The sequence below is a fragment of the Pongo pygmaeus genome, chromosome 15, assembly GCF_028885625.2.
Source record: "Pongo pygmaeus isolate AG05252 chromosome 15, NHGRI_mPonPyg2-v2.0_pri, whole genome shotgun sequence".
Taxonomy (NCBI): Eukaryota; Metazoa; Chordata; class Mammalia; order Primates; family Hominidae; genus Pongo; species Pongo pygmaeus.
The window spans coordinates 74,340,169-74,411,119 of NC_072388.2; the positions used below are offsets into that span (position 1 = coordinate 74,340,169).

Sequence of the window (70,951 nt, forward strand, 5' to 3'; positions counted from 1 at the left end):
GTGAGCTTCAAGTGCTGTGCAGAGTGGCAGAATGGGCAGGGCCACGTGCTCTCTTCTACCCACAGGACCCCAGCTTCTGTGGCTCTGAGAGCCAGGCACTTGGCAAGATAGGCCTGGTAGTGGGGTGTGTGTGTGTGTGTGTGTAGCAGGGAGGGGAGGTTCGAATTCTACCAGCAGAACTGACCCCTGGTTGTCATGGCAACCCCTCCTTGAGCCAATCTCATGTTGATCTGAATGTTTCTGAAGACAAGCTGTAACTTCCTGGCTGACAGCATTGATTTAGACTGGGTTGAGAGACCTTCTAGATTAAGGGACCACCCTATTACTGGCTTTGACACTGTAGGCTTCCAGGATTCAACCCAGGAATCAACATTTTTATTTCTGACTCGACACAGAAACCTCTTTGCTGACCTGCAGTAATAAACTTGCCCCTTCGATATTTTCCAAGCATCAGTGATACCTGACTCAGGGCCTGAAGGCAAGTGACAAACATCTCCTGTAGGTAGGAATTTATTCCATGAATTTCCCTTCACTGTCTCCCTTCCGTCCTGCCTTGATGCTGAATCCACACGGACCACCCTCTTTTCCTGCATATTTTCGCATGATATAGGATGCAGGAATCATAATAACAACTAGGGAGTAGTTCATCAACCCACCAGGCATTGTAATAAACACTTGACATGCCTCATTTATCCTCACTACAATCACAGAGGGTACACACAAGGATCCATTTCACAGACGAGGGCACTGATGTTCGTGGAAATGAAGTGGCTTGCCCAGGGTCACTGAGCTGGGCTGTGGTAGAACCTGGACTTGAGCCCAGCTTGTCTGATTGTTGAGCCCGGGCTGGAAGCATTAGCATCCTGCCTTTCTGGCTGACCTCTGCGAGCAGAGCCACTCATACATGGTGAGATGGATAAATTTAACCATAGGAAATTTAAACAAGGCTCCAGGTGATGGGGTCTTCCCCTTCACTGCCACTTCTGCATTGAATGACCTGGGAAGAAAACCAATTTGTTTAAATGTGAAGAGGCACCCCTTCCATAATTTAAGTATTTGGAATATATTTTTAAATTGTAATTAATTAATTAAGTTTGAGGCAGGGTCTCGCTCTGTTGCTCAGGCTGGAGTGCAGTTGTGTGATTGTGGTCCACTGCATCCTCAACCTCCCTGGCTCAAGTGATCCTCCTGACTCAGCTTCCCAACTATCTGGGACCACAGGCACGTGCTGCCACACCTGGATAATTTTTAAAAAGTTATTTGTAGAGATGAGGTCTTCCTGTGTTGCTGGTCTTGATCTCCTGGGCTCAAGTGATTCTCCTGCCTTGGCCTCCCAAAGTGCTGGGATTTTAGGTGTGAGCCACCATGCCTGGTCTAAGTATGGGAATGAATATCAACCTGACACCTAAAAAGTTCACATTTTATTTAAAATAGGAATGTAGTGATTTCCTGTCTTTTTAGACTTGCAATGCTCCACTGCTTTTGTTGTTATTGCTGCTTGCTTTTTCTTTTGTTTTCGTAATATCCTTTCTGTAAAAGGACAGTTATCTGTGATATGAAATTCAATTTAAAAAGTGTTTGCTTTAAATTCTTCAGTGAAACCCCTTAAGATAACTGGAGATGCTTCCCAATCACAGTGATAACATTGTACCAAAAATAAGTGGCATGGGTTACCAGGTGCTAGAGACTGAATGTTCGTTTCCCCAAGTTCCCATGTTGAACTCTTAACCCCCAAAGTGATGGTATTAGGAAGTAGGGCCTTTGGTAGGTGACTGGCTCATGAGGGCTCCATCTTCATGAATGGGATTAATGCCCTTTTAAAAGAGACCACAGCCCGGGCGCAGTGGCTCACGCCTATAATCCCAGCAGTTTGGGAGGTCGAGGTGGGCAGATCACTTGAGGTCAGGAGTTCAAGACCAGCCTGGCCAATATGGTGGAGGTGGCAGTGAGCCAAGATCGGGCCACTGCACTCCAGTCTGGGCGACAGAGCAAGACTCTGTCTCAAAAAAAAAAAAAAAAAGAGACAGAGACCCTGGAGAGCTCTCTCCTTCTACCATGTGAGGACACAGGGAGAAGACGGCCAACTATGAGCCAGGAAGTGGGCTCTCACCAGACACCAAATCTTTTGGCACCTTGATCTTGGACTTCCCAGCCTCCAGAATGATGAGAAATACATTTCTGTTGTTTATAAGCCATTGAGTCCATGGTATTCTGTTATGGCAGCCCGAACCGACTAACATACCAGGTGTGTCCACTTTGTGAAAATTCATTGAGCTATACACTTGAGATTTGTGTGCTTTTTGGTTTGTATATTATATTTTAATTTGGAAATTGACTTAAATATTTTTAAAAATAAAAGAATGAGGGCTTTCTCTGAATGGTTGCAAATTAGAATGCAGGGGCTGGTGTTCATGTCGAGCTCTCAAGGCCCCTGTAGAATGATCTGGTGCTCCCTGCCATTTGCCACTCAGGGGCTCACAATGCAGGGTTGCACAGGGTTGAGTGTAAAGATCTCAGTGTGTGTGCATGTGCAGGAGAGAGGCTGGCCAGCAACTCTAACAGCAGTTGGGTTGTTTTTATTTGTATCTTGGCTCCGACAGAAACTAGGTGTGTAACCCTGGACGAGTTCCTTAACCTTTCTGAACTCCAGTTTCCTCATTTGCAGAGTGAGGGTGATAACAAAGTCATATCAAAGAATTGCATGAGAAGGGATTAACTAGGATAACATGTGTAAAGGGCGTAGCCCAGGACCTGGGACACAGCAAACGTGAAAATGATGTATGGAATCAGAATGCCTAGAGATGGGCTCTGGCATCCAGTTTTTAACAAGGTCCATAGGTGATGCTGGTGCACAGCAAGGTTAAGAATTACACTAGGCCAGGCGCAGTGGTGCACGCCTCTAATCCCAGCACTTTGGGAGGCCGAGGTGGGCAGATCACTTGAGGTCTGGCGTTCAAGACCAGCCTGGCCAATATGGTGAAACACTGTCTCTACTAAAAACACAAAAATTAGCCAGGTGTGATGGTGGGTGCCTGTAATCCCAGCTACTCAGGAGGCACAAGAACTGCTTGAATCCGGGAGGTGGAGGTTGCAGTGAGCCAAGATCATGCCACAACACTCCAGCCTGGGCGATAGAGTGAGACTCAGTCTCAGAAAAAAAAAAAATTACACTGACCTGGCCTCTGCCCCCACCACTGCACCGTGGAACATCAAGAATGTTAATTCTCTTCTCTCCTCTCACTGGTTAGAGCAGAGGTCAGAAGGGCCAGATGTTTGGAAAGGGAACATAGATGGCAGAGGAAGGTCATTCCTTCCTTCCTTCCTCCCCCACACACTCACTGAACATGTGCCAGGCACTGTGTGGGGGAAGGACAGACAGACGGCCAGGTGTGACTCCTGTACCCGGGCACTAACTGCTCACCAAGGAAATGGCCCCATCACATGCACTGTGCTGAAGGGGCATAGAACTCATGGGCGTTGATATCAGCTTTACCTCTGTGTTTCTGAGGCTTATTTTTCACATATGTAAAATGAAGGAAATGGACTGGATGCTTTTGGAGTCCTCTCATCCATGATATTCTATGACTTCCATAAGCGCGCCCCTAAAAACACTGTACTGTAAAACTCATTGATCAGAAAATGAAAAACTCAGTTAAAAAATGGGCAAAAGGCCTGAACAGACACCTCACCAAAGAAGGTATATAGATGGCAAATAAGCATATAAAAAGATGCTCAACATCATATGTCATCAGGAAATGAAAATTAAAATAACAATGAGATACCACTTACACACCTATTAGAATGGTCAAAATACAGAATGCTGACAGCACCAAACGCTGGTAAGGACATGGAGCAACAGGAACTCACCATTCATTGCTGGTGGGAATGCAAGCTGATATAGTCACTTACTTTGGAAGATGATTTGGCAAGTTTTTGCCAAACTAAACCTATGATACAGCAATTGTGCTCCTTGGTATTCACCCAAAGGGATTGAAAACTTAGATCCACACAAAAACCTGCACACAGATGCTTATAGCAGCTTTCTTTACAATTACCAAAAACTCACAAGCAACCAAGATGTCCTTTAGTAGGTGAGTACATAAATAAACTGTGGTACATCCAGACAATGAACTATTATTTAGTGCTAAGAAATAAATGAGGTATCTAGCCATGAAAAGACATAGAGGGGAGGCCAAGGCAGGTGGATCACGAGGTCAGGAGATTGAGACCATCCTGGCTAACACAGTGGAACCCCGTCTCTACTAAAAATACAAAAAATTAGCTGGGTGTGGTGGCAGACGCCTGTAATACCAGCTACTTGGGAGGCTGAGGTAGGAGAATGGCGTGAACCTGGGAGGCGGAGCTTGCAGTGAGCCAAGATCATGCCACTGCACTCCAGCCTGGGCGACAGAGCGAGACTTCGTCTTAAGAAAAAAAAATATAAGACATAGAGGAGCTGTAAATGCATATTACTAAGTGACAAAAGCCAGTTTGTAAAGGCTACAAACTGTATAATTCCAACTGTGTGACATTCTAGAAAAGGCAGTAAAAGGAGAAGTAAAAGGATCAGTGGTTGCCACGGTTAGGAGAAAGGAAGGGATGAACTGGCAGAGAACAGAGGATTGTTTTTTGGCAATGAAATTATTCTGTATGATGCTACAATGGTGGATACATATCATTATACATTTGCCTAAACCCACAGAAGGTAACACAAAGAATGAACCCTAATGAAACTGTGAGCCTTGAGTGATGATGTGTTCATGTAGGTTCGTCTGTTGTAACAAATGTACCACTGTGGTGGGGGATGTTGGTAATGGGGGAGACAGGGGTATGTGGGAAATCTCTATACCTTCCACTCAATTTTGCTTTAAAATTGCTCTAAGAAACAATGTCCATTTAAAATAAAACAAATGAGCAACAAAAAATGCTGTATTATGTGCAATCAAGAGCACAGGCGTTGGGGCTACACTCTCTGGGTTTGAGTCCTGGCTCTGACTTCTAACTAGCTGTGACCATCAACAAGTTAGCTAAACATTCTGTGCCTCAGTTTCCTCATCTGTAAAATAGGGATAATAATAGTGCCTGCACTGCAAGCTTCTGTGAGGATTAAGTGAATTAATAAATCTAAAGCAAGTAGCATAGTGCTAAGCGGTCAACCAGTATTAGCTACCATTTAACAAGTGAACCTTTTTAAGAGCTGATTCCAATTGATTGGCTGTCACTACCTTTTGGACAGAGCAATCCCTTGCACTCAGGATGGACAGTCAGACACCAGACAGGACTAATTCTCTCCACTGTGTTGGGGTGGAAGACCTTTTTCAGAGTCAGAGCTTTCAAGTCTACCCATGTTCTGAGGCTCAGAGAAAATACCTCTTGATGGGCCCATGACAACAGACTAGGCAGGAAAAACAGTGATATACCCATGTCTTATTTGACTGAGTGCCTTGGTAGAGACCCCAATTCCCCTTCTTCTCTTAACCAGTCAAGCATTGTGCTGCTTCTGATGTCACTCGGGGGAAGAAAGCTCAGTGCTAGACCAGGCCAAGATGGGTGTTCAGTCTTCGGGGGATCATATCATCAGGGAGTCACCTTCCCAGGGGCACCACTGCCTCTGAGATATTAGCTGAGAACCCTTGATGAACTCTGATGTTCTGTTGCTTACTTTAAATGCATCTAATATTGATGGAACATTTTCCCAAATAGCTCTAATGCTGTAATTGTGCTTGGGATTTATACATATGCATATCAATACAAGTAGTTTGCATGGGTGATTTAGGGTTTCCTTTTAAAGGACACATACTTTCTAGGCCCCAAGAACCTAAATTGAGATATGCTGTTTTTAGATAAAGAACCAGGTATTAACATAATTAAGAGCAGGTATTATAGTCGACCTTGACCCAAAAGACCAAGAAGTCATATTTGAACTAAGATTCATTTGGCCACAGCCTGTAAAAACCCAAGGAGTGGCCAGGCATGGCAGCTCATGCTTGTAATCCCTACACTTTGGGAGGCCAAGGCAGGCAGATCACCTGAGGTCAGGTGTTCAAGACCAGCCTGGCCAACATGGTGAAACTCATCTCTACCAAGAAGTACAAAAATTAGCTGGGCGTGGTGGCGCGTGCCTGTAGCTCCAGCTACTTCGGAGGCTGAGGTGGGAGAATCCCTTGAACCTGGGAGGTGGAGGTTGCTGTGAGCCAAGATCACGCTACTTCACTCCAGCCTGGGCAATAGAGTGAGATCCTGTCTCAAACAACAACAACAACAACAAACCCAAGGAATGGATGTCCCCAAAAGGCAACTGCAAAGACTTCTTCTGACAGAAGGTGTAGTGGTGTCATCTCACTTTCCACTGATAATGGTACCCCTTTCTTCTTGGAGAGGCCTAGTCCCAAAGGAGAAACCTCCAAGAGTCAGAAACTAAGTTTTTACACATGGACCTCAAAGAAGTCTTTCTTCTTTGCTTTGCCTTATTCTTTTGGAAATCCTGTGAAAAAGGAAAGGAGGGGATTACCAACCAGTCAAGCAACACTGGGAAATGCCTTTATTCAGTCCCTACCCAACCACAAGTAGCCCTGGGGTTAGGCACACCCATGTTTGATCTTATTTAGTCCTGATGGTGACCCTACACAGTAGGAATCACTACCCTCCCCTTTACCAAAGAGGATAATGAGTCTCAGAGAAGAACCCGTGGCCCTGGGATTTAAATCTAGCACTCTTTCCACCACCCCAGGCTGCCTATGTCATGTGACTTTTATGGCTCTCAGTTTCCTAGATGGAAAATTCAGAGTCCTGGTCAACAGGGTGAAAAAAAAAAAAGAAAGAAAATTAGGATGTTGTAATATGGAATGCCTAAGACCAATGTTCATTCAAACTCCGTGATTCTACAAATATTATTCTCTGCCATTAAAAAATGGAATTGAAGCATAGAAATGATCTTTGTTTATAGAGTCACAGAAGAAGTCAGGTGTAAGTGAGCCCTACTTACTCCATTTATGCCTAGTGTTCCATTATTGGAACACTAAGCTTATGGGAGTTATTTATATTCTACTGCTCAAAGTCATCACTAAGTTCTAATTTTTCACACACAAAAAATTGCAACTTCTGGCATAAATGGGTTAAAACTAGGTCTCTGGGCTCCCTTCTCATTGAGCAATGGACAGTTGGGGAGGCGCCTGGTGTTAGAGACAACATACCTTTCAGTGCCTTTGTTTATTTAGCATCCAGGCAGTCTTACTGCCAGCAGCTTGTCCCTTGAAAAAAGTTTCAGCCTCTCCTCCTAGGCAAGCAGCAGCCTGAGACTCCAAGCCAGACTGAGATTTAGGAGCCACGGCTGGACATCTTGCTGGGGGAGGGCCAAACCATAGCATCCAAGAGCTGCCTTCCTGAGCCCTTACTATGTGGTAAGCACTGTTCCAAGTGGGCAGGAACTCATTAAACCTTCATGACACTCCTATGGATTGGGTATTATCATACACACTCCATTTTAATGATGATGAAATTGAGCATGGAGAGGTTAAGTAACTTGCCCAAGGCCACACAGCTAGTAAGCATCGGAGACAGGATGCACACGGAGGCAGTCTAGTCCCAGAGTCCACACTCTTTACCACTGTATTCTACTGCCTTGTATGATACATTAATCTTAAAAGGGCAGACATGTGAAAACTGTGTAAATGGCCAATCTGAGACACCAACAGGGCCAATAGGTCTGGAAGAATTATGGCTGGGCAGTGGAGTCTGAAGAGACCCCCTCTAGCTCTGAAACTCTGACCTGTGGGAAGAAGAAAAGGTAGAAGGAATTTCTTTGCCCCAAAACAAGTTACTTAGGAAGACTTTTTATTCTTTTTTTGCCCCCTAACTTTTTAAAGTTTATTTTTTGTGGAGACAGTCTTGCTATGTTGCCTAGGTTAGTCTCCAACTCCTGACCTCAAATGATCCTCCCACCTTGACTTCCCAAAGTGCTGGAATTACAAGTGTGAGCCACTGTGCCAGGCCGTGTAGGAAGAGCCTTTAAAAGGGTACCTGCCCCGGTGCCAGTGGAGTGGGATAGTCCCAGGGCACCAAGCTGATTTGATTAAGAGTTTCTGACAAAGGGAGGAAGGCTGGTTCCAGTGGTTTTTATTTATTTATTTTTAATTATTATTTTTTAATTTTTCTTTTCAAGTTTCCAATGATCCAGTGGTTTTTCTACCTGTCTCTTAACACCCCTCAAAACTCCCTTTTATGCCCATAATTATTTAGTTAATTAGCTAATTATTCATCCACCTGAGGACTGGGCCAGTCTTCCTCATCATTTTCATGATGCTGTGAGCCCTGCACATAGAAATAATCAAATATTTATTGAATGAATGAATGACTGAATGAAGGAATGAATAAAAATCCAACTCTGTGGTCTGAAATATACTCTCAGAGCTCTTGGGGAAGGATCGTACACGGGAGGGAACAAACATAACAAGCTGGCATTTGAGGAAGTATTTGAAAGGAAAGGCAGGCTTTAAAAAGGAGGAAGGAGAGGATTAGGAAGGTGTATTTAAGAGACAGAGAAACGCTGGCAGGAGGAGGCAGGTGGGGGAATTGTGGGCACAAAACCTGAAAGGAAGCCTGTGAACCTGGCCAGGGCTACCAAAGAAGCCCTTGTCCCAAGGTCCCCTCCAGAGGCCTTCTGACCGCCCTCAGCGCCCACCTCCCACCTCCAGCTCACCCCTGAGGCCAGCACAGAGGTGTCTCCTCTTACAGGAGTGCATTCTAATTGCAAAATCGTATCCTCGTTTTTCAAGGAGAGCCAATTCCTCCAGTTCCAAGTGTGGGGGCCTTTTCTGGTCTATGGGGACCTATTCTGGTCTCTAGGGGTGAGTTTCCAGGAGCCCAGGGACTGAGCGGGGAGGGCGGCTCTCTAGAAGGTACACTTTGGCTGACTTAGGGCAGGGTGCTGAGACATGCAGGTGTCAAAACCTGGCCCGGATTGCCTGGAGCTGGAAGAGCCTTCCAAGAAGTGAAAATCTCACCCCTCCCCCGCCTAGGCCTACACAACAGCCCAGTCATAGGGGTCTCCTTGGCTCCTCCCCACACCCCTCTCTACCACACCACCAAATTGTTGAGTGTAAGAGGAAACACTACCTCCCGCAGAAAACCTAAGGGGACTTTTTTTCCCCTTCAATAAACATTTGCTGAAATAACTTTTTATTGGTGGTTGTTTTAAAATGCATAGCAGAAAAAGAGTCCAGAGAATTATTTCCACCATAACTTTTGTTCAATGAGATCTGTGTCATCAGTGGGGACCTCAATTTCCCCATCTGTGAAATATGGCCTCTTCCTCGCTTTAATATTCTACAAGTTTGTGCTGCATAAGGTGTGACTGATAATTACATCTCTGCTCAACAAGCATCTGTTCAACAAGCATTCTTTAAGTGCCAAGAGCCCAGACTGCTTTCAACCTTATCAGGGATACAAAAGAAATTATTTCCTTACATTTTTATGTAAATAAATGCAATCATATATTTGGCACATTAAGTGCCAAACATAAGCTCAGCACATGGTAGGTGCTATAGGAGTTTAAAAATTTTAAGATACTGTCCCTACTGATAACTTCAAGCACGTTGGAATGATAATGCATATGTGAAATAAGGAGAAAAATTTTAAATGGCATATGATTAGATGTTAGAAGGGAAACGCTAGTTAAGGTCAGAAGAGGGAGAAATCCCTGTGGGTTTGACCCATTTGAGAAGGTGACAAAGTAGGGGACTTGAGTTGACTGAACCATAATGTTGATGGTTATGATGGTGATGGTGGTGGTGGTGATGAATACAGCCAAATGTATTGGGCTTGTGGCAGGTATTAATATGGTGCTTCATAAGATCATATTTAATCTTCATATAAACCCTCTAATGTAGGCACCATTATTGTCCTCATTTAACTGTTGAGGGAACTGAGGACCAAACTTTTTTTTTTTTTTTTTGAGATGGAGTTTCGCTCTTGTTGCCCAGGCTGGAGTGCAATGGCGTGATCTCATCCCACTGCAACCTTCGCCTCCTGGGTTCAAGCTATTCTCCTGCCTCAGCCTCCTGAGTAGCTGGGATGACAGGCACCCGCCACCATGTCCGGCTAATATTTTTGGTGTTTTTAGCAGAGATGGGGTTTCACCATGTTGATCAGGCTGGCCTCAAATTCCTGACCTCAGGTGATCCATCCACCCTGGCCTCCAAAATTGCTGGGATTACAGGTGTGAGCCACCACACCCAGCCCCAAACATTTTATGGAAGAATCTAACTAACCTATATAGCAACACCTTCTGGGAGTGGGAGGCGGGGATGAAGAAGAAAGAAAAAAGTGGAGAAGGGTCTTCGGTTTTCCTAGAAGCAGCATTGTGTGAGTGCAAAGTGAAAACATCTTTGTAGTATAATATCTAATTCATATATTTTCAGATTAAACTCTCTCTTAAAAATAACTTGAGGCCTCTCTAGACTGTAAATTTTTATAGCTATAATGTACTCTTTCAGATCTGAGCAAATACCACAAACTCATCTCAGATCTTATCTCTGACAACCTGGTTTGACTTTCATGATAGTTGGGAAGCCTGTGTTAAAGGAGAGGGGATTTGAGGAGACTTGCGATTTTGTGATCGTGCCTTTCTTTCTTTGATCTTCTGGGACACCTTTTGTCTCCTAACTCCTTTATCTCCTAAGACTGAGTTCTAGACTAGCTTCTGTTTATTTATTTATTTATTTATTTATTTACTTATTTATTTAAAGGATAGGGTCTTGCTCTGTAGCCCAGACTGGAGTGCAGTGGTGCAATCATAGCTCACTGCAGCCTCAAACTCCTGGGCTCAGATGATCCTCCTGTCTCAGCTTCCCAAGTCGCTGCAACTACAGGTGTGTGCCACCACATCTGGCTTTTTTTTTTTTTTTTTTTTTTTGAGACAGGGTCTCACCACTCTGTCATCCAGTCTGTAGTGCAGTGATACAATCTTGGTTCACTGCAACCTCCGCCTCCTGGGTTCAAGTGATTCACCCACCTCAGCCTTCCCAGAAGCTGGGACTACAGATCCGTGGCACCATGCCCAGCTAATTTTTGTATTTTTTGGTAGAGCCAGGGTTTCACCATGTTGGCCAGGCCGGTCTCAAACTCCTGACTTCAGGTGATCCACCTGCCTAGGCCTCCCGACGGGTTGGGATTACAGGTGTGAGCCACCACTCTTAGCCACAATGGGCTATTTTAATTTTGTAGAAATGGAATCTCGCTATCTTACCCAGGCATGCCTCAATTTCCTGGCCTCAAATGAGTCTCCCACCGTGGCCTCTTGAAGTGCTTGGATTACAGGCATGACCCACTGTGCCTGGCCTCACTCATTCATTCATTTAACCCAAGATTTATTTGTTAATCACCTATGATTTAAAATTTAATATGACTAAAACACCATCCTTCATCTAAAAAAGTTTGATCAGGATTTACGATCCTGGTGTCAACTTCAGGAACCCCCTATATATGGATGACCTACACAATGACATCCTCAACCTGGGCCTTTTATCCTCTCTCCATGTGTTTTCAGGACATATTTCAAAACATAATATTCTGGAAGCAGAATGCATATGCATCAGGTTTTCCCTAAATCACTCATGTCCTCATTTCCCCATTTTTTATGAATATTATTCATCTTCTTGGGCCTCTAGTCTGTCATCCTTTATGGGCAGGGATGATCTCTTCGTTTTTGCTTGGCCTCCTCAAATAGGGTGGCACGTGGTGCATGGCTCATAGCAAACTTCAAACAAGATTGTCTGACTAAGTCATTTAAATGACTAACTGAATCCTGAGCGATGAGAAGGCACTCAGTACAGTTCTGTATTTAGTCTCGCAGAGGTTGAGTGGCATGTGATAGATGAGGCAAGAATAGCAAACCGATAAAATTCCATGGTGTCAGTTGAGCACTCCTTTATAAGCTTGACTTTGGGTCATTTTATTCACATATTCTTCAGCATTCTTTTATTGACTATTGTCAGAAAACCTGACTCAAACCACCTTAGCAAGAAAGAGAAAGGGGCTATATTAACTCCAATACTGTGAAGTTCTAAGACCAATTCAGCTTGTTTTCATGGCATATTAGAGATTCAGGAACTCAAATGATAATCTCATGCCTATTTCTCTTTTTCCATGTCTTGGCTCTCTTTTACTCTCTGTGTTGGTTTCTTTCTCAGGCAGGCTTTTGTCACGACAGAAAAAATGGCCATCCACAGCCACAAACTACCTTCATACACTGGTACTTTAAAGGAAAGGAACCCCTCTCTTCCTTGGTATTTAGATGTCAAATCTCAAGGAACGCTCTAATTGGCCCTGTTTGAGTCATGTGCTTATCCCTGAACCAATCACTATGGCTTTGGATATGGACTACTCTAATTGGCCAATTCAGGTCGCACCCCTCACATCTGGATGGGGGCAATGAGGCCCCTCCAGGGCCACAGGGAAGAGGGAGAGAAGTAGTTCTCCAAAGAAAGGAATGCTGAGAACAACGTACATCAACTATACTCCTCCTCTCCCTAAATCCACCTGCCCCAGCAATTTTTTTTTAATAGAGATGGGATCTCACTATATTGCCCGGGTTGCTCTTGAACTCCTGAGCTCAAACAATCCTCCTGCCTCAGCCTCCTAAAGTGCTAGGGTTACAGGTATGAGCCACCATACCTGGCTTTTTTTTTTTTTTTGAGACAGGGTGGTCTCACTCTGTCACCTAGGTTGGAGTGCTGTGGAGTGGTCACAGCTCACTGTAACTTCAGACCTTCAGACTCCTGGTCTCAAGCCATCCTCCTGTGTCACCTTCCCAAATAGCTGGACTATGGCCACATGTCACCATGCCCCGTTTTTTTGTTTTTTGTTTTTAATAAGTTTTTTTTGTTTGTTTTTGTAGAGACAGGGTGTTGCTACGTTTCCTAGGCTGGCTTCCTACCTTGGCCAGCTGAAGTGCTAGATACAAGTGTGAGACACCACGTTCAGCCTGCTCCAGCATTTTAACCAGAGAAGTTACCATTTCTTCATCCTCCAAAAACTTTATTGTGTTAGGAGATTAAAGAGAAGACGCTAGGCTTTTCCAAGAGATGGCTGCATTGGTATGGATGCTGATTTATTCTTAAACCTTTAGACATATTTTATAACATTCTCATTGGTGGTCATTGGAAGAGAAGCCTTCCCATTCCTAGCTCACAAGTTTTCTTCTCAAATATTTTAGCCTTGAATATTTATATAGACACACACATCTATATATATGTATGTTCATATATATATAAATGTTTCAAAATGTTAAATTAGACATCCCCCAGCCTCCCTTCCCAAGTCACTACCACTCCAGGGAAGAGCTTGGGAGGCTTGTTTCTCCTGGTGGGTGTTTGATTGATCGAGGGAAGAGCAAGAGGAAGAAATCACCATAAACAGGTTTATGTAATTTGCAGACTACAGTAACAGCTAGTTTCAACTTCATGTTTGATTTCATGATACCATCCTGCTTTTCATCGTAAGAATTCTGCATGGCATAAGTTTTTGTTTCAAGCAGAGCAAAACATTTGTTTTTGAAAACTGTGTGATAACTCCATGGATCACCAGGGGCAACTGAAAGACTGATATTGAGATTGGCTTTATCTATACCAGGACTTGCAAAATCAAATGCCCCCAAGGACTAGGCAGGCTGGGTGGAGACTGTGTCAAACTGGGTGTTTAAGTCCCATTTCAAGGGGCAGCTTCTAGCGGGCTCCAGCCTATTGTTGCCATAAGGAAGCACGTGCTGTGGCAGATATTAATTGTTTACTATTTTCTGGTTCCTTTCTCCTCCATGGTCCATGGGAGGACTGAGATTCCTTGCATCTTTGAAATTAAGAATGGCCATGTGACTTGCTTTGGCCAATGAAACGTAAGCTAAAGTGATGTATGTCACTCCAGGAGGAAAGATTTCACTGCTAGTGTTCGGCCCTCTCTGCTTCTTTTTCTCTGCCATGGTGGCTGCGAACGCACTTGTTGATATGAAGGTATCAGTACTGAGGCATCATCTATAAGACAGCTGCCCTGGAGAATCACCTCAATCCACAGTTGTCTTGTGTGAGTGGGAAGTAGCCTTTCTTTTGTTAAGCCAATGAGTTTGGGGGGAGATTTGTTACTGCAGCAAAACCCAGCTTATCCTGACTATTACATATGCCCAATGTTGCCTGACTTTGATATTTTTAAAAAAGAAGTTTGAAATCTAGATTTTTTTATATGAAATCTTTGCTATATTAAAAAAATATTTTTTTCTACAATTATTTTTTTGAGATGGGGGTCTTGCTATGTTACCTAGGCCAGACTTGAACTCCTGGGCTCAAATGATCCTTCTGCTTCAGTCTCCTGAGTAGCTGGGACTACAGGTGAGCACCACCATGCCTGTCTTTTTTAAAAAAAACAAATTTAAGGTTGAAGCCAGAAAAGCCAGATTTTCAGCCTGCCAGCTACACATTTGCAATTTTGGTCCACACAATTTGTGTAGAGACTGGAGCAGCAATCCTGTCTGAACTCCTACAGTGCTTATAGCCCGTGTTGCATCATTAGCTCTTAGCTACTCTTGGTCTTGCTATTCATTAGTCTGTAAATCATTTTTCCTAATTAGATGGGACATAAAACAGGTGAGAAATCATGTCTTAAACTTTGTGTACCTTGAAGGTGCACAATAGATTTTCAGTAAATACTAGGATAAAGACTAGTTGATTGGCTGATTACTCAGAACTATCACTTTCTCCTTTGATTTTGGAGGAGCAGGTCTGGGGAATTCATTATTTTACCTCACCATTTCAGTTTTCCCCTCTTTGCAAAGAGCTTGGGATTCATCAATCTCCATTAAACTTTAAAATGAAATAGTCCACATAAGTCAGAGATGCAAAACCCAATGTATTAATTAGGACTTTTCTAATTGCAAGTAATAGGAAACCCAAATTCAAACTGCCTTGGGTAAGTCATAATTTACTGATTCCTATAGCTAAAACCTGCAGAGGTCAGGATGATGTCAGGCATGACTGAATTCAGGAACTCAGGTAATGTCATTGGAACTTGATCTGTCTTTCCCTCCGTGGCTTTGCTCTACTCTTCCTCCCATTAGCTTCACTCTCAGTAGATCCCTTTCACGTGGTGGCTTCTGGCAGCTTCTCTTTCCAGCAGATCCACAAAATTCCCAGTCTCATGAGATTTTCTTGGGATACCTGACGATCTCTCAATCAGCCCATTGACTAAGGCTGGGTGTGTTAATCAGGACTTTTCTAGTTGTGATAGGAAACTTAAATTCAAACTGCCTTAGGCTGAGTCACTTGTCTGTCCCTAAGGGCCAGTGGTAGATCAGCTCCATCCAGCATCCAATGTCTGCATAAAGGACCCAGTTTGTGGCTTCTCCCTCTAGCCACTCCCAGAGGCAGTGACTACGTAGAGGGGCCTAGTAGGGAGTATGTGGCCGGAAGGGAGACCTTGAAGCTGTGTTCTTACAGCATCCTATATGAAATTGAAAAACATCCATATCAAATAACAGAGATCTAATGGAGATTATAGGGAGGTAGAGGGGACTAAAGACTTCCCAAGTCACCCCTTGGTGCCACCCCTGTAACATATTTAATTTGTGGGGGAAGCAAAGGCCCAGTAGGACTGCTGGTGGCCCAGCCACAGTCCAAAACAGGCCCTAGAGAGGACGCGCTCTAACCACACACCCTAATTATTAGTCCCTGAATATAGATCAGTTTAGTTTATCCAAAGCCCCAGCTGAAGACACATCAAGTAGTATTGCCTCCGTTCCATGTTTTGCTCCATATAAACGTCCAGACACAGGTCTCATGGGAGAAACATCGTGAGGCAGTTTCACAGTCCCTGACTTTGATCTTTACGCTGTAGTAAAGGTGTCATTGGCCTTTCTGGGGAGAAGAGTCATGCTCTTCCACAAGAGTATCAAATTACTGCTCATTTTCCAAAGTATACTCTTTCAGGGTCTTGCTTTCTTCTTACCTGCCCACACCAATGCTGTGAGGGAGACTGCTGATGGCGAAGGTGAAAATGGTCAGGCAATGTCATTGGGACTTGGTCTGTCTCTCCTTCCATTAGCCCAATTCTTTTATCCAGAAAGATTTCACTGCACTGGGGAAATAAAGAGAATAAAGTCTCATGCACTTACTCACATGAGAGAGACATGCATGTTCGGGTTTGCTCAATTGCACCCATCTGTCTCAAGTCTTGTTGTTTCTTTCACTCTGAGCATCTGCACTCCAAGAAGGCATGAACTTTTTCTTTCACTTCCTTTCTTCTATGGGTGATGACCTGACATCACTCTCAGAAGGAGGCCGAAAGTCGCTGAGTATAAAAATCGTCACTCCTATCTGGCTTAGGCAGAAGGTAGGGGGCTCGATGGGTACCCAGGAGCTCTGGAGGTAGGAGATGCCACCTAGGGAACCCCATTCTACCTGAGGGCTCTGTGTCTCTGCCTTTGTATACTGGAGGGCACCATGGATGTCGCCTTCCCTCTGGAGTCCCCTTCACCATTTCCTCTCTAGAAGGATGGAAGGTGGGAGCGGGGTTGGCTATTGAAGCTGGAACGGGGAAGAAGGCCACTTGGGGTCTGCTGAGGGCTGGGTCTGCCCACTGCTGTGTCCGGAGTGGAAAGGAGAAGCCCGCTGGAGCAGGGTACAAGCCCAAGGGTCAAACTGTGCCAGCAGTAGAGCAAGCCGCGGTCTCAGGCTGCAGCCCTAGCGGAGGGCAGGCTGGTGCAGCGAGCCGTCTCGGGGCCTAAGGGCGCTGGCGGGGGCCGGTGGGTAGGGGTAGGAGTCCCCAAATGCCTTCATCTCAGCCCATCCTTCTCCACCGAAAAATAAAGCAGGCTGGCGAGATCGCCTCCTCACCCGCTCAGTCCTGAAGTGTCCAAGGATGAAATTGTGCGGAAATTCTCCCTGTCGCCCTCAGTTTGGGGGGGGAAGCGCCGGGACTGAGGTACATGGTTAACACAGGCTGTGCGTGAAGGGGCTTTTGACTTGTCCCCTGGCCCCGGCCTCTTGCGTCTCTCTTCCAGGGCTGCGGCTGCTGCTGCCTGGCGGGCACAAGCCGGGCGGCGGTGCGCGGGGGGTGCGCTTACATAACCGCTCGCCGCGTCCTGCTTTCTCGCGCGCTCCTGCACCGTGGGGTGGCGGAGCCGGGGGACTGCATGGAACCCGGGACGCCCCCGCGGGGAGAGGAGCGCGAGCGGCCGCGGGAGGAGGGCGCCCAAGGCGGAGGGGGAGGTTAAGGTCAGTGGGTGTGAAGCGCCGGCTCCACACCCCCTCCTCCCCGGTCCCCTCCTTCCCTTCCTCTCCGTCCCCCTCTGACGTCTGGAGCTGGCAGCTCGGCCGGTTCCGCATTCCCGACCCCTCCCCGCCGCCCAGGGGCCGCTATATAGCCGGGGCTGATGCAACCCGTCCCGCCGCCCGCCACAGCCTGCGGGAGGGACGCTCGGCGGCCGCGACGGGGGGCGCTGGCGGCGGCGGACGCTGCAGCGGCGGCGGGGCTGGCGCCGCGGCGGCTCCCGGGCCGGGACAGGCCTGGGCACCGGGCGGCAGCGGCGCGGAGCGGGCACGGCGCCTGCAGCCGGGCCCCGGCCCCGGGGGCGCCGCCTCCGCCCGCAGATTCTTCTGCACGGTGGGTGCGAGGGCGCGCGCTGGGGGCGCCGGGACGGGCGGGGCGGGGCGCGGCGCGGGCACCTGGGACGGCCGCCCCCGCGCGGGCGGAGCGCGAGGAGCCCTAGTCCAGCCCCGCGGGGAGGCTCCCGCAGCCCAGGGACCTGGAGCTTTCCCCGCGCCAGGCGCTGCAGCCGGACCCCTCCCGCGAGGCGCCCGGTAGCCCGAGGCTTCTTTTTGGTTCCCGCCCCGGGACGGGAGGCTCCGTCCGCTCCCTGGGCAGCCGGGGCGCTCCCTCCTTCTCCCTCCCTCGCTCTCCTCCCCCGTCCGTTTGCAGGGAGGTGCTCTCCTCGGGCGGCGGGGAAGGCGGGGTGAGTGGGGAGAAAACTGCCCGCGGAGACGGGCTGTGCGGGTGGAGATGGAGGGTGAAGGGCCAGGGAGGTGCGGGGTTGGGGTGGGGTTAGATTGTGGAGGGATGACAAGGACCTCCTGGCAGGGAGGAAGCGCGACTCCCGGAGGACCCGGACCCGGAGGAGAGTATTGAGAAGGGCTCGGGATTTCCATCCAATGAAGGCAGCTTCTCTCATGGCCATTGCTTTGGAGCTCTGGGCTGGGAGGGGATCTAGGGGTGGCCGGGGTCCCCTTTGGGCTCTCCTGTCTCCCACGCCAGGTTATATAAGGAGGCAAGCAGGCTCCTGTAGGTAACCAGCCTCTCCCTTTCCCAGCCCAGCTTAGAAGTCTCTCCTCTGCTCCTCCCCTCAAAGGAGGTTGTCGAGGGGTAGGGGTGCAGTGGGGGGTGGGAGAGTGTGGGGGTGGATTGGGCCTTCCACCTGAACCACTGGACCCTGGGATGGCAGAGCCAGGCTTTGCCTGGGTCAGTGGGAGGAGCAGGGAAGATGAGGAGGCTGGGGAAGATGGGGAGGTCTTGGCTCTTTTGCAGGGATGGAGAGGCTGGTGGAAGGAGAAATCAACCGACCCCCTTGGGTCATCTCCAGTTGCAAGATGGCCTGGCCCTTGCCCAGGGTGCTGCCCTCCCTGTTGGAATCCAGGGCATGGGGCTATGGCCCGACCACGTGTGCCCAGGGCAAATGTACTCAGGTCTGTATCTCAGAAAGGGCTTGCAGCCTGCTTAGGCGTGTGTACCCAGGCTTAAATCTTGGTGGTCTCTCCCTAGGGCCTTAATTTGAGGAGCATCAGGAACTGGGAAGCTTTGAACCATGTTTGGGTACGTTTGTACCCAAACGTCCTTTAAGCCCTTGATAGAAACTGCGTTCCCGTATCATCTCCCTTCCCCCCCAACCTTCCTTCCCTGAGGGTTTTAAAAAACACTTCCCATTGCTTTTACCTTTCCAGCAAATCTGGCTGCAGCTTGGATGGATGGCTTATCTTCCTTTGCAGGTTTCTAGGGGAGAGTTTAACCAGGTATCAGGTGTGAGCATAGCTCTGATTTTATATAAACCTGAGGATCCAGGAAGAGAAGCAAAATCTATTTTCATACGTCTGGGTGGTTAAGGTTTTGCCTTGTTTGGAGCAGGGAGGATGGATTTCTCAAAGACTCTTCTGTTCCCTTCTACTTTGGCTTTGGTTCAGAGCTGCAGGCAGCTCCAGAATCTTCCTGAAGAGCTGGGTGCTGTGTGAGTTGAAGGGCTGCAGGAAGTCATGGATGTGTAGACCTCTGGCTTTTCTCCTAGGTTGGCTGCAGCCACCTCCAAGGAGATGTGTTGCAAAGTGGCGACAATGCCCTCTAGGAAGGGTTTGGATAAGGGTCTCCCCACTCACCCACTGCCTAACTTGCAGCTACCAGGGAATGCTCCTCCTGACTCCCTGGGTTTGTTGTCATCTCCCTACCTGGTTGCAGGATGTGTGGGCATTTTTTCCAACCTGCAGAATCCATGGCAGGAACAGGCTCTCTGGGCCTAGTTTGTCGTGGGGCTACTGGTGTTGCAATGGGCTGTCTCTCTCGAGTGTCTGTTTCCAGCTCCACTCTGGAAAGAAAGGGGCCAACGCCGACTCTAGGCCGGCCTGCTCTGTATTCATTCAGCCCCAGCTCAACTTGAGCAATCAGAGCCAGGGTTGAGGGCAAGCTACATTCTTTTCTGCCTTTCTGCTGCAGGATGCAGTTTGCTTTTTTTCCATGCGAATGAATTATGTTTGAAACCGAAATGGGAGGAAGAGAAAAATGGAGTGAGTGTATATGGGTATGTGTGTGTGCATACCTATATAGGCAGGGGAGGGCAGCAGGCACATTATTTTTCCATTTTCCTTTAATTAAGGCTCTGTGGAGGTGTGTTTGAAAACAGAGGGTCTCCTATGCCTTTGAGGAGGGTGAGAACACTGTTTTGGCTGCGTCCCGGGCCATATGCAGCGTATGGTGGCCAATGAAACCGGGCCTGGCTCATTCTGTTGCTTGTCTTGGCAGTCGGTTCCGTGGCTTGTATTACCAGCTCTGGAACTTAGGGGCTGCCAAGCTCCATGTGCCTGTGTATGTGTGTGTGCGTGTGCATGTGTGTGCACACGCGTTCTTGTGTGTGCGTGTGGTTTGGCCTCTCGGAACTCAGCAGAGACAAATGCCTTAGCGACCAGTCTTGGAATTTTCAGGCTGTGTTTCTTTACTTATTGCTGGCTGTGGGAGGCCTGGCCAGAGCCCACCATTCTTAGTTGTTGTTGTTTTTTAGTCTGTTTTCTTGCTGCAGCCCACGGGATTTAGTTGCGGAGCTCCATTTGCAAAGCTTCAGCTGGCCAGCGGCATTTTTTAAAAAAAGACCAGGGCAGTTATCACACCTTGTGTGTGTTTCTGTATTAGGTGTGGTATTGTTAACCCCTGCCAGCCGCCAAGGACCAGAGCTGGCGTGAAGCAGAAGGGGAAATAGAAAGCTTGTCCAGTGGTTGTATGCTCCCAGCTTCCTCTTGCTGCCTGGGTTAAAGATTCCTGGCAGAGATAACTTCATATGTATTTATTGAGCACCTACATTAGACAGAGGACAAAGCTATGTTATAGGCAAGGCCTTGGAAGCATTTCTCTGGTCTCCAGGGAAGAGCAGGAGTTCCCTGGGGGTTGGTTCCAGGTTCTTCTATGGCTGGGATGGCTGTGCAGGGATCACGGCTGCCAGTGTTCAGTGGCTTCTCTTGAACCCAGCTACCCCTCTTTGTCTTCTTATGAAGCAGTGCAAGGATGGAGTAGATTAAAGGGCACAGGAGATGCTGGCTGTCTGCCTTGGGGCAGAAATGGAAACCTAGTTCTTGATGGCACGTTGTTGCCAGTGTCTGTGCAGCCGTGTTCTGGCCTGCAGGGTGGAGGAGACCTTAGAGGAAACCGAGGCTGAGGGCAGGTGCTGGGCCCCATTTCTGCACCTTCTACCCAGCCCTGACCTGGCACCCTTTGTTTCTGTTCTTCAGTCAACTGCCAGGATGCAAGATGGTCCTGCCCCCTTGGGGTTTAGAGCTGGAAAGTGGGAGAGCGGAGAATCCTCTGGGGAGAATCCTCTTCATGGCTGCAGGAAAGAGAGACTAGTCCAGAAGGGACTTTGAGGGGTCATCTGGCACTAGTGCCCCTCCAGGAAGGAAGGCCCTGGTGGCCACGCTGACTTCACTCTTACTATGTTCAGGCACTGTTCCAGGTACTTTCCAAGTATTAACTAATTTAATCCTCTTGACAGCCATACAGGGCAAATAACATTGTTATTCTTTACAGCTGAGGAAAGAGAGGCACAGAGAGGTTAGGGAACTTGCCCAAGGGCACACAGCTAGTCAGGGGCAGAGCTAGGATTCACACTCAGGTGATCTGGCTCCAAAACCGCCACTCTTAACCCCACCTTCCTCTTGGCCTGCAGAGCTGGCGACAGCCATCTGAAGAGGGCCTTTTGCTGCTCGCCTTCACTCTCAGTCTTGGGGCCTTCCCCATCATCTTGCTTCTTGCCTTCTGGATCTCCTCGACTTTTGGAAGCTGTGTGACCTACATCATTCAGATTCCAAGAGAGAGGTCATCCTGGGTGATTCCTTAGCTCCAAGAAGAGGCTTGGTGGTTGATTCTCCAAGATTCATGGTAGCAGGTACTATGCGCCATGACCACTGGCCTGGCACCTTTCTGACCTTCTCTGTGGACTCCTGCCCTCCGCATCCTGTTCTCTCCTGGGAATCTTCCCAGGCTCTGGCTCCCAAGATCCTCCACTTCTCTTGTTGAGTCTCAGTCACCATTGCCCATGCCCTGCCCTCGACTTCCAACCCCTTATTTCTCATGGGGCTTGCCCCTGTAAACTCCCTCCCTCTTTGACTTGTCACTCTCACCTCCACATTCTCTGAGCACCAAGCCTTGAGCCTTAGGCCATCAGCGCCCACGTGCACACCCATTCCTATTCCTCGTGGCAGCCCAAGCCAGCTGCTGGCCTGTAGGGGAGCTTACCTTCTCAAAGAGGCCCAGGAGTTTTATAGCCTCCTTGAAACCTTTGTTTCTATGGACAGAAAGTTCATGATGCAGATGCTAAGTTTCTCTTAACCTGTTTCTTTTTATTTACCTTTGCCATTCTGGATGAAAATGCTGATTGTTGGGCACTTTCTAGCAAGAATGGCCCTTATACATTTGACCCATAAAACAAGACTGTTATTATTTATAGACACTTCCATTAAAAAAAGATTTAAGGACCAGGCGTGGTGGCTCACGCCTGTAATCCCAGCACTTTGGAAGGCTGAGGCGGGTGGATCACTTGAGGTCGGGAGTTCGAGACCAGCCTGACCAACATGGAGAAACCCCGTCTCTACTAAAAAATTAGCCAGGCAAGGTGGCGCATGCCTGTAATCCCAGCTACTCAAGAGGCTGAGGCAGGAGAATCACTTGAACCCGGGAGGCGGAGGTTGCGGTGAGCTGAGATTGCACCACTGCACTCCAGCCTGGGCAACAAGAGTGAAACTCTGTCTCAAAAAAAAAAAAAAAGATTTAAGGCGTTAGGTTGGTGCAAAAGTAATCGCGGGTTTTGCCATTATGCTAAGTGGCAAAAACCATGATTACTTTTGCACCAACCTAATACCTTACAGATTTACACCCAAAAAATGAAAGAGGAAAACAAGAGGAAAAAGCTTAATAAGTTACCTTTAGCTTTTCTTTTCTCTGAAATGACACTTCATGTTGGTATCTCCCCGGAGGGTCTATTTTCTAGACTTGACATGTTTTGTGACTTTTCTTCTGCTTGTACAATGCAGTGCCCTAACTGTGTGCCCACAGGCCACTGAGGAAGGGTAGAGAGTACAGCTATCAGGCCTTTTTTTTTTTTTTCAAGTTCTTTCCTCTTGGATCCATCTGGTCCCCATTTTCTTCAAGCTGGCTTTCAGGGAGCTGCATCATAATCTTAGGATCAACAACAGCTTAGGGTCCACGGTGACCTTCTGAACTTTGTCTGTCTGATTCATGTCTTGCTAGTCAGTCGCCATCTTGGATGTGTGCTTCACCCAGCTTTCCTTCATGGGTTGGCTTCCAACTTATTCCTGGTCAGTGTCCCGCATTGCCAAAGTCTTCTTGGATTCCAGGCCTATATTTTGAGGCATAAGCCCCATTTCCCAGTGTTGGTGTTCTGCCAATGGATAGAGCTTGCTCCTTATTTATGCCCCCTAGTTACTCCTGGAGACACCGAGGATGTTTATCTGCCTTTCAGACCTCCTGGGCCCTGAAGGGAAAAAACTCTGGGTTCTTCTCCTGAAGCTTTTAGTGCGTAGTTCTTTTCCTACTAAATTGTTTCCGTATGGAACAACTAGTGTGGGAGATGATTTCACCTCTTGTCATCTTTCCTAAGTCTTCCTTGAAGTGGGTAAGTTCCTTCTGGCTGTTATTGGTTCCTTGCCGCTGCCACCTTCACCGCCCCCCACTCCCCCTTTTTTATAGATCCCTAAATCACATCAAATTGTTTTATTTTTCAAATCACTAAAGTTGCCTTTCTGCCTTAGATCGTCAGCCAGCTCTTTGCAGTTAATGAGGATCCAATTATGAAAGGCAGCTGCTTAGCTCCTCCATCTTCTATCCCCCACCCCCAGAGATGTTTAGGATGACTTCTGGCTGGTGAATATCAGCTGTTGTGGTTGTCTCCTAGGAATGGCATGGCTGAGAGCTTTGTGGTTTGTGTCTGAGCAGTTAGGGGCTCTTTTGCAGCGGGAGGAAAGAGAGGGGGACTTTTGCTTCTACAAAGGAAAGACTAGTGCCTTGTCTCCAGGGTGAGGCTTGTCACTGGGATGGATTCACAGGCGAGCAGGAATGGCAAAATGTATGGGGCCCCTGCTCCCAGGGGGTGGCTGTCCCTTCAGGGGGTTCCACAGTAGCAGAAAATTCATTATATTTTGGGATCATTTGTTAGTGTCTCATTTCTACCATCTGTATGAGAATAAACAGAAGCTGCAAACAGAGCCTATCATTCCCGGAACAGAATGGGGTCTGGCTTCCATCTCCCAGAGATGGAAGGCTTAGGCAGGGAAATACACAGAAGCCTCTGGAGTGTTTTTCTTGGGGTCTACTGTGGGAATGAATAACTTGGAGGTGACATTACAGCCTGATAACAAGCATCTAAGCTTCCAGAGATGGATTCTTACACCATTTGCTGAATTTTGCTCTGCTGTGAATTTGCTGTCATTTGTTCATTCATTTATTCACTTAGTTCTTACTTCAACAAGTATTATTGATGACGCTTTCTGCGCCAGAAATGATGCTAAGCACTGGGGTCACCCGGGCAACAACCAGCCATGACTGCTGCTTACCACCTGGAATCATGGCGCTGCTGGCCGCATGGCCACACGGTTTGTTCCCGGCACAGTTTTGCTACAAGGAATAGTTCTTCCTGCTGGTTCCTTCCCTGTTCTCCTTAGAGGAGGCCGGGGGAGACTAGCAGTTCATCTACAGTGCCCTGGAGCGGCCTCCTAGCGTGGCAGGCTGCAGCCCTCTCTGCATGGCAGGTTCCATTCCAGAGGGCTGAGAGGGGGCTCTCTTACTGCCACTAGGCTCCAGTCCAGCTCAGAGTTTGGGGGATCAGAGGACATTGAACACCCACATGCGAGAGGTCTCAGGGGCTATTTCTGTGTCTGGGCTCCCATGCAGGCTATGATGGAGTTATTCAGGGAACTTCCTAAACCTGGATCTCCATGGGGGGTGGAGGGTCCTCTGTGCAAGACAATGACCCTCTACTATGGGCTGGTGTCTGAAAGCCCACCATGAGAAAGTCATTCCTTCTGCTGAAGGCATCATTACCTATTGGACCCCAGGAAGGGAAACAAAAAAGGAAGGGTGAGAAAGCTTTGGTCTAGAACCCTGGGACCAGGAGTCGAGCCCTGGCTCCAATCCTCTCCAGCTGTGTGCCCTTGGGGAGGCCATTTAGCCTCTCTGAGCTTTAGTTTCCTCCTGTCAAAATGAGGATGTGGTTTAGATGAGCACAGGGCCTCCTTCAGCTCTAAGACTGTAACTCAATGTGATTGAGCCTCAGATCTTTTTCTGATGGCCCAGGGGACACTGAAGATGTGATGAGAAAGGATGTGAGTGGGAAGGAGTGCTAAAAGGACCGGGTATGGGAGGCACAGTAGGTAGAGCACAGATAGAGGAGCCTGAGGACACCAAATAAAAACTCTGGGGCAAGCCAGGGAGCTATGGGCAGAGGCTTTATGACAGATGGAGCAGGCATGCTGAGGATGAAATGGTGCGTCCACTTCCCATTCCCAGGCACCTCGCTTTAGACACCTTGCTTTAGACAAAGTGATGGCCAATGGAAACCTTTGTGCTTGAGGGTGCAAGTTACTCACATGCTTTTCCTCTTAGAGAAATAGAACTTATTGGGAAATAGACTCTGGACTTGGACAGGGAACCAAATTTCACCTTCAAAAGTGAAATGTAGATGGAGAATATGGCTTGCACTCGTGGCCAAAACAGGTTCACAAATGCCCCTCTCCGGAATGATCTAGACATGGGAAGCTGAATGGGGGCAGGTGGTTGTGGGTCATCCTCCAAGGCCACTCCTGCAGGAGATAGAGAGCCCAAGAACCGTGTGGCCATCTGAGTACATTAACTGCCCAGTAGAGAAGTATTGTCCGATGGACATCAGATCTTCCCTCTTCTGCCAAATACATCTCTCTCCATGGGAAGAGACAGGTAAAGATGGAAGGATAGGCCAAAGATTTTCCCTCAGGAGTGCTAAGCCAGTGAGTATTTTGATTTTATGGCCCTGGGCAGAAAGGTGAGAAGAGGGAGAAATGATTTTCTTTCCAGGACTAGAATCTAAGAGCAGTTTTGTACTAACATGCTACTTAAAAGGCTGCTTCAAAGCTAAGACTGCACATCTGACCTCCATATTCCTAGCGCCTGCTGGCTCATAGTAGGTGGTCAGTAACTGGATAGATGGGTAGGTAGGAGGAGCCCTTTAAGGGACTGGCTTTATTGGCAGACCAGCTTTCTTCACTGCCATCTGTGCCTTGAAATGACCATTTCTTACCCATGAGCTTCCCCCAGTAAAGGGAAGGAAGAATTCCCTTGGTGTTGACCTGTCTAATTTACATCCTTCTTCCATGTCTGAATCTGTGTTCCCTTGTACACCTTTTCGGTCTGGCTGAGCTGGAATATGTGTTTGCTCTGAGAATGAAGAGAACATGGAGGTAGCCAGGCACGGTGGCTCACGCCTATTATCCCATTACTTTGGGAGGCCAAGGTGGGCAGATCATTTGAAGCCAGGAGTTCAACCCCAGCCTGGCTAACATGAGGAACTCCCGTCTCTACTAAAAATACAAAAATTAGCTGGGCGTGGTGGCAGGTGCCTGTAATTCCAGCTACTCGTGAGGCTGAGACAGAAGAATTGCTTGAACCCAGGAGGCGGAGGTGGCAGTGAGCCGAGATCACGCCACTGCACTCCAGCCTGGGCAAAAAAAAAAAAAAAAAGAGAGAGAGAGCATGGAGGAGTTTTCTGGTACTGGGTTCCACAGGGAAAGCACATGCTAATTAATTCCGCCTGCTTTGCCTCAGTCCCTTCCTCATAGATATCACACACACTCACCTTTAACTTAGATTTGCTTCATCTCCTATTCAGGGTGTCTTAACAAATATGCAGAATAGGTTGTGTGATTGGAGGGGAGGCACCATGCCAGACCAAAAATAGCTTCCTCTGAAACAGGTGTGAAGGTGCTTGAGGTTCCGCCGTTATAACTCACTCTCTTCAGAGACTGTATGCTGCCATTGAAATCCCAGCTCCACCAGTTTTAACTGTGTACAACCTTAAGCGAATTATCGTTCTAAGCTTGACTACTTCCTCTGTGTAATGACCTCTGATCCAGCCTAATGGGGCTGCAGGATTACCATGGGGCCTGGCACATACCGAAGGCTGAATACATGTTGCCTATGACTGGGTCAAGCATTGCCTTCAAAATAAAAAAGGCAGACACTTCTGGCAGTGCCAAGGGTAACCTTGGTGTAAGTTAATTGAGCAACTTTTCCTCTGTAACAGGAAGGACTTTACGGCAGGAAGAGCAGCTGGGTGGGAAAGGGATTCAGGGGAACATTGGTGAAAGAAGCGACAGTCCTGGCAAGACGAGGGACTTGAGCCCCCCTGGAGCCCCCAACCTGGCTGACTGTCCGCTCTTTTCCTGCCCACTCCAGGCTGGCCTGCCACTCCTCCTGCTATGATGCCTGGGCAGATCCCGGACCCTTCGGTGACCGCAGGCTCCCTGCCAGGGCTTGGCCCCCTGACCGGGCTCCCCAGCTCGGCCCTGACTGTGGAGGAGCTGAAATACGCTGACATCCGCAACCTCGGGGCCATGATTGCACCCTTGCACTTCCTGGAGGTGAAACTGGGCAAGAGGCCCCAGCCCGTGAAAAGTGAGGTGAGCGAGCCTTTTACCCCTGGCAGATTCCAGGTCTGGCCTTAAACCCACCATGGGACCTTAACCTTGCTGTTCAAAGCGTGGTCTGAGGACCAGTAGCATCCATACCACCCTGGGGTTATCAGAAATGTGGAATCCCAGGCCTCGCCCCAGGCCTTCTGTATCAGAATCTGCATCTTAACAAGATCCCCCAGGGATTCGTGGACATATTAACACTTGAGAAGCACTGGGCCAGGGGACGATGTTTAACCTGTCTCTGGTTCTCCGAGGGGCAGTGGAAGAGTGATAATAATAACAGTAATGAATAGCAATATCTCGGCCATCTCTCTGGGGTGGTGGGAGGATTGGGGAGATAATGGGAATGTGAATGTGTACATGTTTTGAAAAGCAGACAAGAGAATGCCAATATTAGGTTATCTTTTAAAATTGTTATCATTAGTCACATCATGGCCTCCACCCCCTTGGCCCTTTCTGCAGCTGAACCACGGAACTTGGAGGAAGAGTAGCGTGGCCTCCCTTCCCAAGCAGCTGCCAGAGCTAGGCATGGCCTCGGTCAGCCAGCAGTGTCCGCCTTAGATGGCGTTTGCCCGGGACCCACACATGGAGCACCCACATGTGTCGTTTGCGAGGAACTCCTCCTCAGGTCCCTTGCACCTGCAGCTCTCGTGAGCCCTTTTCTCGGGGCACTGGTGAGCAGCAGCAGTCCCCAGCATGGCTGAGGATCTGTGCAGGGCATGCCCCCGGCCACTTGCCCAGGGCTGGCCGTTTGTCTGAAGGCCTGTCCCAGCAAGGTTCCCAGCAGCGCCGTTTCTTCAGAGGCCTGCGGGAGTAGCTGCCGCCTGGAAAGGAGGAGCCTGTGGTGGGAGGTGGGGAAGAGGCTGGGATGGGGAGGGTGCAGGAAGCAGCTGAGCATCTGGGAATGGCAGCTCTGCTTGGAGGGAGAGTTCACAGGCAAAGGTGAGCCTGAGGGGAGCTCGGAGGGCTGAAGTGCTGGAAGTGCTGGAGAGAGGGCTTTCTTCGTGGAGAAGGGTGTCTGGGTACCTGTAGGGGAGAGCTGGGGATATTAGGCAACTATCTCTCAGCTCCCCTTCTCCTGACAGGTACCTAAAAACTGCAGAGGACTGTTGGGGGCTTGGCTGTGGTGGCAAACTGGCCATTTGCAGGCTGGACCTGGCTCTCAGATGTATTTTGTTTGGCCGGCTCAGTGTTTTAAAAGAAACGCAAACCCCCATTTCACTTGAAAATTTTGATTAAAAAATTGTAAGATCTCGTCATACACTGCCCTGTTCTGGCATGGCAATGGCTAAGTGGGGTGGACAGAGGCACTTCACTGTTTCCTCTTTCCAGTGGGCCACAGGCCCCTGCACCTCCCTGTTATTCTTGATCCTGCTTACATTGTTGGTTTTGCTTTTGCTACTACCATCTGCCTTCATTTACCTCTCCTGCCTGGTCCCTGTTAGCCATTTGTGCTCAAGACACATGGATAAGGTCCATCATAGGTGCCTACTAAAGACTGTGGATTACAAGCTGTGAGTTGACGGTGATTATATTCTTCTGAATTGATCTTGTAAGCCAATGTGTTGTTGGAGCACTTCCCGGCTTATTTAGTGTTCTCTCTTCACGATGGAGGGTCCTTGTCTTTTGGCCCTCTGCTCTTCACCTTCCCAGGTCTGTAACTTGAGAGCATCTGTTTCTGGATCATTCCACAGTAAAACTGCCATTTAGAGCCAGTAGCTGAGCAGTTTCATGGGGGCACTAAGGCTGTGCATGGGGTTGATGAAGAGCCAGGTGTCTTGGGCAGAGGTCGTCAAGCTGGGATTCGCCTGGGGGGCTGAGTTACCACCTCTCTCCTCTGCAAAAGGCACTGGAGGAACTCTTCCCTTTTTAAATTTTTTTTGGAAAAGCCACTTTTATTTGGGTTGGGTATTTTTACATTTTACAGCCACCCCCAAATTGGTGGCATCTGCCCTGTACCCGACAGTGACGTGCTGTCCTCACAGGCACCCACAGACGTGCACCATCCAGGCCGCAAAAATAACAAGCCGTTTTTAGGGCATATTTGCATGTCCTCTCCCTCGCTGTCAGACTGCAGTGTTGTGGGGGCGAAGAGGCAGATGGAGCTGCGAGATTGTACCGATGTAGAGAGATGCCAGCCCTGCACTGCGAACCGACCTCCAAATGCTTCCTAGGTCAGACCCCAGGGGCGGGAAGAGCTAACTCTTGGAGTAACTAAAACCTAAAGGGTGGTGGGGAAAGAAATTTGCAACTGAAGAATCTATGGTCTAAAGATTTATTTGCATATGGCAAACTGCCTTGAGTGGATTTTCATATTGGCATTTTAGATTAGTAAAAGTTTCTTGAATAATAATCAGATACTAGCTCATTAAGCATTTAATATGTCCCAGGTCCTGCACAAAGTGCTTAACATGCATGGCTTCATTCACTCCTTATTCAGTCCTGGAGTCCAGGTTACCCCCATAGTAGAGAAGAGTTTGAGGTCTAGGGAGGGGGTTCAGTCACTCAGGGTCACACTGCTGGGAAGTGATAATGCTGGGGCCTGGTGTGGTGGACGATGGCCGCCATTACAGCCGGGTCTCACTTTTGCTGAGCTAAGCCCTAGGCACGGTACTAAGTCTCTTTGTGAAGTACCTCGTTTTCCCTGCACAAGTACCCTCTGAAGTAATTAGTGTTGTTGTTGTTGTTATATCCACATTACAGATGAGGTCAACAGGGCTGAGGGAGGTCCAAGGTCACTGGCTGGGAAATGAGCTCAGGCAGTCTGCCTTGAGCCCAAGCTTTAACCACATGCCGTGTGGCCTCCCATGCCTCTATACCCCTTCCAGGCTTCTAACCAGAGCTCTGTTGAGCTGGGGAGGCTGGATGAACCTGGCCCCAGAATGTTCGATCATTTTGATGACATTGCCCGATGAGTGCTGAGCCCTGCAGTCCTGCAGCCTTATTGTCTCCTAGTTCCGAGAGAGAGAGAGAGAGAGAGAGAGAGAGGAGAGAGAGCGAGAGAGCGACCCGGCTGAGCCGCTGTGCAGGCAGCTCTGTCAGAGCTGGTTCTTGGGTTATTCGCCTTGCAGAGGCCAGCAGTCTCCTGGGCTCTGTCCAAATGCATGGAGCAATTCAGTAAAAGAAAATGGGAGGAATTAAGTTCAACGACAGGTTTTGTGAATTATAAAGTGCTTTGTGCTGATGTCATTATTATTACATGGTCAACACATGACGTTAAACAGTTTTGGTGCCAACTGCTTGCCTGCAGTCCGTTTGTTCAAGCCATATTTGTTAAGCATCTACTATGTGCTGAGCACTGCCCCAGGCACTGGAAACAGAGCTACAGATAAAGCAGTCAAAGCCTTACATCTCTCGACGCTGTATATTGCAGTGACAGCATCCAAAAGTAAGCAAATTAATACACAATATATAAGGTGAGTTAGTGGTCAGCACCATGAAGAAAAATTAAGCAGACCAAGGACGTGGCAGTGGCAAGACTGCTCATTTTGATGGTTGGCCAGGGACCCTGGGAACGTCATTTCCTGGGTTGTGGGATTTTTAAAGCTGTTGCTTCTTTCTCCTTTCTTTTCTAGTATTCCCTTTCAGAACAGCTTTGCTCTCTGGCTTTCTCCAGAGCTTTCCTTCCTTGACTTTTCCTCTGTAACCCCTCACAGCTGGACTCCTCCACCAACCAGTCCCTATTGGCCTGAAGATCTTGGCCCTTCCCAGGTCATCTCCCAGCGAGCTGTGGCTGTGGTGGTCACACCCTGCCTCTGGGTCTGGAATGCATTTTCAGTGGGGAGGGAGGCCCGAAGCCCCACCCTTGCACACACACATACACACACCAGACACTTACTAATCAACCTGCTAGACAGGACCCCTCACCCTCTCGCCACCTCTTGGTGCTCTAGAGGGGACTCAGGAGTTCAAGGGAGGCTAAACTGGATGACCTTTCAGGAAAGAGGCTGCACACTGTCGTTAAGGGGCAGGAGTCGGCCTGCAGATGAATCTTGTTCACAGGGTGGTTTGCTTTTTCTTTCTTTTTTAACAAAATCACAGTGTGGTTTTCTTTTTCTTTTTTAAAAAATTGAATGAATTGCCATATTTAAAAGTCAGGAAATGTGGACTCTGGCTTCTTTTAAAAAACCAGAATATCTACCCACTTAAGGCCACACCCTTATACACAACAAGAGGTTGAAGCTAAGGAGCAGATGCCTGCTGTATTTGTGTACAGCCTTGAGTTCACCGCAGTCCCCACTACTCACTGATGTCTTACCCCCAGCCCACTTCACACCGTCTGTGTTGCCAGCCTGATTTTGAGTCTGTGTCCCATGTTTATGTCCCACAGACCTTGCTTGTTTGTTTGAACATTATGAGCTGTGTCAACTTGGCAAGTCACTTAAACTTTCTATTCCTTGATCGCTCTACCTCCCAATTCTTATCTCCAGCCATTGTTCATTAGGTTTTGCTATTTCCGAATTTCATTGACTTCAGGCAGAAAAAAAGAAAATACAACAAAAATCAAACCAATCATTCCCAAATGTGGCTGGTCATCAAAACACCTTGGGAAACTTCTTAAAAAATATAAATTTCCAGACCCCACCCGAGGCCCATGGAATCAGAATCTCTGAGGGTAGAGTCCTGGGAAGCTGTATAGCTAGTGGGCTCAGAGATGACTCAGCTACTTTTGGGAATGTGACTCTATGTGGTTTCTTCCTCTCCTCAGGCTCTTCTGATCCTTGTCAGGGAGCTTTCTGAGGGTGTCACCCTGAGGAATCAGTGCGTACGTATCATCATGGACTGCCCTTTCCAACGTAGGGCAGTTTCCTGTGTGTATTCCACATGGGGACTGCATCCGTGTCCTCATCATTTTCAGAGCTGGAGAGGAGACTTAACTGTCTGTGGATTTCACATTGGCGATTTCCCATCTTCTCCCGGGTCCCTGGAGAACATTGAGAGGGTTTTCCCCTTTGGATGAAGTGTGAATAGGAATCCACGGACCAGAGAGCGGCCTTGGAAGCCATGTTCACTCAGCCCCAGGTGGTCTTCCCAGACTTTGTTCATAACAGAGACCGAGACGTGCATCCATGTTTAGCCTGAGCAGAAAAAGTTGCCCCAAACCAGCTGATGTGCTGGGTAAATGTTGGCCTAAGCACGCTTGTGTTTTTAGTGATTTGAAACGTAAAGGCAGCCCACTGACATTTTTTAGCAAGCTTTGCATAATTGGTTTTTAATTGTGGCTCTTTGGAATAGCATTGGCCTTCTTCCCCCTGACTCAGATGCTTTTTTTGTCTCATACTTGTTTGGCAGAGAGGTCCAATCTGTCCTCTCTTGGAACAGAATCTCCCAACTCATCTTTGAAATCTGTAATTTCCACTTTAGTTCCGTTACTTTGTTAGCACATTTTCGAAAGCTGTTAGCTTAAAAAAAAATTAAATTTGAGGGAGAATGAGTGATAGTTAAAGGCAGCTATGAGTGTGTTTAACATTGGCCCCTGTGGTGCTGAGTCTTATTTGATACCATATCCAGAGCATTCACAAGGGTTCTGAAGCTTTTATTTAAAATCAGAAGTTGGTCACACCCACTGTTATCCTAGCACACGATCCCTTGGAGAGGTGGTGGTGAGGACGTGGCTGGATCTCTATGTCCTTAGCAGAAATCAGACACCTCTGAAAAGCTCAGGAAGTCTTACAGCTTCTTAGGTTTTCTATTAATATCTTAAAGTGAGGATAATAATAATACCTACCTCTCAGTGTTGTTATGATTTTTTTTTTTTTTGAGACAGGTTCTCACTCTGTTGCCCAGGCTGGAATGCAATGGCATGATCTTGGCTCACTGCAGCCTTGACCTCCTGAGCTCAAGAAATCCTCCCACCTCAGCCTCCTGAGTAGCTGGGACTACAGGCACATGTCACCATGCCTGGCTAATTTTTGTATTTTTTATAGAGATGGGGGTTTCACCATGTTGCCAGGCTGTTTTTGGACTCCTGGGCTCAAGCGATCCTCCCATCTTGGCCTCCCAAAGTGCTGAGATTACAGGCGTGAGCCACCAAGCCCTGCTGTTGCTATGATAATGAAATGAACTAATGCTGCTAAAGGTTTCACATGATGCCTGGCACTTAGTAAGACACAGATGTAAGGTAGGCTTGTGACTCACTTTTCAAATGTGTTGATCGTGCAAGGTAGTTTTTATAATTGAATCAAAAACCTGTTTCTTGGGCTTGTATTGACCTGAGGGTATTTTGCTCTCGGAGATGGTGGGTGGTCTGAGGTGTTGCGGGAGCAGGGCACATCCAGGCATCCTAACCAGAGGGGCTACTTCTGGGGCCTGGGAAGAGCTCTGGGCTTGGGTGCAAGTTCTGGGCTCAAAGTCTGGCTCTCTCGCTCATTCCCAGCACAACCTTGGGAAAGTTAGCTCGTTTCCTCATCTGTAACAGGAGGAAATCCAAACTGCCCTTTCCAAAGTAGTGCAGTTTCCTGCACATACTGCACATGGCGACTGGATCCACATCCTCATCATAGAGCTTCATCGCGAAGATGAAGTGAGGTGCTGTGTGAAAGATGACCTTGACTGCAGTGCAGTATGTCCGTAAATTACCTTTGTTAGAGACTGACTCCATGTGTAGTGAACTACCTATTGTGATAGCACTGACCTTTCTAAAGTGTTAGCCTATGACCTGGGTTTCAGAGAAGCAAGCAGACTTTCCAGTTTCTGGTTGTTTATGCAGTTTAGACGCAGCTGGAGTTTTAGTTATCATTACAAACTATAAATGAGAAGGCTCTTCAAGCCTCTGTTTTCCCCTAAGCTGCCTTCTGTGACCCCTTATCTTGTTTCCTGTGGTGTTGATGTCATCATTGGATTCCCATCAACCATCAGTTTTTTAGCAGCCTTAAAAAGGGCTGTCAACTCTTCTGTCAATCCTACCATCTTACTTTGATGTTTCCAGGTCCACTGGCAACATGGACTCAGAGTTGGGAAACTGAGTCCTCTCCTGGGTGAGGCTCATCTGGCTGAACAACTGTGAAGCCATTTAAGTCTTTTTTCCTTCTACTGTGCCCAAAAGGCGCAAGGCAACCTGGCCTGAGGTTGGAGCGTGGAGATCTAGAAGAACTCATGGATGGATTCAGGCAGGATGTGAAAGTGCTGGGAGTGAGGGCCTGGGCCTCCTCTGGGTTTAGCCGCCCTTCCAGGTTGTGTACAACCTGCCATATGCTGGGGCTCATTGACTGTGCTCTGCTCTGTGGCTACAGGGTCCCCTTTTACTGAGCGTAGTGCATGTGTATGCTCTGACAAACTCCTCCATGGTTTGCCTCTGTAGTCCTCCCTACACCCTACCAGCTCCCCAACCCCTGCGAATAAAAACCCTTGCCTTTTTGGAGGCAATGTAGCAAAGCAGGACTGCTGCATTGGAATAGTTTGGCTCTGGAGAGTTCACTAGATGTTTGAAATTCAGTTTTGTCCCTTGTAAAAATAGGGGAAATAGACCCCCACCTAGTACCTAGTACCATATACATACATTATCTCAAAATGGATCAAAGGCCTAAATGTAAGAGTGAAAACTAGAAAACTCTTAGAAGAAAACAGCCATAAATCTTTGTGACCTCGGATTAGGTAGTGGTTTCTTAGATTTTACGCCAAAAATAAAAGCAACAAAATAAAAAAATAAATTGGACACCTTCAAAATTAAAAACTTTGGTACTTCAAAGGACACAAAGTAAAAAGAAAATCCACAGAATGAGAGAAAATTTTTGCAAATTGTAGATCCAATAAGGGACTTGCATCTAGAATATATAAAGAATGATTACAGCTCAATAATAAGACAAATAACCCAGTAGAAAAATGGGCAAAGGATCTCAATATTCATTTCTCCAAAGAAAATATATAAATGGCGACTAAGCACATGAAAAAATGCTCAACATCATAGCAATCAAGGAAATACAAGTCAAAACCACAATGAGATACTACTTTGCACCCACTAGGATGACTATAATGAAAAAAGAGAGATAATAATAAGTATTGGTGAGAATGTGGAGAAGCTGTCGTCATGAATTGATCATGGGAATGTAAAATGATGCAGCCACTTTGGAAAACAGTCTGGCAGTTCCTCAAATGGCTAAACAGAGTTCCCATGCAATCCAGCAATTTCACTCCTACATATATACCCAACAGAAAAGAAAACATGTCCACACAAAAACATACATGAGAGCTTATAGTGGCATTATTCATAATAGCTCCAAAGTGGAAGCAGCTCAAATGTCCATCAATTGGTGCATGAATAAATAAAACATGGTCTATCCATACAATGGATTATTATTTAGCCATAAAAAGGAATGAAGAACTGATACATGCTGTAATATGGATGAACCTTGAAAACATTATGCTGGGTAAAAGAAGCCAGCCGCAAGAGACCACATAGTGTGTGGTTCCATTTAGATGAAATGTCCAGAATAGGCAAATTCATAGAGACAGGAAATAGAGCCAGTACCGTGGTTGCCTAGGGGTGGAGAGATGGGAGGAGTGGGGAGTGATGGCCAAGGGATATGAGGTTTCTTTTGGGGATGATGAAAGTGTTCTAAAATTGATTGTAGTGATAGTTGCACAACTCTGGATATAATACAAGTTGGTGAATTGTATACTTTAATGAACAAATTGTATGGTATGTGTGAGTTTGATCTCAATAAAGCGCTTTTAAAAATGGAGAATAATAATATCTGCCTTACAGGGTTGTGGGGAGGCTGAAAAGGAATAATGTATGCAAATCCCCCAGTGTGTAACAATGTTCCAGAATTAGTAGCTAGGATTATTAAAACCCCCTTTTAGACCAGCGGCAGTGAAGAAGCCTTTTTTCCTTTTTATTGCTAGTATCTACCCAGGGGCAAGGAGAATAATCTGATAGGATTTAACATAGAACTAGGGAGGATATATGGTATAGAACAGCAGTTTCTAACTCCGACTACTGATTAGAATTCCCCGGAAAGTATTTCAAAAATATTGATCCTGATTCAGTTGGTCTGAGTGGGGCTGGCAGGTGTTCTAACCTGTAGCCATTAGCTGAAAACCCTGGTAATCCAGTTAAGAAACCAGCCCAGTTCTTTGAAGGAGCAAGGACATCTGTGTTCAGGTCAGAAGTCATACACAAGCAATGCACTTTATAGTTTGCAAACTTCTTTTGTAGACATCATCTCTGATCTGTTCCAACAACCCTATGAGGTGGTGTTAGTAGTATGAGTTGTTAGGGAGCTGACGCTCAGAAGATTAAGTCACTTGCCAGGGTCTCATTTTTAAAGCATAATTTTATCTATTATTAAAAAAAGGCAAGATCCACACACATGCTCATACCTATTAGTTATCAGACCTAACACCTTGGAGAGCACTGCCAAGGTGACAGCTGGTGCCAGGTTAATCTGTTTTACATAGACTTCAGAACAAAGCTCTTCCTGCTACTTTGCATTAACTGATGAGCATCCTGAGAGTGGAAAGCAAACTGATGAGGCACTATCTATTATCTATGTTTTAATTTTTCTGAGATGGAGTCTCACTGTCGCCCAGGCTGGAGTGCAGTGGCGTGATCTCGGCTCACTGCAACCTCTGCCTCTGGGGTTCAAGTGATTCTCCTGGCTCAGCCTCCTGAATAGCTGGGATTACAGGTGTGTACCACCATGCCTGGCTAATTTTTGTATTTTTAGTAGAGACGGGGTTTTGCCATGTTGCCCAGGCTGGTCTCGAACTCCTGAGCTCAAAGTGATCCACCTGCCTTGGCCTCCCAAAGTGCTGGGATTACAGGCATGAGCCACTGTGCCCGGCTAGCTAGCTAGCTATCACCTACCTACCATTTGTAACTAACTACTAAACTGAATGCGCAAGAAAAACAAAAGATGGGAATAATTTGGATACGAGATTATTAGAAACCTACAACTATCCCAGATAACATCTGAGTTAAAGGTTTTGCACCAGCCAAAACACATCTTTTTGTTCTCATTGAATGACTATAATAAGGATATGATGCAATTGTAAGCCCTTAAGTAAAATATATACCGCCTTAACCTGTTGAGTATTTTGTGGTATCATTTGAACAAGATGTTTCTGTTGCCGAAACCAATGGATGCTACTTAAAGTGGGGATCAGCATCTGGGAGCTTGTTAGAAGTGCAGATTCTTGGGTCTTACCCTAAACATACTGAAGCACACTCTCTGAAGGCTGGGGCCCAGAAATCCATGATGCAATAAGCCCCCCAGGGGATTCTGATGCTCTCTGCACATGTAGAGCATGTCTCCATGGTCACCCCTTCCAGCTCTGACTGGCCATGATTCTATCTGAGAATGGTTAAAGGATCTAAAACCACATTTTTCTCAACACCTATCTCAAGCTTCCTAGATGGATCCACCTGCCATTGGATACTCATTAATGCTTATGGTTCCCCGAATCTGTGTAAGGCAGGGGTTGCTTTCTGAGTCAGCAAACACCTTAGCGTTTCCAAACCAGTTATTTCCATGTCTTGAGATGCTCAACATTGCCACATCCACGGCCTAAGGGACTTCCCAATTAATTACACTGCCGAGCTTGTCAATAGGCTGGTTCCTTCATTGTTTTAGAAGGAAGAATCAGAGAAGCTGTTCTCATGCCAAAGGAACCCTCATTTGCTGCCACTGACCCAGAGTTCTCAGCAGTTCTGGTCTGATAACTGAGGATCCACTCCGTAGCCCTGGCAATGGCGAGCTCTGTGTCCCACTCTATCTGCCTCAGTGTGGCAAAGCCCTTTCCATACCTTCTCTCTGCACCTAAATTGCATCCCTCTCCTTAAATAAATCACTCTTGGTAAAACCCCTCTTCCATTCTCCGGGCCAGATATCCCTGGCTGTGAACCGTTTGGCCCTTTCACCTCGGTGGGGTTTATATTAGCTGGTGTTCAGTATTCTTGATGGGGAAGTTGCCTTTGCTGGGAGATTTGTCTGTTATCTGTGCCTTGTGCTTGAAAGAAATTGGATGAAATGCATGTTTTAGCCACACACCCTGCATACAGATTAAATGGAACTGCCTTGGTAGAGAATAATTAAGCCAAGGACCTTGTTTTTCACCTTCATGATGAAAGACAAATGACTTCCAAAGGCTTTAATAAGATGGCACTTGAAATGTTCTCCTACTTTGGCCAGCTCGGGACTTTCAGAACAGCCTTGTTCATAAATATTCTGTGCAACGACTGCATTTTCATTTAATTGTAGATAGAGTCATTTTGCAGGAGCTCTTGTCTCCATTTTTGACCCAGTGTAATCAAGGCATATTACACCATTTGTTGTTGTTAAAGAGTCAGTTTCAGCTGTATTATTAACTCTTTGAGAAGAAGACAGATTTTTCCCTGCCAGATGCATTCTGCTTCTCACCAGTCTTTTGGGGGTGGTGAGGGTCTTGTGGGGGCCACCATTTCTCTCCTTTTCTCATCTTTTGAAGTGACTGTCAATTGGACAAGAAAACAGATTGATTGCCTAGTGGGAAACTAGACCCCACTAAATCATAAATATGAAATGGGCCTGAAATAGACATATTTCAGCAAAAGACATCCTTCCCCAAATAGCTCTTCTCCAGCAAAAGGATTTCCTAGCAATCATCATCTCTTTTTCTCTTCAGTGTTAGGTTTTCTGTCTATGCCAAGGTGATTTTTCCTGTGTCTCCTGGATTCTTTCTCACTTTTGTAATAACAGTGTTTGCTCTTTCCTTAGCAAAACCGGCTGTAAATGGGTGTCACCCTGCCTAGCTGGCTTTCTCAGGCTTTGTTCCAAACACAATGCTGTCTTTTCTTAGCCATGGAAATGGGGCTGTTCTCCACTGGTTTTTGAGAGAATGGCCTTTTCCTATTCAGTTCATATAAACCAGCCTCACACCTCGGCGGCCTATTGTTTTTGGGGTTCTCTTAATGCAGAAGAAGGTTTTTACTATGGACAAGGGGAGTTGGGAGGGCCCTAGTCAGAGACATGCTGCATCTTGCTGAGATACGAGGAGACTGAGGAGTCAGTTTGGAAGGATCCACCTGTGGGCTCTGAAGCCCCACAAAGATTGTAGGGTGTCAGGCTTTCAGTTCATACAGAAGGTGTCCCCTACCTCTTTCCAGAAAGCAGTAGCCTTCCAATTGGTCCTGTCACTGTCCGACCCAGGACCTGGGCACACTTATTCCCCTTCTCTGACCTTGAGTTCCTGGCCTGAGGATGCAGCCAGGATCTAGGGTCTCTGGGTCTTCTCAGTTGCAGAATCTAAGGCTGGAGCTTAGTTTGCAGCCCTGCTTCCCACACCGTTTCCTGCAGATGCTGTGCACACGGAGCAATGGCTTATCCACCCGTGCCCCCAGCCATGGGAGCCGATTGACTCATGTTGGCAGGTGGAGCCATTGCCTCTGCCAGCTCTTGTTCAGAGCCTTCGCCTGGTGGTTGGCTGAGCTGATTGGAGTGAGCACAGCGTCCAGTGTGTGGGTTTGTTCACAGGTGAATGTACTTGATTACATCCTGGTGTTGGGGGCAGCTGAAGTGAAGTGGAAAGAACCCTGGACTTGGAGTCAGGAGTGTCTGGGTTCTTGCCCAGGTCACCAGCTCTGTGGATCAGGCCTCCCTTCCTCCCTAACCACGCAAGGTGCTGAGCACACAAAAAGTCAACAAGATGCAGACTTTGCCCTCGTGGAACTCCCAGTTTAATGGAGGAGTCAGAAACTGAGAATAGAATATAATACAGTAGGGGCCAGGATACGCTCAGAGCAGAGGGACACCTCCTCAGCCTACAGGGCATGAAAATCAGGAAGGGCTTGCTGTGGGAGGTGATGCTCTAGCTGCATGTACAGGAGACATGAGAAGTAAGCTAAGGGGACAGCAGGGCAAAGGCATGCAGGCCAGGGAAGTGTATGGTATATAGCACCTCAGTGTTTCAGGAGCATAGAGCGGAACCCTGGGATCGACAGGTGGTAAGACCACAGCAGGTGGGGCCAAGTCCCAGCAACCTCATTTGACATAGGAGCTTGGGCCTCATCCGGAGGGTAAGGTGGACAGTAACTGGGCCAGATTTGCATTTTAGAAAGATCCTTCTGATGGCTGGGGTGGAGGATGGTTGTGCAGGATCTGGAGGCCTCCTAGGGGGCTGGGGCAGTGGTCAAGGAGGGACAGTGGGCCTGGAAAGTGACAGTGGGGGTGGATGGGGGGAGCAAATCTGACGAAGATTTAAAATCTAGAATTGGATGGCTGGTGTGATCAAAATTGGAGATAACAAGAGGGACGGGGGTGTGGGGAGGCAGGTAGTGAGCCCTCAGGGACATCCACACTGAGCATCTGGCCCAGCTGGCACTTGGATATTTGGGTCTGCAAATCTAGATTTGGTTGGCATTAGTGTATGGGTGGTGGCTGAAACCACGTGAGTAGATGAAAATGGAGATCCACAGGCCATGCATATCGAGTGAGGAGAGTAGCAGGCCAAGGATGGGACCTGGAAAACAGCCTGGAAGGGATGGGAAATAGCAGGAGACTGGAAAGGCAAGGTCAGTGGATGGGCAGGTGCGGGGGAGCGGGTCCAGGGCATGGAAAATTCAGGAAAGAGGGATGATGCACAGTCAGGCAGAGCCTCCTAGGAGGATGGACCGAGCAGTGTCATCTGGGCTGGTCTGTGAAGACCCAATCCCTGTCTTGAAGAGCAAGCCATTTCCTTCTCTGGGACTCAGTTTCCTCGTCTGTAAAATCTAGGGATTAGCCTTGGTGCTTCCAAGAGCCCCTGGCACTAAGAGTCTGTAAAAGCAGAAATTTCTTTTTTCTTTTTTTTGAGACAGTCTTGCTCTGTTGCCCAGGCTGGAGTGCAGTGGCACAATCGTGGCTCACTGCAGTCTCAACATCCTGGGCTCAAGCAATCCTCCAGCCCCAGCCTCCTGAGTGGCTGGAACTACTGGTGTACACCACTGTGCCCAGCTAAGAAACTTCTTATAAGAAGTTAGGGGGCACCCTTCCTACATCCCACCCCTTCTCCCCTCAATCAGGCCCACGCTGCCTTTGAAGGCTGAATGAACAAAAACCCAGAGAAGTCAGAGCTGGAAAGGACTTTGTGGAGATTTTAGTCCAGCCCACCGTGTGGAAGGTAGCCTGATGGAATGGAGTCAATCCCTGTCTTTTCCCAGCTTGGCAGCCTCGGGCAGACACTCCACCTCGCTGAGCCTCAGTTTTCTCACTTGTAAAATAAGGCCCCTGAGACCCACCTTGCAGATGTGTTTGAAGGTCAGTGAGAAATGGGAGCTACTTGTGCTTATTAAAGATGAGCCCCAGGACCTGAGAGGTGACCTGATTGACTCAAGGTCACAGAGTAGGGCACTGTGGTGACCAGAGCCCAGGCTTCTGAGGACAAGCCCGCTAGGGTCAGCTGACTGCCAGAGGTCATAAATCAGCAGCCGTGGGCCAGTGCAGCCCACAGATGTGTTTTGTTTGGCTCATGCGGTGTTCCTTTCAAAATGGAATTTGTTGCTGACATTCAAAATTGGGAGATTCTACTTTAAAAATTTATATTTTCTTGAAAACTTGGAAGAATTAGCAGCACCGAGCCTGCATCCCACTGGGGCTAGTGTCCCCTCCCGTGGCAGGAGGGGTGGCCACCGCCCCATCCAGCCCTCCTCCCTCACTAATGGTGAGTTACTTGCTTGACCCCTGGGGTGATGTGAGTCTGCGACCCCAGCCTTAGACTGACCATTTGTCTTGAATTTTCTCCTAAAGCCCTGCCCGCTGTTCACTGAAACAGCTCAGTATTTCACAGCTGAGGCCCAGACCTTGGCCGCTGAGTAAGAAGGCCTGGCAAGAGACGGGAGAGACAGGAGGGCAGAGAGTTTCCAACAGCTCAGCCCCATGGGGGATGCTGGGAGGGCCTGGCCCCTGCAGGCTGCCGGGGGTCAGCAAGGGAGTTGGCTGAGGGCCCCTGGGGTTTCCTCATTCCTCCCTCCTGGAGTGGGAGGAGGCTATGGGCCTAGCCGGGCAGGCTGAGGTCTTGTCCCTGAATTGCCCTAGTTTGTTGATGGGTGGTGGGGGAGTGGGGAGGGACTGCAGCCCCTGGCTCAGTGCAGCCCTGTTTATGTAGGGGAATGTCTGGTATGTTTGGTATTTGGGTGTTTACTTCCCAGGGTGCTCATGGGTCCCTGGTGTTGAAATGTGGCTCCTCCATGCAGGGGGGGCCCTGGTGGGCCTGGCTGGCTGTGCGAGGCCCGAGGCTAGATTTCGAGGCTGCGGGGCTGTTACTCCAGGCCTGCTCACTGGCAACTCAGCACGCCCTGAACACCCCAGCCTGCTCCTACCTCTCCGCAGTACTCCTTTCTGTGCCGCATTCTGCCTGGAGGCAGGCCAGTGTGCCGCTGCTGCAATAGCACCGCCTCCGCCTTGCCTGGGAAGGAAGGCAGGGAAGCTGGCATCACCGAACTCTTCCTGTGCTCCTGGCTCTGGGCTGGAACTCAGTCCTCATTACTACCATGTGCGGCAGAGCTCAGTACCTTCCTGTACAAGTGAGGAATGGAGGCTCAGAGAGGCCAAGTAACTTGCCCAGGAGCACACAGCTGGTCTACAGCAGAGCTTCTGGAGGAACTCAGGTCTTAAAGACCACCCCCCAACCCCACCAACCAAAGCTCACACTGTCAACTCTGATGCCACAAGTCTCAGATTAGCCTGGTTCTGTCTGCCCAGGCAACAATTCTTAGTGAGACGGAACCCTCAGACTTGGGCTATTCTGGTTAGTGCTAGGGTTTTTTGGTTTTTCTTTTTTGTCTATTTTCGCTTATCACTTCCTTTATTTCTTTGTCCATGTGAGAGTTTCTGTATTTTCAGCGCCTTGGGTTGAGAATGTAATTTCTCTTTCTCATTCTGTCTGTCTGTGGGTCCTGCAAGCTATGTTTTTGAAAACGCTTATGAAAAGTCAGAATACAAAATCACATCTGGGCTGCTGTTTGTCACGGTGGAAATGCCGCGCAACCTGCAGACGGGGCCTGAGAAACACGGAAATGGGTGAGGGTTAGGCCCGAGAGGAGCTGGTGACGTCCCCTCCTTTAAGCCCCCTCCTTTAAACCATGGAGCTTGAATGTTACACTTTCATGTAAATTGTGCAATAACGTTTTTTAAAACATGTTAAAAACTTCTAACTCTAAAGGCAGTGATCATGCTCAGACCACCCACCCCTTGAAGAGCAGGACGTGCTCAGGCCCTGCGTCCCAAAGACCTGGATACAAATCCTGCGCTGTCACTGAGCATCTATGCAGCCTTGATATTCTTAGTTTCCTCATCTGCAAAAGTGGGGAAGCTGATAGAGCTGTGCTGAGTGACTTACTGAGATGGCAAGTTAAATGTAGTTAATTTAGTTAATAAACACCCATTCTGTGCCATGCTCAGCTCCGGTGGCTAAGTGACAGTGGTGAAGGTGATGATAGACTGAGATATTTATACAGATTAACTATGAATAGCTTAAGGTTCTCATGGGAAACTGACAACGGGCAGGCAAACATGCATGTGAAAAAGGTAAGTACTGTTAGTGAACGCACCTTGAAGGAAATACACAGGGAGATGGTAACAGGACAGGGCTTTTAGTTTGGGGTGGTCAGTAAAGACGTCAAGAAGTCGCAGCAGAAGGAGCAGCAAGTACAAACCCGGGGGACAGGGAAGAGCTTGTCGTTTTGAGGGAGAGGAAGAAGGCCCGTTGTTGGAGTTGAGGGGTAGAGGAGGGCGACGTAGTGGAAGGTCAGAGAGGCAGGAGGGGCCAGGTTTTCTTGGTTCTGTGGGCCACATGTGACGGAAGCTGTTGGAGGGTTGCAAGCAGAGGAGCTGACTTGTGTTTTAGCCAAGGGAGAGCCCTTAGGAGCCACTGCAGTCGTCCAGTGCAGAGGCGACGAGGGCTTGGACCAGGCTGGAGGCAGCAGGGATGGAGAATGTGGTGGATACCTTAGAGATGTATTTTGCAGGTGGAATCATTACAACCTGCTAAATGGACTGTGTGAGTCCTTAATCGGCTCCAGGGTAAACTTCTCTGGGCACACAGATCTGCGTGCGCGTGTACTGCATGCAGATCCTGATTTAGTAGGTCTGGGTGGCCTTGAAGACTGCATTTCTAACAAGTGCTTGAGTGAGTCTGATTGTGCTGTCGGCCAACCACACTCCACAGTGCCTGACTCCTGGCAAACGTCCAGGAAGTGCTCGCTGTGGGGATGACCACGAGCCCTGTAGGAATCTCTCAACTGTTGCTGTCATTGACTCCTGCCTGCGGGCCCTGGCTGGGGCCAGGACTGGGGGTGGACTTATGTAAATCACAGAGATAGATTCATACACGGGATAGTCTTGTTTGCCCTTCCCGTTTTACCCTGCTCTGTGCCCCAGGTGGCCCATCTCAATGGACCACATTACCCAGGAGTCCTTCCACTCTGGCTTCTGGTTGAACTTGGCCATTAGGAGGCACCAGCCTTGGAAAAAAATTTGGATATTCATTCCCCTGATCCCTCCCTGCTGGGCACCTGTTGGGCAGTGGCTGTGTTCCTCTACCAAAGAGCACAGCTCCTGTCTGGTGACCCTCTGCCATGGCTAAGTGACAGCTCTGCCTAGGTTCCAATCATCACTCCTGACTCTAGCCCCTTCAGGCCGGAGGTGTTTGTGACTCCACTGCTGCTGGTCCCAAGTTCCCTAAGCTCTGTCCACCCTCTGTAAGTAGTTCCCTCATTAATTTCCTTTAAATAAACCCGTTTCCTGCTGGGAGCCCCTAGTCCAGGGGCTTTGGTACTGACCGAGGTGACCCACCTCTTCCTTTTATTGGCTGCTGCTTAAGGGCCCTTCCGCATCCAGGCTCTGCTGCTTTCTCAGCGGTTTTAGGAACATTGCTAAGGGTGGGATTTTGCCCCTGATCACTGGGAACCATCTTCAGCTCCTCCATTAGCCCCTGGCATCACCTGACCTCCAAGGGTAGAAGCTTGGTGTCCCAGGCATCTTTCAGTGGCATGTGGCAGAAACCTTCTCAAACTCCCTTCAAGCCAAGGGAGGAATTTTCAGGACAGATTCATAGTCCCAATGACAAGGAGCATAGTCAGTCCTCACCAGGGTGGCATCAAGAGGACCAAGACAGCATCTTTCTCTGTGTGTCTTCTGTCTGTCGACTGTTCCTCTGTCTGTGCCGTTGGCTTCTGTCCACATCTCTGTATGTTTCTCTCCCTGTGGCGCTGCCTCTGTGTCTCTCTCTCCCCTTCTTCATCTCCGTGTTCTGTGTGTTTCTCTGCCCCACTGTCTCTGTGTCTGTCTGCCTGTTTGTCAGGAGCACTCTGTCTCAGGGCCTGGTGAGGTGAGCAAGGCTGGGTGAGGTGCCCGGGGGCATGGCATGTAGGGAGGTGCTCCCTCTTTGGTGCTGACCCTGCACTTGCTTAAATGTGTGCCTTGGGCATCCCGCCTGCTTTCCCCTGCTCCAGGCCCGGCTTTTCTCTCCATCCCCCTTTCCCTCTCTTTGCCTGTTTCTTTGTCTCCCTGACCCCCTCTTGGAGCTGAGTGGTTGTTTCTCTCTTGGCACATGGTCTCTGGTCTCTGCTCACCCAAAACTTTACAGCCCGATCTTCCTGCCTCCCCGGGCCTGTGGCTGAAGTTGGTTGCCCGGCCCTGCATGACCCCTCAGTCCAGCACTCAGGATCTCCCAGTCCAATTTAAAATTCCAGGAGAGTGAGTACAGCTCGGCTCAGCCGTTCGTGCCTCATCCAGTCAGCTGTGGCAGGGGCTTGAGAACAGGCTGTCTGAGGAGGGGTCTGGGTGAGGCAGGGCTGCTCCGCACGAGGGCCCTCTTGGTCCTGAGTCCCCAAGTCTCTCCATCCAATGTGAAGTGTGGCACAGCAGCACCCCTCACTGCCGGGACCCAGATGGACTTGCCCTTGGACCTTCCTGGGAAACTGCAGGAAAACAGAGCCAACACTAAGTTTGAGAACAGGGAAAAGCATGCTCCCCTCCCACCCTCAGCCCGCATCTCATGGTTCTTGAAATGTATTGAGCATCAAGCTGCCTCCTCTTCAAACGTCCTGGTTCTTCCAGCTGTATCTGCGGAAACAAATCATTATCACCCAGTTTGGGGTTCTGGTTTCAGATGTCAGAGCCGCGTATGGTACAAATACTCTGTGCCGTCTTTCTCCCACACATGGGCAAATGCTTTAGAGAATTCAAGAAGCACCAGGAAGGAGGAGGCAGCAGCCCTGACTCTGGGGATGAAGGAGCCCCAAGAAGGGCTGGGGAGAGTCTCCAAGTGGTCCCTGTCTAGGGGGTGCAGATGGCACAGGCCATGTTAGCTGTGGGGCATGAAGGCAGAGGGGATCTGCCAAATGCCTATCTCGTTTCTGGTAGCGCCTTAACAGCTGTTTTCTACATCTCTAGGCAGCTCTTAAATAGCAGCGCGAGGATTTAGGGGTGATGCAGCACAGTTTCAATGGGGAAGGTGTGAGGATGGGGCTTTGGGATCACATCTTGCCTCATTGGGAGATACCAGCCAAGGTTGGGGGCATGGGTGCAGGAAAGGCCTGGGGCTGGGCTTGGAAGCTGGTGGTGGCTGTGAAACTGGGGGCTCTAGGTCTCAGCACACACCCTAAATTTTTTCCTGGCCTGCTTAGGGCTCATGCAGAGTTGCCATAGCTGTCAGGGGCCTGTGCCTCCAAATCTAAACTCTACCTTCAGCCAGTGTGCTTCTAGGGAAGGCAGGCTCCAAGCTTTGCTGGCCTACTACAAACAGAGAGAAGAGGCCACCCCGGCAGAGAAAGCTCCCGTGAGCGCTGGGGAAAAGGCCATGCAGATGCAAACACGGGTGATAAGTCACTTTGTAATGAAAGAATCTAAGCCTGTAGCATCTCTCTCTGGAATCCTGAATTCCATTCATTCATCTGAGTGACATTTGTTGAGCCCCTCCTGAGTGCCACGCGCTGTACCAGGTGCCGGGAATGCTCAGGTCCGGTTCTTCAGGCTAGCAGGGAAAACAGGCACCCACACAAACTGATGCCTGTGGTGGGATGCGATGGAGACTCCTACAGTGCTGTAGCAGCACCAAAAAAGCAGCGGATTCTTTTTCTTTTTTAACTTTTAGGTTCAGGGGTACATGCGCAGATTTGTTATATAGGTAAATTCGTGTCACGAGGGTTTGTTGTACAGATTATTTCATCACCCAGGTTCTAAGCCTAGTAGCCAATAATTATTTTTTCTGATCCTCTCCCTCCTCCCACCCTCCACCCTCAAGTAGGCCCCAGTGTGTGTTGTTCCTCTCTGTGTGTCTATGTGTTCTCATCATTTAGCTCCCACTTATTAGTGAGAACATGCAGTATTTGGTTTTCTGTTCCTGTGGTAGTTTGCTAAGGATAATAACCTGAGCTCCATCTATGTTCCCGCAAAGGACGTGATCCCGTTCCTTTTTATGGCTGCATAATATTCCATTGTGTAATATGTACCACATTTTCTTTATCCAGTCTATCACTGAGCATTCAGGTTGATTCCATGTCTTTGCTATTGTGAATAGTGCTGCAATGAACATACACATGCATGTGTCTTTATGATAGAACGATTTATATTCCTTTGGGTATATACTCAGGAATGGGATTGCTGGATTGAATGGTGTTTCTGTTTTTAGCTAAAAGCAGCTGATTCTATCTGGGGAGTCAAAGGACCCTTCCTGGAGGAGGTGATGTTTACTTTCGAGGTTGAGTAAGAGTTTACCAAGTGGGAAAGGAAGGATATCTCACTCAAGGCTGAGAGGGCCTGGCTGGCTTGGAGAAGGGTGAGACATTTGGACTAGAGGGTGATGCAGGAGGGGATGAACGTGGCTGGAGAGGGGAGGAAGAGCAGCCCCTGACCTGGGCCTCAGCCTGGCCCAGTTGATCTCTTAAACTTTCTTCCAGCTCTGAATCTCTGCATTGCTGCTAAAGCAGCTTCTGTCTGCTTCTGACTTTCTGTGGAATAAGACCCTGTGCAGGATGAGGGTAGGGATTGAAGCCTTGGAGGACAGAGGTTGGTTGCTCAGGGGACGACACAAGGCCTTGCAGTACCCAGGCTGCACACATCACCTTGGCAGTTTGTGGGCAAACCCTCCTGGCCGAAGGGAGATTGCACCGCCAGCCACTTCCTCCAGTTCCTTCCCTCTGCCTGTCGTCACGGTTACCTTGGCCTTGTTGGGGGTGAGGTTAAGGTTGGGCGGAATCAATTTCAGCCAGGTTTCTATTTTCCCAGATGCAGGTCAGCCAGAGGAGCTGTCACTTCTGGTTCAGTTTCAAAGAAGGCCAAGGGACTGGGAGGTGCTTGGGTGTGGCGGTGTTGATGAGGCGCCTCTGCAGTTGACTCCCAGGTGGGGTGGGAGTGGGGCAGGGAGAAGCTCAGAGGTGGTGAGGAGGCAGAAAGGGGGCTGCCCTGCCAAGGCCTGTGCTGATAGCCATGGTGCTGGTCTCGGGCCCAGGCCCTCTGTCCTGAGCCCCCAGAGCATGCTGGGAGTGTGCAGGGAGAGGTTGTTTATTTTCCTGGCCTATAGCCCTTTGGGCTGAGACCTTGTTCCAGGCCTTGGGCTGCCAGAGTCACCCCCCGCACCCTCCTCCCTGGCTGGAGAAGTGAGAGAGTTGGCAAGCCCAGGACAATCCAACGGCTTCTCTAATGGCCTATGACTGTGGTCTGTCCCCAGCCCAGCTGGTCCTGGGTGTTCTTCAGATTTTCCTGGTAGATTACCTACCAGGTAGGTAGGCAAGAGGCAGCAAGAGGTGCCACATCAAAGTGCTCCTGACGGACTGGCGCTGTAAGGGCTGGTGGTCAGGAACAGGGTGCTTGAAACCAGAGAAATCTGAGTTTGAATCCTGACTCTGTTTTGTAGTTGGATGGCCTTGGGCAAATTGAACTATTGAGCCTCAGTCTCACCATCTGTAAAATGGTACAGTAATAGTAACTTCCTCATAAGACTTTGATGGTGAGGATTAAATGACATGTGTTTAAAGCATTTATCAAAGTAGGCAACAAATGGCACCTCTTGTTATTATTACTAATGGAACAATGACAACAGCAACTTTGATTCGAAGTCTGTGCTAGTGGGCAGTGAGTCTCCTTCTCCCCATTCCAGGGGTCCTATTTCATGCATGGTGATTTCTTAACATGTCCTGAGGGAGAAGCAAGCCCAGAGACTCAGGAGGCCCCTTGCTTGTGCCCCAGGGTCCTTCAGCTCTCCCACAGGTGGGCATCCTGGGGGAAAGGATTAAAGCCAGATGAGGAGGCTGGGGAGACTGTTAGTGACAAGAGGAAATGGATCCCAGCATTTGGAAAGGACCAAGAAAGGAATATTGGGTATGGAGGAGTGGGGAAGATCTTAAATCCCAACAGAAGGTAAGAGGAGAGGACAAAGATAGTCAAGGAGGTGCGAAGGTGGCAGTGGAATGTGGAACCTGTGTCCATGCCCAAGGCGTTTTTAAAGGAAGTGCCTGGGAACCACTGGCCTGGAAAATTGTACCCAGAGGGCTTGGGCTGGGCAAAAGAAAAGGCCATCACCGCCCATTGGGTGACACCTCTGTGTGAGTAGATTTGCCAGGCTCCTGAACTCCTTATCTGGCTTTAATCCTTTTCTCTGCTTTTGCATATTCTTCCCCCAGAATGCCCACCTGTGGGAGAGCTGAGGGACCCTGGGGGCAGAAGCGAGGGGCCTCCTGAGTCTCTGGGCTTGCTTCTCCCTCGGGACATCTGAACCCGGATATCTGTCTTAGTTCATTTTGTGTTGCTATCACAGAATACCACCAACTGAGTAATTTATAAAGAAAAGAAATTTATTTCTCACAGTTCTGGAGGCTATGAAGTCCAATATCAAGGTACTGGTGTCTTGTGAGGGCCTTCTTGCTGCATCATCCTAGGGCAGAAGGTGGGAAAGCAAGAGAGTACAAGAGAGCAAGAAAGGGCCAAATTTCCTTTTATAACAAATCCCCTTTTCTAATAACAACATTAATCCATTCATTAATATTGGTACTAACCACCTCTTAAAGGTGTCACCTCTCAACACGGTTGCATTGGAGATTAAGTTTCTAACACTTGAAGTTTGGGAGACACATTCAAACCATAGCAGAATCCCTGCCCTTTTGGGCTACTGACTCCTCCCTAGGATGCTCTGAGATGATCCCTGGACTGGCTGGGAGGTATTTCCAACTCTCCAGGCAGTGGGCTGGCAGAAGTGATCACTTGCTCACTGCTGAGATGTGGGTTAGAAAGGTGAAGTTGTCCCTCTGTCTGTGTGTCAGGACAGAAACTGTACTCCAAGCCTGCCTCAATGTCTAATCAGTGGCTCTGTGCCCTCACAGCTAGATGAGGAAGAGGAGCGAAGGAAAAGGCGCCGGGAGAAGAACAAAGTCGCAGCAGCCCGATGCCGGAACAAGAAGAAGGAGCGCACGGAGTTTCTGCAGCGGGTGAGCTGACCGGGTGGGTGGGGAGGCCTGCCATTCCTTGGAGTGAGCTTGTGTACTCTGGACCAGGAGAGGCCATCAGATGTCTTTGTAGTCAGTGAGCATCTGCTGGCAGCTGCCAAAGCAGCCTTGGCTCCTCTGCTCTTTCCTACCTCCTGTTTCCTCCCCAATCTCTGAACCAAGACAACCAAGGGCAGCCTTCAGCAGTTCCTGCCCACACAACCCCTGGAAGCCCAAGAAGGAAGGAGGAGCCAAGTTCCCCTCCACTGAGGTTAGACCCTTGGTGCTGATTGACCCAGATGGCCCAGGACTGCCACTCTCTATTTTGGTTCCCTGGTGGCTACCAAAGTTGTCTAGAGTGGGTGCCAATGAAGCTAGGTAGTAACATCCTGAATGTGGGCACTGGACACAGCCTCTGGCCTGGCTACCTCTGCACAGAGAAAAGCTCCTTCCCTTAGCTGCAGGTGTCTTATCCAGCACTGCATGCCATCTGGCCAGCCCCTCAGCTCCACTGAAGGTGACCTCCAAGCTCTTTGCTGCTGCCTCTGGGAATAAGAGGTCAGCTCTGCATGCAGAGGTCAGCCAGGGGTTGCTTTTCCTCCTGGCCCTACCTGCCCTTTCATTTGGAATGTGCCAAGCAGGATGTTTGTTCTTTTTCTCCCAAGTCCTGCCTCTTAGAGCTTCCCTGCATCTCAGAAATGGTGGCTGGCAGTGAGGGAACATGACCAGAAAGCTAATCAGTCCAGGCCAGGAGTCTCTGGTCTTTCCACCCCTAATCATTGGTTCATTGCTGAATAATAATGATAATATATAATAATAACATAATGGGGCAGGTCCTATTCTGTAAGTACACAGTAACTAACAATAGTTGCCACTATTTGTAAAGTTGGATGCTGTGCTGAATGCTGTATGTACATTATCTCATTTTATTGGGATAATAACCATATGAAGTGGGTACCTTCATTAGTCTCTTTCTACAGATAAGGAAACTAAGGAAGTGTGGGGCTAAGTAATTTGCCCACGTCTGCTATATTGGCATTCATTCATTCGTTTGCTCTTTTGTTCATTAATTGATTTAACAGGTATTTTTAAGCATTTACTAAATGTGCATCCCTGTGTTGGGTACACTGGGGGCACACAGGAAGGAGCAGACATGGTCCTCCTGTGGGAACTGGAGAGACAAGGCTAGATTGGCCTGGTGTTCTTGGACTCTGGAGGGTCTATGGGCATCTTCTCATACTTGCAACAAGCAGAGAGCTATTCTGTGGCCATGGGTGTAGACGCATGGGGCCGTGGATCTACCTCCAGGCTGTGAGTGTCCAGGGCAGGGAATGGTTATTGTAGACGGGAGTTAGACTCCTGAATCTGGGAGCCCATTGGAAGAGATGGTGCTACAACATTGGGCTGGGAATCTTCAGGAAGTTTCTAAGACACGAGCCTTCAAGATGGATGAGGTGTCACATACCTCATTTCCAGCACCGAGTGCCTGCCATGAGCAGAGCTGGATGAGAAACAGCAGGGACTAGAGAAGCTTCACGTGAGATCCCTGCCTTCAAGAGCTTGTCAGCCAGTTACCAGGCAAGATACGCCCTAGCGGACAGCATGTTAGTGACACACCAGTGCAATAAAGAGTTGGTGCCCAATGAATGGCACTCACTGCCCATCACATTCCAGGAACACTAGCTGAGCACCTACTGTGTGCCAGGCATTTCCTGTGTTTTATTTAATCCTTATAACATTCCAGTGAGATAATATTATTTATCTCCATTTTAGAGACTGACCTGTAGCTCAGAGAGGTCAAGTTACTTGGCCAAGGTCACACTGCTAGCGAGTGGTGGGCTTGGATGTATTCATCCTTTGCTGATCCACCCATCCATTTAGTAGGTGTTTAGTGAGTGCCTGGGGCACAGAGGGCAGGCAGGTGGTGTTGGCAGTGGGATGGGAGGCAGCAAATAAGGAATAGTGACTTGTGCGGAGCATTATGTCAGGCAAGCCCGGCGAGCTGTGAGAACACACAGCAGGGGCCCTGTCCTGGTCTAGGCTAAGGAAAGGCTGCTTCAATTCAGACATAAAAGAGGAGTAGGAGCAGTTGAGATGGAGGCCCTAGAGGGTTATGAGGAATGGAAGGGCCCAAGCAAAGGCAAAAGGTGCTGTTTAAGGATGTGTTTAAGACATTGAAAAGGATACCAGCTGGAGTTTAGAGTACCAAGTGGTGGGGTGGAGAGGCAGGCAGGGCCCAGATCCCTCATAATAGGGTGACGCTAGATGCTGGGTTGCCTGAGGCATGCCCAGTCTGTGCCTGTTGTCCTGGCCTAATGATTAGTAGCCCCTTCCTTCACTCTCACAAGTGCTGCGCTAGGATGATGAATTATATGGTCATGGAGAGCCACTGAAGGGCTGCAGGAGGGGAGACGCACACCTTCAAAAGATCCCTCTGGCGGCAATGTGGGGCACAGATTGAGGTAGAAGGATCAGTTTTGGACGTGTCATGTTGCAGACCTGGGGGATTCTCTCTTAGTTTATTTTTAATAGGTAAAATACAAGGCTCAGAGATACATATATTAATTGTTAATAAATATTAATTATTTAAGCAAGGGGATATATACAGTTGGGACAAATATCTACAGGCGGCCTTTCATAGCCAAGGGTTCTGCATCTGTGATTCGACCAACAGCAGCTCAAAAATATTCAGAAAAAAAAGCATCTGTGCTGTTTATTCCCCAAACAATGCAGCATAGCAGCTATTTACATAGCATTTACATCGTATTAGTCATTATAAGTAACCTAGAGATGATTTAAAGTATACGGGAGATGTGTACAGGTGATATCCAAATAACGTGCCATTTTATGTAAGAAACTTGAGCATCCTCGGATTTTGGTATCCTCGGGGAGTCGTGGGACCAATCGCCCATGGCTACTGAGAGACAACTGTATATATATTATAGGTAAAAAGCCACCGTCCCACCCTTGACCCCTGGACACCCAGATCCACACCTGGAAGATTCTTACTGCATCTCAGGGTTTGCCTGCCTAGACTAGCCGAGGCCCTGAACCCCGGGGAAGGGGCAGGCTTTGGGAGGGGTCAGGTCCGCACCCTGCAGGCTCTGGTGCTACCTCAGTACCTCCTCCGTCTGCAGTCAGGAGCAGTGGCCCTGAGGCTTATGCCTTGTATAATGCTGGCAGCTTCTGTCACGCTGCTGTCCTAACCCAGGTTCTCTAGATGTTACTAGCAATAATGCTATCTCACACTCCCGTGGTGCCCTCTGGTCTTCATAGCCACTCTCTCCTTGATGGTCACCGTGGCCCCGGGAGGAAGAAAGGCAAGTCCCATCCATTGATGAAGTTCAAGGCCACCCAGTGGCCGAGTCAGGACGAGAACCTGGGGCTTCCTTTGTGCCCCACACAACATTCAGGTTGCCCAGACTCAAAAGAAATTAGGAAACTCATTTGCGGAAGCATAGCTAGCAAGCAGCAGAGTCAGGATTTTAATCCAGACAGGTCTTTCAGGCTCAAAGAGGCATATCAGGCTGCTTCTCAGCTCTTACAAAAATTTAGTGGAAATCTATTTTATATGCCTTAGAATAGCTTTTTAAAAATATGGATTCAGATGATCTTTTGTTGTTGCTGTTGCTGTTTTTGAGACAGAGTCTCACTTTGTCACCCAGGCTGGAGTGCGGTAGCACAGTCATAGCTCACTGCAGCCTTGTACTCCCAGGCTCAAGTGATCCTCCCACCTCAGCCTCCTGAGTAGCTGGGACTACAGGCACACCACCACACCTGGCTAATTTTCTGTTTTTTTTTTTTTTGTAGAGACCGGGGCTCCCTGTGTTGCCTAGGCTGGTCTTGAACTCCTGGACACAAGTGATCCTCCCACCTCAGCCTCCCAAAGTTCTGGGATTACTGTCGTGAGCCACCATGCCCAGCCAATTCAAACAATCTTAATGCTTAAAGTCCCCTGGGCCAATGATCACATTTTCTGGGAGGAAACTGAGGCCCAGAGAGAGGAAGTGACGTGGCCAAGGTCACACGGCCAGGATTAAAAGCCAGGACACCCAGCCCTTCACCTTGTATTCTTCCTACTGCCTTTGCCGACCACAGTGTAGGAGGCAGAATCTTAGCATGCACTAATTCTATTCTAAAACAACAAATGGTTTCATTTTCTCTGGGGCAATAAATATCTAACAGAAGTCAAAACAATAAACAAAAATGCAGCCGGACGTATATGCTTCATAATTAATGCGAGAAAGATCTTCGCTCAGTTCCTTCATTAATTAGGAAAACAAATTAGGTAATTGCTGTTATAAAGTCACAAACCACTTCTATAATCATGGTTTAAAAAAAAAGATTCTTCTGAACTCAACTTATACTTACACAATAAATAAATATGTAGAGCCGACTAATAACTCTTTGAGTGTGGAAGGCAGTAAAACTAAAAGGCAGTTAGTTACATTCTGGCTGGGCGTGGTGGCTCATGCCTGTAATCCCAGCACTTTGGGAGGCCGAGGCAGGCAGATCACTTGAGGCCAAGAGTTCGAGACCAGCGTGGCTAACATAGTGAAACCCTGTCTCTACTAAATGTACAAAAATTAGCCAGGCGTGGTGGCACATGCCTGTAATCCTAGCTACTTGGGTGGCTGAGGCACGAGAATTGCTTGAACCTTGGAGGCAGAGGTTGCAGTAAGCCAAGATCGTGCCACTGCACTCCAGCCTGGGTGACAGAGCGAGACTCTGTCTCAAAAGAAAAAAAGCAGTTAGTTACATTCTGACAGCCAGACAGTCCGAATTCGGGATATTCCGTGATGTACCCTAACATTTAAAACCACAGAATATAATGTTCTTTGTATGATAGCTGCATGAGTGAAGCAAGTTACCCTACACTGCACTGATCTTTGTGTGTGATATAGACGCTCCCACATAGAGTTGGTTTGACACGTGGTAGTTTCTAGGAGGCAGATCTATGTGTGCAGTGCTATTGAATTCTGCCTGTCAGAAGCTTCACCCTTGTATGTCCAATTTTAACTTCAAACTCACTGTACCCAAAACAAACTCCTCCTTTTCCTTCCCACTGCTTTCCAGAACAGCTCCCCTCGCAGGCTCCATTCCTCAGACCCTCCATCGGTTTCATAGTCAGCTCTCTGCCCTATCTCCTTCCTTCTCCAAATCCAGCCAGTCACCAAGATCTGCTGATTTTTCTTTGAGACGTCTTCCTTCTCTTCCTCTCTTTCTTCTTTATGCTATTCTCTTGCTTATAAGTTACAGTAAGCCTCTCTGGTTTACAAAGTGCTTTTTCCCTGTGGGTTCATCTACTCCCCAAGAGCCTCACCTGTCTACAGAGGAGATGACTGAGGCTCAGAGAAGTTAAGAAACTTGCTTCTAGACTCAGATTCTCAACCCACAAGCTTTCCAGAGCTACAGGCTGGCTCTCAACCCACCTTCTCACTTTCTACCCTACTAAGTCCTAAAGCGAGCTATGATCACAGTGGAATAGTTTTCCCTTCTAAACCCATCCTAAGCTTTCCCATGCCTGGGTCTTTGTTCACTCAGGGTTCTCCACCCGCAAGTCCCTCCTTCCCCTTCTCAACCCAGCCTGAGTCAACCCATCTTTCATGCCCAAGGTCAGACGCGCTCTTTAGCCCTCTCTAAGGTCTTCTGAACCCTGGGTGGCTGATGGTCACACATTAGTAAGCTCTGCCTTGTTGCACAGATTGCTTCTTCCCCTTACAGTGGAAAGGCCACAAGAGCCAGTGGGGGGCTCATGGCTCTTGGATTCCCCAGGGCATTCACTGTACATAGCAGGGCCTCAGCAAACACTCATGGATGGGTGGGTTACCCTGACACTCCTTGAGGCAGGGGCTCAGGAGAGTTTGAAGATGGAGCTAAGCCCTTGGGCTGGGGAGACTGTGATGGTCAGAGGGTTTGTGAGAAGTTCCCAAGGCCACCAGAGAGTCACCAGTGAGCAGGGGGCTGACATTGGCATCTAACTGCCCCAGCCCGAGGGCTCACAGGCTTCCATGGATTCATGCGGGGTCTCTCCTGGCCCTCCGAGATGCGCCCCTATTGGAATTCTCAGAACAGAGGACCAGGCCAGCTTTCCAGTCACGTCCCAGCCTATGGAACCAAAAACCACCAGAGCTGGTTTTTAATATTTTCCCCGAGCATTTTTTTTCCTTTAGTGAAGCTGTTTTCTCTCAGCGTCTGGTCACGAGGCCTGCCCCTCTCAGAGTTCCCGGGCACTCATGCTGCCGCCTCAGAGATGAGCACAAGGAACAGTTCAGTCAGACCGGCTGTGGGAGGAAGACGGCACCCCTAGAGGGAGAGGGTTGGGCCCACTGAGGGTTCTGGGGACCCCCTGGGGAGGCCGTTCCACCTGTGCCCTGCCAGGAGGACCAGCAGGCTTATGGGCTCACAGGCCCTCTGGTTGTCACATACGCAGTTGCAACTACTGCTTGCTCTTTGACTGATACAAGTTGCTCAATCTCTTGCACTATTGCCATTTTGGACTAAATACTTGTGGGGCTGGCCTGTGCATTGAAGGGTGTTTAGAGCATCCCTGGCATCTACCTGCTAGATGCTGGTAGCACAGCTCCCTCTGAGCTGTGACAATCAAAAATGTCTGCAGACATTGCCAAATGTCTCCTGGGAGGCAAAAATCAGTCCTAGTTGAGAACCACTTGTCTGAAACTTTGCTGGCCCTCGAATAAATGTCAGCTCTCAAAGTTTTTAGACATAATCCAAGAAAAATCATTCAGATGCTGTTTTACTGTTCAATCCCCCAAGCCTTGAATCGATATGCCCATCTCCCATCTACACTATGGACATGTAACCCTCGCCACCTCCCGAATCAAATCGTCAACATTCCTTCCTTCCCTTGGAACCTCTCCAGCTGAGCCGGAAGTTCCCTGGAAATCTCACTCGAGGTCTATTGGAAACCTCATTTGGGATCCAGCAGGATGACTGCTGATTCCCTGTCTGTGGGCAAAGCTTCCAGATTATAGGGATAAGGAAGAGGCTATTGAAATAATTATAGACTAATAGCTAGGAAGCACATGTTTTAGGAGGAATAACATGACTACACTACACTCACTGATCCCACCGGCCAAGGTATCTCCCACATGTGTCTGTCACACATCAAAGCACGTTGCCGTTACACTGCCATCTGTGTCCCCTCTCGGGCCCCCCCATGCTTGCTCCATAGACCTGCTCTAGGTCCACCTGGCCTCCTTTCTTTGCCCACCCTTTCTTTCTTGTGCAAAGGCCCTGAGGCGGCAGAGTATTTGGCATATTTGAGCAACAGCAAGGTGGTCACTGAAGCTGGGGTGGATTGAGGGAGGGGAAAGAGGTGGGACGTGAGCCTGGCTGGCCCTAGAATATAACCTGGACGTGACACAGGCCAGTGTCACCGCTGTGGCAGGCACTGCTTGCAGAAAGTCAGTTAGCCAGGGGCTCAGTAGCAGTGTCTGTGCTTCCTCCTGCAGAAAACAGGCCAGTGCCAGCCCAGCATGCCCTGTGCCTAACCACAGGCAGAGCATCTCCCCAGAGCCAGTCCCCATGAAACTCACAGCGTGCTTCTGTGTTGGCATACAGGAATCCGAGCGGCTGGAACTCATGAATGCAGAGCTGAAGACCCAGATTGAGGAGCTGAAGCAGGAGCGGCAGCAGCTCATCCTGATGCTGAACCGACACCGCCCCACCTGCATCGTCCGGACCGACAGTGTCAAGACCCCTGAGTCAGAAGGCAACCCGCTGCTCGAGCAGCTCGAGAAGAAGTGACCATGGGCTGGGAGGAGGTGGAGGAGGAGGAAGAGGAGGAAGAAAAGTGACAAAGAGGGAGGGGGAGGGGGGCCCCAGATGGCCCTTCCTTTGGTGTGTGAAAAACTGTACAATGAGGTTCAGCACAGCCAGCATCAGCCGAGCTTTTTTGTGAAACTCAGATCAGCCACCCAGGAGGAAGAGCGGGCTGAGGAAACCCAGAGGGACCAAGCGCTGAGACCAAAGTTGACCCTCGGGTAGGGTTGTCCTGCCTGGGGCCCCACTTGAAGGAGGCGGGACAGAGGCGCCGAGGCCAGGGAGACAGACACCCAACAAGGCAGCCCTGGGCTCTTCTCCGGCCTCTTCACCAGGGCACCCTTCCGAGGAACCTCTGAACAGCCAGGAAAAGCCATGAGTTGCAACCAAAATATGGCTGAGGATGGAACTCAGAATGAAACTGCAACCCACCTGCCCCCAGCCCTGCCCCTCACCCTGATTCGAAGCTGGAGAGGGGCATGCTGCGGGGCCCTGATGCCCCCACCCACCTCGGTCCAGCGCGGCCCTGCCCAGGAGGCGGCAGCCGGGCGCACCCTCGCCAGCCCTGCTGGAGTTTGCTGTGGGCACTGAGGCGCGGGCGCCCTTCCAAAGCACATACTCACCGAATGTTTACAGACTGGCTGTCCTGGCAGGGCTTTCAACTGCACATGTTTTTTATACTTTCCTTTTTTTTTTTTTTAATATTTTTTACAAAAAAAAGATTTTATACAAGCAATATATATATGGATTTCTATAATCACTCGATGTGATACAGTATAAATATGCTATGGTTTGTTTGTTATGAACAGATAGCCACCAGTTACGGCCGTTGTGTGTAACTCCTAAGTACTGTAGTCTCTGGGTGTCGGGGGTGGCCAGGGCGGGGGCGGGGTGCATTTCCATCCTTGTAAACCCTTCATAGTACTCAGTCCTGTATCGCTCAGTAAACATTGCTCTTACTTACACAGCCGCCTTGCGTGGTGTCTGCCTGGGGAATGGGTGCAAGGCCCTCTCGGGGTCGGAGACTGTTTGGAACCTCTGCTATAGGCCCGTTCATTTTCACAACAGCTCTCCTATTTCACAGATGAGGAAGCTAAGGCTCAGAGACATTAAGCCACCTGCAGTTACTATTTTGAGAGCAGTCAGAGTGTTCACTCACTCTGCAGATGTTTTCTGAGGGCCTGTTGTGTGTGCCAGGCCCTGAGAATTCACTGGAGAATGAAACAGACCTAAGTGTTGCCCTCGTGGGGCCTTCAGTAAGGAGTGAGTCCTGTGCTTGCTCCATACGTTGTCTCATTTCGTCTTCATGGCAGCCTTGCCAGGGAGCAGCACTTGTCTCCAATTCACAGATGGCGAATTAGAGGCCCAGGGAATTAAACTCGCAGCCGCCATTTGTTGAAGACTTATTTTGTGACAAGCAGACATAGTCTCTTCCCTTCTCACAACAGCACAAAATAGGCACGATTCTTCTCATTTTACAGATGATTTAACCGAGGCTCAGAGAAGGTAAGCGACTTATCCAAGGTCACCCAGCTAGCAAGGGACAGAGCTGGTGTCTGAACTCTACCTCCAGAGGCCTGTGACTCTCCTCCTGTCACCAACCCACTATGATTGTCCTCATGGTTGAATAGGAAGCTTATGAGGCCACAGTTATAGTTTCTGGGAAGGCTGGATAGAGTTCCAGGTTGTCCCGTGATCACAGAGTGAACCAGCTACCCTAGTCAATGTGTGTCTGACCCAGGGAAGGGTGTGGATGGCTTCTCTACCCCCTCACCTCAACAGCTGAATCCCTGCCACCCAGGGCCAGAGCAGCTCAGTGGCATTCACTCAGTGCCTGCTGTGTACCTGGCACTCGGCAGTTCTCAAGGCATGTCACGCATGAGGAAGGCGGGAGAGGGGTTTTTAGCTCCCTTGTATACTGAAGCTTGCAAAGGCTACAGTTTACCCAACTAAACTTGACTCCTGCATTCTAATCATGTGTTCTTTCTCCTCCATCGCTGGACTTAGGATAACTAGTTGCTGGTGATGACTTCGTGTCAAGAACAGCAGTGAACCTGGGTGGCTTCCCAAATCGTGGACGAGGCCTTCTGGGATGGGCAGAAGTGGAGAATGGTGATTAACACACCTGTGGTCCCTCTCTCGCTCACTCCTCTCAGTTTCCCTCCACCCAACACACTTGGTATGGACTCCCCTGCACCCCGCCCTAGAAACAGGACCTGGTCCTCTCACTGTCAGCTGTGGCAGAGGGTTGTGGCAGCGGGTTGCCTTCTGACTCGGGGGTCTTGAGGCTGTCGGTCCGGATGATGCAGGTGAGGCAGTGTCAGTTCTGTGTCAGGAACCCCTCGCGCTGTAATCCTTTGATATTTTTCAAGCCATGAGAAAAATGAAGTGGACTTACCAGGGTCCCTCCAGTGACCTAGTGGATGTTCTTGCAGGACTGCCGTGTGCCACTGGCTGTGGCTCCCCTGGTCCTGTGCTTGGCCACCGGGAGATGGCATCTCCAAAATAGAGCCTCCTTAGCCTGTGCAGGTGGGCTGCCTTCCAGAGTCACCACACCAGTAACTTGTGCTGTGTGGAGCCTTCCTCACCAGGACCACTGGCTGCTCCTGCGGCCAGAAGTCACAATTATAGGCTTCATCGCAAGAGCCAGCATTTGAGTTTCTTCTGGGCACCTGCCACTGTGCATGTGTGACCTCAGCTGCTTTGTGCAATCTGACTGGGAGGTAGGTGCTAGCATCCCAACATTACAGATGAGAAGACTGAGGCACACAGAAGAGGTAACTTGCCCAAGGTCACAGGTGTTAGGTGGCAGAGCCAAGATGTTATTGTCAGTCTGACTTCAGGTGCATAAAACCTGAGGCTGAGCCTCCCCATGAGAGGAAAAATGTGTTTGTGGTGTGACCTCAGTTGCCAGGGAACTTGTGCAGGAAGCCGGGAGAGATGGCACAGACCCACCTGTGCTCACAGTACATATTAAGAATTCCCAAGTCTCAGGCAAACCATCTCCAAGGGTGTGCACAGAAGACACACCTTAAAGGCAAACGGGTTCATGATGTAGTCTTCTATTGACTGGCTGTGAACCTCATTTTTCTTATCTGTGAAGTGGGAACAGTAATAATTCAAGTCTTTTTATGGAGTTATCAAGATCAAAAAAGGAATGGATATACAAAGTGTTTTGTGAAATAAAAGCTCCCTACAATGGTAATTATTTTGTCCTCTGTTAGTGTGGGTAGTTATTGATATTTACATAGTACAGGTTATTTAAATATGTTTTATTCTGTAAAGATGGGCTGCCAAGTTTGTGTTCTGACCCTGTATGTGGTCCCTGTGGTGTGATGAATGCCTGGGATGGCAGACTCCTGGATCTGTTCAGCTCCTGACTGGTCACAACCAGCCATGCTGGATGCATCATTCCCTCCCTGGGCCTCAGTGTGCCCTCTGCCAGGTGGTCATAAATAAGACCTGTGCCACCTCTGCCCAGGGTTCCTATGAGAATCAATTGAGTTGATGAATGCAACCATAGCCTGAGAAAGACAAGACACTTTAGCCATCAGATGGACAGAAATGAGTATGTGTTGATAAGAATACGGATTAAAGGTTGGGAGGCCAAGGTGGGTGGATCACGAGGTCAGAAGATTGAGACCACCCTGGATAACATGGTGAAATCCTGTCTCTACTAATAATACAAAAAAATTAGCCGGGTGTGGTGGCATGTGCCTGTAGTCCCAGCTACTTGGGAGGCTGAGGCAGGAGAATCACTTGAACCTGGGAGGTGGAGGTTGCAGTGAGCCGAGATTGCGCCACTGCACTCCAGCCTGGGAGACAGAGCGAGACTCCATCTCAAAAAAACAAAACAAAACAAAATATGGATTAAAGGAAACTTACATATGCTGTCAGTGAGAAACTGCAAAGCAATTTGGAAATAACCAGTAAAACTAAAGCTAAACGCATCCTTTAACCTAGTAGTTTTCCTCCTAGTCTTGGGAGGAACTCTAGCACAGGGGCAAAAGGAAATGTACAAGAATGTTCACTGATGCTTTGTTTGTATTTTTGAAAAGCTGAAAACAACCTAAATGATGATCAGCATAAGAACAAATAAATTGTGGTATTTTCCTAAAATTGAATATCACTCAACAGGTAAAAAAGCATGAACCAGAGCTATATGTATCAATATGGATAAATCTCAGAAACCTACTGTTGAGATGGAGGGTAGGGGAGTGAACTGTGGAAGGATACCACTTATGTCATATTTCTAACTAAATGCATACGTTGATACTTTATTGTTTATGGCTACACACAGATCTGGGTAATAGAGGTATAAAAGTCTGCACAAGAATGCTGTCAATATCACAATCAGTCATAGGGAGTGCTCCTGGGAGGGCCAGGGAGAGGAGGGAACTAGGGATGCCACCGCAAGGATAAGTAGGACGCTGGATTTCAGCTTCAACTATACACATAACATTTCATTTATTTTTTTTAAAATCCCCATCAAATGTAGAATGCCATTAGGATTTTTCAGAGGTGGGTGATACGTGCACAGATGTGGGCTATCTTCTCCACACTCCTCTGTATACTTGATATACTTTGCAATAAAAGAGAACAAGCCACAATACAAATAGGAGGTTTTGTTTTTATTATTTCCTTAGCAAACTCAGGAAATAAAAACAAATCTGAAATTACAATGGGATTGCAGCATATGCTCTTTGAATTTATGCAACTTTAATTATACGCCTGAAGGGAGAGAGAGACAATTCAAAGGGTGGAAAGAGGTTAGCTGGTTGAGCCCTGCGGGAGGGTGCCCGGGGGTGAGGACACCTTGAGGAGTGTTGCTCTGCTCTGCACTCAGTGGATCCTGGTCCCTGCTCTCTACGGGAGGGGGAATTAAGGTGTGTTCAAGGTTCGTCTGGACTCTAGACGTCTTCCTTACATGCTGACTTTTCAATCCAAGCCCTACTCGAAGCCAACTGTACTGCGCCTGTAAGTGGAGCTGTGGACTGGACGGCAAGCAGAGGGGAAGCCTTTGAAGATGGGAACCCAGTTTTGACAGGTATATTCGTTTTCTGTTGCTGCCGTAATAAACTATTACAGATTTAATCCCTTAAAACAACACAAATTTTGTCTTGCAGTTCTGGATGTCCAAAGCCCAAAATGCTTCTTACTGGGCTAGAATCAAGGTGTCGGCAGGACTGCTTTCTTTTTGGAGGTTCTCAGGGAAAATCCACTTTCTTGCTTTTTCCAGGTTTTGGAGGCTGCCTGCATTCTACCTTCAAAGCCAGCAGTGGCCACATATCTTTCTCATCCACTGCTATGATGCTGACTCCCTGCCTCCCTCTTCCCAACCTCCTCCATCTTTTTTTTTTTTTTTTTTTTTTTTGAGACAGAGTTTCGCTCTTGTTGCCCAGGCTGGACTGCGATGGCACGATCTCGGCTCACTGCAAACTCCGCTCCCCGGGTTCAAGGGATTCTCCTGCCTCAGCCTCCCAAGTAGCTGGGATTACAGGTGCCCATCATCACACACAGCTAATTCTTTGTATTTTTTAGTAGAGATGGGGTTTCACCATGTTGGCCAGACTGGTCTCGAACTCCTGACCTCAGGTGATCCACCCGCCTCGGCCTCCCAAAGTGCTGGGATTACAGGCGTGAGCCACCGTGCCCAACCTTCCCTGTTCCATCTTTTAAGGGCCCTTGTGACAACATTGGGCCTACCCCGCTAATCCAGATAATCTCCTTATTTTAACGTGTGCTCATTAGCAACCTTAATTCCACCTGCAACCTTAATTCCTCCTGGCCACGTGAGATATTCACAGGTTCCAGGGATTAGAAGGTGGACATCTTTGAGAGGAGATTATTCTGCCTGCCACAGCAGGATATTCAGAATTCGAGGTTCTTAACTATTAGGTTGGTGCAATTTCATTTGCACCAACCTAATATGACCCTTCTCACTACTAGACAAGATAGGCTATTTCCCATGTAAGTGCCATGAGGATGGAGTCCCTGTGTGGTGCATCCCTAATGCCCATCACAGTGCTTGGCACATAGCAGAAGGTCAACACACACTATACACAGACATACAATCTACAGACTCACACACAGACTCACAGATGTGTGACATGATACAGACACAAGCATAGTTACATGCACAACAAACAGATACACGTGTAGATACACAAATACATGTATTCACAGATACAAGCAGACACACATTAAATGCAAAGTAATGAGATTGATGCAGGTCCTATTCCTTTATATTATAGTTCTGAAATTCTGAAATCAGCTTGTTCATCATACTAGCAAATCTTTGTTCTTTGGAAATAGCTAACTTATGGTTAATAAGGAGGTTAGGTAAGGTGGACATACTGTTTTGGCTTTAAAAACTAAATATTGTGAGAGACCGAATTTTTTATTAATTTTTTTTTTTTAGACAGAGTATCCCTCTGTCGCCCAGGCTGGAGTGCAGTGGCACGATCTTGGCTCACTGCAACCTCTGCCTCCTGGGTTCAAGAGATTCTCCTGCCTCAGCCTCCCGAGTAGCTGGGACTACAGCCATGTGCCACCACGCCTGGCTAATTTTTGTATTTTTAGTAGAGACAGGGTTTCACCATATTGGCAAGGCTGGTCTCGAACTCCTGACCTCAGGTGATCCACCCGCCTTGTCCTCCCAAAGTGCTGGGATTACTGGCATAAGCCACCGTGCCTGGCCCGGGACTGATTTTTTTTTGTTTAGCTCCTAAACTGACTCCGTGGGTGACTCCTAAAGAAGCAACTACTAATGCTTTGGAACATTTGCGAAGTAATTACATGTTTGTGTCAGCCTCTACCTCTCTGAAGGAGGGTACATCCCTGGGTGGTCAGTACTGGACACCTGTTCTGCTCCATTTAAAATCCTCTGACTCTGTTGCATGACCAGTTCTGAACAGGTGAGCAACTTTACACAGGTGTAACCTGAAAAAGCCTCCCTACAGGTGCACACCCTGTACCTCCCACTTCCTGTCCTGGGGGGCCTCTGTGGCCACCTCCTTGGCACTTGCCCATATGGAAACCTGGAAATTTGGGGAGTTAATGCCTGTAGGGTCTCCCTTGACTAATTGAGAGGCAGGAGGCAGAGACAGTGAATAAATGTTTTTCCCTTTTATTCTCCAGGTGGAGGATTTGTAACTCTTCTACTGCCCCACATTGTGTAATCCACAGGAGCTTTGATCTTGACATTCCACAGAATCCTGCTCGCATTGCATGGTGCGTTGTGCTAATCAGACCTACAGGGCAGCAGCTGCAAGTGCTCCAGAGGCCCTAGTGGCACATGAGCACGAGATGTGGGCAAGGAGGCCTCACGAGGATTCTGAGCCTGCCACACTGAGGATGTTTACAGTGGTGCAGTGTCTGAGGCATTCCAAAGCATCTCATTCAAAATAAAGGGCAGGTTATTGCACTTTACTCCCTATCACTAAGAAAGAGGCATGGGCCCAGCGGACCTCTTTGGATTTTGGAAGCAGCATATATACCACACTAAGGAGGGGTCCTCTAACCCATTTGTCAGTGCCTTGGAAAGCTGCCAGTGATTTGTTTTGTTTTGTTTTCAGACAGGGTCTCACTCTGTTGCCCAGGCTGGAGTGCCGTGGTGTAGACCTGGCTCACAGCAGCCTCGACCTCCTGGGCTCAAGTAATCCCCCTGCCTCAGCCTTCTGAGCAGCTGCAACCACAGGTGGACACCACCACACCTGGCTGACATTTTTTGTAGAAACAGGGTCTTGCCATGTTGCCCAGGCTGATCTTAAACTCCCGGGCTCCAGTGATCCTCCCTCCTCAGCTTCCCAAAGTGTTGGGGTTACAGGCATGAGCCACTGTGCCTGGCCAACCTGCCAGTTTTGAGTGGGGCCTAGAGCAAGGAAGGGCTCTGCAGCAGATCTAGGCTTCAGTACAAACTGCTCTGCCACTCACACCTTGTAAGACCCAGTAGAGCTAGAGGTATCCATGGTCCATAAGGTTGGGTATTTCAAATGCACAACTCACGAAAAATTAAAATAAACTTTATATGTCATTCCCCACTTTGAAATGTACCCAATAAGGATCACCTTTCCTTGCCCCAGAGGAAAGTTCCAGCAACTTTTCTGCTCACTCTGTCTGCTTTTCTGCAGACAGTCCCCCGCCATACTAAGCACAATTTATTAATTAGAAGCTCCAGTCTAAGACAGACTCAAAATCACAGGTTGTATTTAATGTTCAAATCTTCCCCCCTCCCTAGCTTGGGCCTGCAGCAGGCTAGTGGCCTGCAGTGGGGCAGGGAGAACCGACTGTCTCTTCTCTATTTCTCCCCTTGCTCATCTCCTCCTCCTCCCTTATTCCCTTCCTCCCTCCCAAGCTGGCTGGCCAGTTTCTGACCCCTCCCAAGGATGGAGCAGGAGGTGAGAGCAGTGGTGAGGGTGCAGGAATGGCCTCATGACATTGACCTGTTAGGATTCTGAGCTGGCTTTGGGTGCACTGGAGTTGGCACATATTCAAAGCCGATCCTTTCTTTCATAGGTGCCTTTGTGAGTTCTTCTGAGGCTTCTATCTTCAGGAACCCCTTTCCTGTATGTCCCAGGAGACTGCCTCTCACTTCTAGCATCTTGCTGGTACATCCCAGCATCCTCCACGTGGCGCTACTGGACAGAACCCAGGACAGTCCAGTGCTGGCTTTGGGAAGCCTTTGACATCCCATTTTCTGTCCCTTGCCAGAGACATGCAGGATATACAGACTTTGCCCAGCACAACCACTTCTTCACATGGTTCCATGAAGTCTCCTTCTCACAGGGCTCAAGAAGAGGAGGCAGCGGCCCCTCCCTCCTGCCTGAAGGAAGGCAGGGACTCAGCACTGCAAGGCTCTCTCAAAGCAATTGCTCTAAAAATGTCCCCCCTGACCTTTGCGCTTGGAGCCCTTCTTATCTCCTCAAACTGCAGAAGGGTCCAATCATTTTGTAATAAGTTCTTTAAAATGTGTACAGTCTGCAAGTGGTGATCCGGCTTCACATCTAAGCCTTGGTGTCTCCATCAAAACTTTAATTCTTGGCCGGGCACCGTGGCTCACGCCTGTAATCCCAACACTTTGGGAGGCTGAGGTGGGTGGATCATTTGAGGTCAGGAGTTCAAGACCAGCCTGGCCAACATGGTGAAACCCTGCCTATACAAAAAATACAAAAATTAGCCGGGCATGGTGGCAGGCGCCTATAGTCCCAGCTACTGGGGAGGCTGAGGCTGAGGCAGGAGAATCATTTGAACCTCGGGGGTGGAGGTTGCAGCGAGCCGAGATCGTGCCACGGCACTCCAGCCTGAGCCACAGAGCGAGACTCTGTCTCAACAAACAGACAAACAAAAGCCACAGCACTTTAATTCTAATATCCTGATACATTGTTTTCTAGGCTAAAAGGTAGATGATTATTATAAAGGTCTACGGACTCATATTACCTGGCTGTGAAAAAGGAACTGCATAATTGCAGCCAAGAGGATGGCTTCCCTGGGAACTAAGGGACAGGTACTAGTTTTCATTGAGTACCAACCATATGCTGAGTTCTCGTGAGGCGAGTCTTATATTAATATTTACTGTTGAAGAAACTGAGGCTTAGATAAGAGACTTGTCCAACATCACACAGCTGGCACCACTGGACTTCACCGAAAGTAACTGAGCTCTTTCCAGGCTGGAAAGCAAATATAGACCCAACAAAATCCCTGCCTACAGGGAGGGCACAGTCTCTTGGGGAGGAAGACGGGTCCCTGTGGTCAGTGCTGGACTGGGGCAGGTCTGGGGTGACAAGGAAGAGACTTCTACCTAAGCTCGGGTAAATTTCCTTCTGAGATGAAATAAAGCCCCACTCCAGCTGGGTGTACCTCGGGGTTTGGTGACCATCTTATTCTGTTCCCGCAAGGGTCACTCTCATGCAGGTCAACATTTTCGTCTTTTGGTGGCAGTCCTGGCCTCCCCCACCTCAATCCCAGTGGTCAGCTCAACAGTGTGTGAACCACTTTCTTCTTGACTGTTTCACAGTTGCCTCTTTCAGGTGACCAAGAGGCCGTCCCTGTAGTGGTGGCTTCATCCAAAGGGAGCCTCTTTTTTTTTTTTTTTTTTTTTTTTTTGAGACAGAGTCTCACTCCGTTGCCCAGGCTGGAGTGTGGTGGTGCCATCTCGGCTCACTGCAACCTCCGCCTCCTGGGTTCAAGCGATTCTCCTGCCTCAACCTCCCCAGTAGCTGGGACTACAGGTGCCCACTGCTACGCCTGGCTAAATTTTTGTATTTTTAGTGGAGACGAAGTTTTTGCCACATTGGCCAGGCTGGTCTCGAACCCCTGACCTTAGGTGATCTGCCCGCCTCGGCCTCCCAAAGTGCTGGGATTACAGGTGTGAGCCACCGTGCCCGGCCACAGGGAGGCTTTTCTAATTGGTGCCATTACACTCAATCCCAGCTTGACTGCCCTTCCTGAAAGAAGAAATCCTGAAAAGCTAGTCACAGGCTTTGCAGATTCAGCTCCCCGCCAGCCCCCAAATCCTTCCCTTCTAGCCCTATTCACTGCAGTATTCATAGCCCAAATGTGAAACGTATAATTATTCTCCTCTGCCTTTCTTTTCTTGAAATAAAGACTTAGTCCAACCTTCTGTTTGCATAACACCACCTAAGAAGAAATCTCCTCGAGGCCTGGGGACTTGAGCGTCTGAACTCCCTGACTTTATACAGAGTTTCTGAAAAAACTCTGTTACTCTTTGAAGGCACAGAAGAAACTAGAAGAGACTTCCCTCAAATGCATTCCCTTCAAGCAGCTGAAACCTTTGCATTTCTAAAGCAGCCTCTAGCCCAGGCTCCAGAGACACCCCTTCCCTCATTGGAAAGGAAGGGAACTGTGAGGGGAGTCCAAGGTCACAGTTCCTGGTGCTCATGAAACAAGCAGGAGTGAAACATTCAGCTTCTTAGGGAAGGGCTTTTTGGGTCAGTGCCTGGTCAAGTGGGCCAGACCCTGCTCTGCTTCAGGTGGGTGGAGGGGTCGGCGGCCCCTGCAGCTGACCCCCATCCCTGACTGGGCTCCTCCACAAGGAGCAGACGATCCACATGGGGCCTTAGAGTTTCTACCCCTCCCACACACAGGACTGCAGTTCTTTCATTTGGATTTGCCAAAAGGGGGATTTTCTTTCATCATAAACTGATAGACAAACAATGAGATTTGCTAAATTAGTTACATAAATAGAAAAGTTGTTCACAAGTATAACACAGAGGTGTGGATTTCATTTTGCAGCCAATTCCTCCTTACTAGGAAATTTATACTAGAAGTCTAGCCAGGCAGAGGTGGCTAAACTAAGAGAAGTCATTCGTGTTTACCTTCATTTTTTAAATCTAAACATTTACTTGAAAAGCACAGAAGTGTTTTTAAAAATGACCTTTGGAAAGAAAAGCCATAGACTGGAAGAAAATATTTGTAAAACACATATCTGATAAAGGTCTTATAACTAAAATATACAAAGAACTCTTACAACTCAACAATAAGAAAGCAAACAACCCAATTAAAACATGGGCAGATCTGAACTGACACCTCAAAGATACGCAAATGGAAAATAAGCACATGAAAAGATGCTCAACATCATATGCCATTAGGGAATTATAAATTAAAACAATGAGCTACCTGCACACACCTGTTAGAGTGGCTGAAATCCAAAACACAGAGAACACCAAATGCTGGAGAGGATGTGGAGCAATAGGAACTCTCACTCACTGCCAGTGCAAATGCAAAATTGATGCAACCACTTTGGAAGACAGTTTGGCAATTTCTTACGAAGCCAAACTTACTCTTACCATGTAATCCAGCAAGCACATGTCTTGGTATTTACCCACATGAATTGAAAACTTATGTCCACACAAAAGTTGATAGCAGCTTTTTTCATAATCACCCCAAATTGGAAGAAACCAAGATGTCTTTCAATATGTGAAGGATAAACTATGATATATTCAAAAGGTGGAATATTATTTAGCAATAAAAAGAAATGAGCTGTCAATCCATGAAAAGACAGGGAGGAACCTTAAATATATTTTGCTAAGTGAAGGAAGCCAGTCTGAAAAAGCGACATACTGCATGATTCCAACTATATAACATTCTGGAGAAGGTAAAGGAGGGAGATCATCAAAAGATCTATGGTTGCCAGGGCTGCAGGGAGGAGAGAGGGAGAAACGGTGCAGCACAAGGGATTATTGGGGTGGTGAAACGTTTCCCTATGATACTTAATGATAGACACACGACATTACGCATCTGTCAAAACCCATAGAACTATACAACCAAAGAATGAAAAACTGTAGGCTTTTTTTAATAACAATGTATC

General features: G+C 48.3%; 1 protein-coding gene across 6 annotated transcripts; it reads left to right on the forward strand.

Annotated features, from left to right (window-relative positions):
* Window positions 1–17,392: 17,392 nt before the first annotated feature.
* On the forward strand, window positions 17,393–59,588 carry JDP2 (Jun dimerization protein 2). Of its 6 annotated transcripts, none has more exons than XM_063651878.1 (5): window positions 17,393–17,643; window positions 18,562–18,719; window positions 27,226–27,449; window positions 50,737–50,841; window positions 54,649–55,055. In XM_063651878.1, the coding sequence occupies exons 1-5, from the start codon at window positions 17,414–17,416 to the stop codon at window positions 54,745–54,747; spliced, it is 816 nt and encodes a 271-aa protein (XP_063507948.1). In that variant the 5' UTR covers window positions 17,393–17,413; the 3' UTR covers window positions 54,748–55,055. The 6 variants fall into 6 exon arrangements, with proteins under 6 accessions (XP_063507948.1, XP_063507947.1, XP_054305246.1 ...); XM_063651877.1 differs by lacking the exon at window positions 54,649–55,055 and adding an exon at window positions 58,423–59,588 and having other exon boundaries at window positions 17,413–17,643; XM_063651879.1 differs by lacking the exons at window positions 17,393–17,643; window positions 54,649–55,055 and adding exons at window positions 17,774–17,992; window positions 58,423–59,588.
* Window positions 59,589–70,951: the final 11,363 nt, after the last annotated feature.

Excerpts from the sequence above, each read along its gene's own strand:
- JDP2 (XM_063651877.1), top strand. The coding sequence starts at position 17,414 with ATGCAACCCGTCCCGCCGCCCGCCACAGCCTGCGGGAGGGACGCTCGG. Across the intron at positions 17,644-18,561 it reads CCCGCAGATTCTTCTGCACG|GGATGGAGAGGCTGGTGGAA; the intron begins GTGGGTGCGAGG and ends GCTCTTTTGCAG. Across the intron at positions 27,450-50,736 it reads CCCAGCCCGTGAAAAGTGAG|CTAGATGAGGAAGAGGAGCG; the intron begins GTGAGCGAGCCT and ends GTGCCCTCACAG.